The sequence below is a fragment of the Pristiophorus japonicus genome, chromosome 13 (assembly GCF_044704955.1).
Source record: "Pristiophorus japonicus isolate sPriJap1 chromosome 13, sPriJap1.hap1, whole genome shotgun sequence".
In the NCBI taxonomy this organism is placed as follows: domain Eukaryota; kingdom Metazoa; phylum Chordata; class Chondrichthyes; family Pristiophoridae; genus Pristiophorus; species Pristiophorus japonicus.
This window is the reverse complement of record NC_091989.1, coordinates 48432190-48504278: the sequence shown is the minus strand read 5'-3', so window position 1 is coordinate 48504278 and position 72089 is coordinate 48432190. Positions and strand designations below refer to the sequence as shown.

Sequence of the window (72089 nt, the reverse complement as noted above, 5' to 3'; positions counted from 1 at the left end):
CAGGAGTCATTGGATAGCAATCAGGAGCAGCAGCCACCTCTGGCTCTTCCCCTCCCGAACCCAAAGATACTGAATTTCATTATTGTATTATGCAACTACCAGACGAGTAGAAAGTGAACTAGATGGACTTTAGGTTTTTTTAAATTTGTTCTCGGTGTGGGCGTCGATGGCAAGGCTAGCATTTATTGCCCATCGCTAATTGCCCTTGAGAAGGTTGTGGTGGGCCGCCTTCTACTGCTGCAGTCCTTTTTAGTCGACAACAATTCCTCAACTGCCTCCCCGTATAAATTAGCTAACGCAGCACAGACTAAACGTCGAATCTAGGAGTAAATTAAAGGCTGGATTATAATTTACAGCATTCCACAAAATTTATAAAATATTCAGTCTTTATGCTTGCTCTTTATGACGCCATCTAAAAACAAGGCAAGTCCTGTATCTGCCTGCCAGAAATCTATTCTGCGGCACTTCCTATGCAGTTGAGGTTATTGAATGCGCTATTGTTAAGCGTGTCTACTTTTGCGGATCCCATTTAAGTAATAATAGTTATCCCTTAACCAAGATCACTAATAAAGATTAACTGGTCATTTATCTCATCGTTGTTTGGAGGACCTTGCTCTGTGCAAATTGGTTGCCACGTTTCCCTACATTACAACAGTGACAAGTGCTTTGGGATTTTCTGAGGTTTTGAAAAGGTGCTATATAAATGCATGTTATTTTTCTTTAACAAATAACCAATCCTTCAGTTAACGCAGTAATTTCCACGGGGGTTCTTCTGACGTAACATCACCAAAAGCCCCAGAGAAAAAGCGTAAATGGCTTGCGGTACGCATTTTCTTTTCCTGAGCCCGCGTCAGAGATTTGTGTCCCATACGCATCCTCCGTCTACCACGCCACGCCCCGCTCTTGAAGTCAATGGAAAAAAAGGAGAGCGGTGTAAAAGGTGCTGCCGATTCGTTATCGTCCATTGCATAAGAAGACCAATCCCCCCCCCCCCCGCCCCCGTATTTTTGCACAAAACGAGATTGAACGCAATATAACTTGCACTGTACCAGTACTATACTACTGAATAAACATGAACGTGAATGAACACTTGACTCGCCCTTATCTCAGTGCATAGTATGAATCTGTTTGCTAGCTCACAATTTGTAAAATCTCAGCTTGATTTTGGACATTTTTAAATGCAAATCAGTCTCTACAATTCAAACTACCTCAACACTTGTTTTGACGTAAAAGTGAAGAAAATCTCACTTCACATAGATTGAGCTAAATTTTCAATGGCTCTTTGAGATAACTCGGAGCATTTTTTGAATTGAGAGCCAGAACTGATCAAGAGGCATGACTTTAATATTGTTTCTCTAAACAGAGTCACCAGCCACCATTGATATGTCTCTTCTAGCATCACAGTACTCTTGGCCTTTGCTACGGCATCCTCTGAAAACAGATTTTGAACCAAGGTGAAATCCTGCTCTTCACCTCTTTTTCAGGTAAATATTGAATTTTAAACAAAGCTGAGACAAATGGTCAAGAATTACATCTTTAACATCGAGGACTGACATTTTGTAGTCCATAATAACGAGACAATATCAGGAACACGGTTACATTGCCTTGCAGCACATAGTTATTCCACAGCAAACGTTTTTCGCAAAGCTCTTTTTGTGCATGAAGAAGATGTTACATTTCTTACTTTGCAAAGAAAGGTTCAGTTCAATGAACCTGTCAAATATGTCGCCCAAATAGCCAAAATCTGGAAACGTGGATGAGGAAATGATGGTGAAGTGGTGATTCAGAGTCGACCAAAAACATGCAGTATTCCTTGAGCTAGCAGATTCTTGCCAACACTTGCTGTACCTTTTAAGGGCAGAATGTTTGGTTTCCAAATGGTGTTTTCGTTTGCTTGGTATCATGCTATTCTGAGAAAGAGTAACACAAACGACACAGCGCGGTGAGGATTTTAGTCAGAAACAGTAAATGTGAATCCCAAGTCTAAGTATGCAGGATTGTATTTAGTATTTTTCTTTTTCCCAGCTCTACTTGTTCCTTTTATGGGATCAACATCCTAAACCTTCTGCTTCAAAAAATGCTCCATTCCTTCACAATTATTGAACATTAAACGTCACAGGCACATCAGTTATAAAGGAGCTAAGGGGACACTGGCGGTGTTCCGAGCATTATTTTGAAATGGCAGATCAGTGTAATTCAGGCAAGGATCATCTGCACTGGTAACAAACTATACTACTGTGAAAAGACACTGCTGACCTGCTGGGTGCATATTACAGCTGCCATCGATGCAGCCTCTCCCAACCTTTCTGCCTTACTATGGTAGACTGGTGATCCAAAGTCAGAATTTCTTTGAATTTAAACTTAAATTTGAAATGTAAAGAAAATGTATACATCGATGCAGCCTCGCATAGTGCGATCTTAACACAGCGCGGGATCTTTGAATTGCAGCTGATTTCTAGAAGCGGAAATTGGACCAATCAGAGCTGCCTCTGGTCACAGTAACTGTATCAAACGGCCCGCGCTGTGCTGTGGTCGCCCTCTGTGACGCTACATCGATGTATACGTTTTCTATGAATTGAAACTTAAATTTGTTCAGTTTCTTTATAATTTAAAGAAATTCTGAGTTTTGATGCACCTCCTCTGGCTGTGTGAGGTTGCATCATTGGTTCGCCTCCTCGATCAGCCTGTTTCCCGTGTCCAGGTAAATAACCTGAAACTGTCCTCTGGGAGGTCAACCTTCAATCCAAATCTCCCTTCCTATGTGATTATAAAGGTGACCTTTGTGGTCCATAATACTGTACATGTACAATAAATAATTGGAACATACAAGTTACTATGGAAGAAGCAAAGAAAATGTTCATTTGAAAACTTGCTTAACATGGAACTAGGATTTGTGGCGTTAATCAGAGAATATATTTAACCAAATAGTATGTACACATTTAATAAATACTTTTTGTCACTGAACTGTTACAGCAGTATTCAAGTCATAAACCAGAGTGCTGTTGGGGACGGATGAACTTTACATAACTAGGCAAGTAGTATAAACTGCAGTTCATTCAAATTCTGTTTGACAGTGAAGGGGCAAAAACACTAAAAATAGATGAGAACTCGTTGATGTGGAAGTAGAAGGCAATAGTTAATTAAGGTAAAAGATCACATAAAAGGTTCAGTGAGTATAAGAGTTGAAGAAGCTGTCGTGCTTTACAATAATACACGGATCATTACAACAAGAACTTGAATTTATATAGCGTCTTAACAGAGGTGGAGCTGGGTGTCATCAGCATACATATGAAACCTGATATGTTTTCAGCTGATGTCGCCGAGGGGCAGCATGTAGATGAGAAATAGAAGAGGGCTAAGGTTAGATCTTGGGGGACTCCAGGGGTAACAACACGGGAGCGGGAAGAGAAACCATTACAGGAGATTCTCTGGCTACAACTGGATAGTTAAGAATGGAAGCAGGTGAGGGCCAGTCCTCCTCTGCTGGACAATGGATGATAGGCGTTCGAGGATGATGTTGTGGTTGACCGTGTCAAAGGCATGACATTAGAAGGGGTATACATCACAATGGTGTTGTAAATGTAGATTCTTTTACCTCAATCTGGTTTCATCTTATGGCTCAGGATTCAGATAAATAGTCCAATTATTTTGCTGATTAAAAGAGTTCAGTTTTTCCGTCTCTCTTCTCAGGTCACCGTCGGTGTAGATGGCTGTCTATCACTACGGGTAAAAGTTCAAACTGGTCCACATTCCAATTAGGATGCCAACGGCCTTGTTCAGCTATGGAGAAGAGGAAGTCTGGAACAGAAACAGGAGTTAGAATAACCAGTAAAATAGGTTCGTTAGAGGGTGGTGAGCTTGCAGTGGTGCAGGTGAGCCCAAGCACTTTTCCCCTCAACCTTGGCTGCAGTGGGGGTAGTGAGTAACACCTGAAAAGGCCCCTCCCATTGTGGCTCTAATCCCTTCCGAATCCATACTTCCCTGGTGCCACGAGGGACAATTCGGGTAAAACTGGGAGGTCGAGGTGAGCATCTTGAACCTGGTTGTGAGCTAGTCGCAGAGCCTGAGTCAGAGAAAGAACATAGGTGGTCATCAGTCGAGCTGAGATCTAGGAACAATTTCCCTCATTAACACCTTAACAACAGTTTGAGCCTTATTGTCCAGGGTAGGGTAGATTGACTCGAAGATTTACGGGACTGTCTGTGATATCGAGATATCGTTCTGCCCTTTCGAGTGTGAGATCTGGTCCTTTCGGCTATATTGCTTGTGAACTGGGGATCCGAATCGCTATCAGAGGATGAGGAGTCAGTTTGGGTTTGTTGCTTTGGTGGTATGGGGTTATTTTTAACTCCTCTTGCCAGAGTGTAAGGTGGAGGGTGTTGGGAAGAGGACTGGAGCAAGGGGCCAGGGGGTGCGGGAGGCGCCGTTGGGCGCTGAGTCAGTGACCACTCACCAATTTCATCATCAGCATCGGTTAACACAAAGCCAGCCATTTGACTACGTAGTCGGTCAATACCTTTCTCAGAGGTCCCAGAGGATCTCTTAGTAAGTTTCTCGTGCGCACATTCTTTGTTTTTAAGACGTCTACAGTTTTAACATGTGTTCCCTCTGTCAATGAGAGTCCCAATTTAATAGCATTTATTTGCCAACTTGACAGAAGTGATGCATCTTTTAATTTTTGACAATCCCTGTGCTTTTTTTTTTGCTACCTCTACGCTTCTAGTGCCACCTAGAGGCCACTGGTCATCTCCTAATAATTTGTTCAGGGCTCCTGATAATTTTCTAAAGTCTTCAGCTCTTTCAGGGAATTCCTCACATAGCTTTTGTAGCGGACTATCCGCATCCGTTGTTTTATCCAACTGATTACCCATTTTCACGCTGTCCCTCGTATTACCGTGTCGTTACGTGTTCACGTCGTCGTGCGATTTGAACAAACTTAAAATAAACACAGACTTTACTGAAACGAACACTGACTTTGAACAAACTCAAAATAAACAGACTTTACTAAACTAACACTGATCCGCATCGCCCCGCGGTTCACGTCGCCGCGCGATTTAAAACATTTAAGATAAACAAAGACTTTACTAAATCTAACACTGATCCGTGTCGCCCCACGGTTCGCGTCGCCGCGCGATTTAAAACACTTAAAATTAACAAAGACTTACTGACACCAGCACTGACTTTGATCACCCCGCAGTTCGCGCTGCTGCGCGTTCGCGTCGTCCCACGTTCACTCGGCCGCGCGCTTGCGCCGCCGCACATCCCGCGCCGCCACGCGTTCCACGCTGCTGCGCGTCTGCGTCAGCCCTCCTTTACTCGGCCGCACGCTCGCACCGCCGCACGTCTCACGTCACTACGCGTTCGCGCCGCTGCGCGTCTGCGTCAGCCCTACCTTTACTCGGCCGCACGCTCGCACCGCCGCGTGTCTCGCGTCGCTACGCGTCTTGCGCTGCTGCGCGTCTGCGTCAGCCTTGCCTTTCGAGTTGCTGCGTGATTTAAATTCAATCAGTGCCTAGACGGGCCAAGTGATATACAAGGTCGATGTCACACCTGACTTGAACACCTTCCTCTATTTAATTCCCCATAAGCCTTACTTAATTCCCTGTGAGCCTAATTTTCTAAATTTGATTTCTTATGAGCCTTATAATTTTCTAAATTTGATTTCTTATGAGCCTTATTTAATTTCTTGTGAGCCTAATTTTCTAAATTTGATTTCTTATGAGCCTTATTTAATTTCCTGTGAGCCTAATTTTCTGAATTTGATTTCTTATGAGCCTTATTTAATTTCTTGTGAGCCTAATTTTCTAAATTTGATTTCTTATGAGCCTTATTTAATTTCTTTTAGTCTCCAAATTTCCCTATCCTTTCATGTCACTGCGCAGTTTAAATCCAATCAGTCAATGAAAGCCCTAATTTAATGGAGTTTTTCTGCCAACTGGACAGGAGTGATTTATTTATTTTTTTAAGACTGCAGCGGAATTTTTCTCATAATTTAAAATCTCAGAAATTTTTTTTTTCCAGTATTTAGTACGTTACTTTTTTTTTTGTCTTTTCCATAACTAGAGAGAAGTCTGGCATGTAGGCTGTGGACTGCTTTTCGTTATCTCAATTGTTCCAGCCTCAAGGTCGTGTTATTTAATATAATATATATATTTTTTGAATCCTTTTAAATCCATCTCAGTTGTTTTGCTGTGCCTTCTCTGAATTTTTTCTTTCGACAAGTAAGTGAGCATGTTAAATCCTTTTTTTTTTTAACCACCGGGACCATGTAATTTTTTCTTTTTTTTTTTTACTCAACAAACCTATCCTTTGTGCATTTCCTGGTTCCGTAACTTATCATCCGAATTTACGTAATTCAATAAGGTTCACACTCTTAAACTTCCCACATACAGGACAACACTATGAAGGGTTAAAACAAACTTTCATTCTGTTTGAAAAAGTAGGTGGAGATTAAACAAACCACAACTCCCCGGCTTTTTTTTTTACAGTAAAAATCACAGAAGCATTTCTCATTTAAACAGACGTTCACAAGAGTCTCTTTTCTTTTCTTATTAATATTTGGATCCATGATTGATCATCTATCCCTATCTAGCTCTAACTATAACCTATCTTTCCAAGTCGCCGCTTGGTTTGCGTCATCGCGCAATTTCCCTATCTCTATCCCTATTCTAAGTTTGAAAGGTATTCATCAGATTGTCCTGGATCTCGTTCAGACACTACCTGAGAACCAGCGAGTGGCTAAACTTTCCTCAGACTTTTGAAACCGGGGGAAACTGGAGCAGTATTGAAATCATACTCACTCCAGTGGCCACTTTCCCCTCGTCTCGTCCAAGGCTAGTCTGGCTCTTAATTCGCAAGTTTTCGGCAGTCGTCCGTTGAGATCCCACTTCTGACACCAAATGTTGATTCCTGGATTCTTTTACCTCAATCTGGTTCAGCAAAATTACTGAAACGAATACCGTTTGTGCTTTAAACAAAGCAAGCTTTTATTTAAAAAGCAAATCGCGATCGGGGACTTTATCAGACAGAAGTAATGCAAGTCTGTTCGAACGCACTCACTTCCTACGGACAAAGTGTGTTACATTGTAAAGGCACGATGGTTATACATTTTCGGCAAAAGATAACAAGATAGGGCCAGAGTGACATCCCAGCTCAGCCCATCTCTTTTGATCCCTCCTTCCCTTTGTCCACTCATAAGCCGACCCAAGCATGGTCCGATTTTAAACAAAGACCTTCTGTCAATATTTCAGGTTAATAACATGATTTAATAAGACCTTGAGGTTTTCTGCAAGCTGTGGGTTTTGTTTCAATATGTGTTAGTGTTGTAACATTTCGCAGTCTCGAGTCTGAGATGTCATGGCTATTCCTCCATGAATTGTTTGTTAGCTTATACTGTCCCTATACAATTCCCACGTTCTCAACTTCAATGTCTCTATACATTTTTAAACATTCACAAAGGCACATCCAGCTCAGTTGACTCTGAAAAGTCCTCACTTACATCTGGGGTCGTGCCAAAATTGGGAGATCTGTCCCACAGACTAGTCAAGAAACAGACTGACATAGTCAAACTCATACCTATCAGTCAACATTCCAGTCAACATCACCACCCCTGGGTATGTTGTTTTATAGAAACATAGAAAATAGGTGCAGGAGTAGGCCATTCGGCCATTCGAGCCTGCACCGCCATTCAATGAGTTCATGGCTGAACATGCAACTTCAGTACCCCATTCCTGCTTTCTCGCCATACCCTTTGATCCACCTAGTAGTAAGGACTACATCTAACTCCTTTTTGAATATATTTAGTGAATTGGCCTCCACAACTTTCTGTGGTAGAGAATTCCACAGGTTCACCACTCTCAGGGTGAAGAAGTTTCTCCTCATCTCGGTCCTAAATGGCTTACCCCTTATCCTTAGACTGGTTCTGGACTTCCCCAACATTTGGAACATTCTTCCTGCATCTAACCTGTGTAAACCCGTCAGAACTTTAAATGTTTCGATGAGATCCCCTCTCATTCTTCTGAACTCCAGTGAATACAAGCCAAGTTGATCCAGTCTTTCTTGCTATATCAGTCCCGCCATCCCGGGAATCAGTCTGGTGAACCTTCGCTGCACTCCCTCAATAGCAAGAATGTCCTTCCTCAAGTTAGGAGACCAAAACTGTACACAATACTCCAGGTGTGGCCTCACCAAGGCCCTGTACAACTGTAGTAACACCTCCCTGCCCCTGTACTCAAATCCCCTCGCTATGAAGGCCAACATGCCATTTGCTTTCTTAACCGCCTGCTGTACCTGCATGCCAACCTTCAATGACTGATGTACCATGACACCCAGGTCTCTTTGCACCTCCCCTTTTCCTAATCTGTCACCATTCAGATAATAGTCTGTCTCTCTGTTTTTACCACCAAAGTGGATAACCTCACATTTATCCACATTATACTTCATCTGCCATGCATTTGCCCACTCACCTAACCTATCCAAGTCACTCTGCAGCCTCATAGCATCCTCCTCGCAGCTCACACTGCCACCCAACTTAGTGTCATCTGCAAATTTTGAGATACTACATTTAATCCCCTCATCTAAATCATTAATGTAGAATGTAAACAGCTGGGGCCCCAGCACAGAACCTTGCGGTACCCCACTAGTCACTGCCTGCCATTCTGAAAAATACCCATTTACTCCTTCTATTTGCTTCCAGTCTGCCAACCAGTTCTCAATCCACGTCAGCACACTACCCCCAATCCCATGTGCTTTAATTTTGCACATTAATCTCTTGTGTGGGACCTTGTCGAAAGCCTTCTGAAAGTCCAAATACACCACATCAACTGGTTCTCCCTTGTCCACTCTACTGGAAACATCCTCAAAAAATTCCAGAAGATTTGTCAAGCATGATTTCCCTTTCACAAATCCATGCTGACTTGGACCTATCATGTCACCTCTTTCCAAATGCGCTGCTATGACATCCTTAATAATTGATTCCATCATTTTACCCACTACTGATGTCAGGCAGACCGGTCCATAATTCCCTGTTTTCTCTCCCCCTCCTTTTTTAAAAATTGGGGTTACATTGGCTACCCTCCACTCCATAGGAACTGATCCAGAGTCTATGGAATGTTGGAAAATGACTGTCAATGCATCCGCTATTTCCAAGGCCACCTCCTTAAGTACTCCATCAGTCCATCAGGCCCACCGGCAGGACAGATCCACCAAAGGAGGTGGCTCAATGGTAACATTGACTCCGGACACCATGAAGTCTCATGGCATCAGGCAAGGGAACCTCATGCTGATTATCACCTACAGCTCTCCCTCAGCTGAGGAATCAGTATTCCTCCATATTGACCACCACTTGGAAGAAGCACTGAGGAGCAAGGGCACAGAATGTCCATCACCAAGAATGGCTCGATAGCACCACTATTGACCGAGCTGGCCGAGTACTGAAGGACGTAACTGCCAAACTGGGCTAATGATAGTGAGAGAACCAACACAAGGCAAAAACTTACATGCCCTTGTACTCACCGATCTACCTGTCGCAGATGCATCTGCCCATGACTGTATTGATAGGAGTGACCACTCAGAACACCCTCCATTGTGTTGTATGGCACTATCACCGAGCTAAATGGGATAGATTCACATCAGATCTAGCAGCTCAAAACTAGGAATCCATGAGGCGCTTTGGGCCATCAGGAGCAGTAGAATTGTATTCCCTCATAATCTGTAACCTCCAGGCCTGGCATCTTCATCATTCTACCATCACCATCAAGCCAGGAGACCAACCCTGGTTCAATGAGGAGTACCGAAGAATATACAGGAGCACCTAAAAATGAGATGCCAACCCGGTGAAGCTACAACACAAGACTGCATGAATGCTATACCACCTCCCTTTGACATTCAATGCGATTACGATCATCAAATCCCCCACCATCAAAATCCTGGGGGTCACCATCGACCGGAAACTTAACTGGACCAGCCACATAAATACTGTGACTACAAGAGCAGGTCAGAGGCTGGGTATTCTGCAGTGAGTGTCTCATGTCCTGACTCCCCAAAGTTTCCACCATCTACAAGACAAAGTGTGATGGAATACTCTCCACTTGCCTGGATGAGAGCAGCTCCAACAACACTCAAGAAGCTCGACACCATCCAGGACAAAGCAGTCTGATGGATTGGCACCACATCCACCATCTTAAACTGACTCCCTCCACTACCGGTGCAACGTGGCTGCAGTGTGTACTATCTACAGGATATACTGCAGCAACTTGCCAAGGCTTAGAACTTAAGAACATAAGAAATAGGAACAAGAGTGGGCCATACGGCCCTCGAGCCTGCTCCGGCATTCAATAAGATCATGGCTCATTTGATCATGGACTCAGCTCCACTTCCCTGCCCGCTCCCCATAACTCCTTATCCCCTTATCATTTAAGAAACTGTCTATTTCTGTCTTAAATTTATTCAATGTCCCAGCTTCAACAGCTCTCTGAGGCAGCGAATTCCACAGATTTACAACCCTCTGAGAGAAGAAATTGCTCCTCATTTCTGTTTTAAATGGGCGGCCCCTTATTCTGAGATCATGCCCTCTAGTTCTAGTCTCCCCCATCAGTGGAAATATCCTCTCTGCATCCACCTTGTCAAGCCTCCTCATAATCTTATATGTTTCGATAAGATCACCTCTCATTCTTCTGAATTCTAATGAGTAGAGGCCTAACCTACTCAACCTTTCCTCATAAGTCTACCCCCTCATCCCCAGAATCAACCTAGTGAACCTTCTCTGAACTGCCTCCAAAGCAAGTATATCCTTTCATAAATAAGGAAACCAAAACTACACGCAGTATTCCAGGTGTGGCCTCACCAATACCTTATATAGCTGTAGCAAGACTTTGCTGCTTTTATACTCCATCCCCTTTGCAATAAAGGCCAAGATACCATTGGCCTTCCTGATCATTTGCTGTACCTGCTTACTATCCTTTTGTAGCACAAGTACCCCCAGGTCCCGCTGTACTGCGGCAGTTTGCAATCTTTCTCCATTTAAATAATAACTTGCTCTTTGATTTTTTTCTGCTGAAGTGCATGACCTCACACCTTCCGACATTATACTCCATCTGCCAAATTTTTACCCACTCACTTAGCCTGTCTATGTCCTTTTGCAGATTTTTTGTGTCCTCCTCCCACATTGCTTTTCCTCCCATCTTTGTATCGTCAGCAAACTTGGCTACATTATATTCAGTCCCTTCTTCCAAGTTGTTAATATAGATTGTAAATAGTTGGGGTCCCAGCACTGATCCCTGGGGCACCCCACTAGTTACTGGTTGACAACCAGAGAATGAACCATTTATCCTGACTCTCTGTTCTCTGTTAGTTAGCCAACCCTCTATCCATGCTAATATATTACCCCCAACCCCGTGAACTTTTATCTTGTGCAGTAATCTTTTATGTGGCACCTTGTCAAATGCCTTCTGGAAGTCCAAATACACCACATCCACTGGTTCCCCTTTATCCACCCTGTCCGTTACATCCTCAAGGAACTCCAGCAAATTTATCAAACATGACTTCCCCTTCATAAATCCATGCTGACTCTGCCTGACCGAATTTTGCTTTTCCAAATGTCCTGCTATTGCTTCTTTAATAATGGACTCCAACATTTTCCCAACCACAGATGTTAGGCTAACTGGTCTATAGTTTCCTTCTTTTTGTCTGCCTCCTTTTTTAAATAGGGGCGTTACATTTAGTTTTCCAATCTGCTGGGACCTCCCCAGAATCCAGGGAATTTTGGTAAATTACAACCAATGCATCCACAATCCCTGCCACTACTTCTCTTAAGACCGTAGGATGCAAGCCATCAGGCCCAGGGGATTTATCTGCCTTTAGTCCCATTATCTTACTGAGTACCACCTCCTTACTGATTGTGATTGTGTTAAGTTCCTCCCCCCCCCCCATATTCCCTTGACTATCCACTGTCGGAATATTGTTAGTGTCCTCTACCGTAAAGACTGATACAAAATATTTGTTCAGAGTTTCTGCCATCTCCATGTTCCCTATTACTAATTCCCCGGTCTCGTCCTCTAAGGGACCAACATTTACTTTAGCCACTCTCTTTTCCTTCTTATATACCTATAGAAACTATTTTGTGCTAGTTTACTTTCATGGTCTATCTTTCCTTTCTTAATCATTTTTTTATTCATTCTTTGCTGGCTTTTAAAAGCTTCCCAGTCTTCTGTCCTCCCACTAATTTTGGCCACTTTGTATGCCCTTATTTTTAATTGGATACCGTCCTTTATTTCTTTAGTTAGCCACGGATGGCTATCATTTCTCTTACACCCTTTCCTCCTCACAGGAATATATTTTTCTTGAGAGTTGTGAAATATCTCCTTAAATGCACACCACTGTTCATCAACCGTTCTACACTTTAATCTATTTTCCCAGTCCACTTTACCCAATTCTGCCTTCATACCTTCATAGTCTCCTTAGTACGCTGGTTAGAGATCCAACTTTCTCACTCTCCATCTGAATTTGAAATTCAATCATGCTATGATCACTCATTCCGAGGGGATCCTTTACTAGGAGATTGTTTATTAATCCTGTCTCATTACACAGGACCAGATCTAAGATAGCCTGCCCCCTGGTTGGTTCCGTTCCATACTGCTCAAGGAACCCATCCCTTATGCACTCTATGAACTCTTCCTCAAGGCTACCCTGACCAATTTGATTTGTCCAATCAATATGGAGGCTAAAACACTCATGATTATTGCTGTTCCCTTTTTACAAGCCCCCACTATTTCCTGGTTTATGCTCCGACCAACAGAATTGCTACTGTTCAGGGGCTTATAGACTACGCCCATCAGAAACTTTTTCACATTATTGTTCCTTATCTCCACCCAAACTGTTTCAACATCCTTATCATTTGAGCCAACATCATTTCTTACTATTGCAGTGATTCCATCCTTTATCTATAGAGCTACCCCACCTCCTTTTCCTTTCTTTGACAGCAACCCCCAAACCCACGTTTTCTACCACCTAGACGGATAAGGGCAGCAGGTGCATGGGAACACCACCACCTCCAAGTTCCCCTCCAAGCCACACACCATTTCTGACTTGGAAATATATTGCTGCTACTTCATCATTGCTGGGTCAAAATCCTGGAACTCCCTACCTAATAACACTGTGGGAATACCTTCACCACACAGACTGCAGAGGTTCAAGAAGGCAGCTCACTACCACCTTCTCAAGGGCAATAAATGCTGGCCTTGCCAGCAATGCCCACATCCCGTGAATTAATAAATGTTTTTAAAGTTACAAATTAGTGAAACCATTAAATAAGGGGTGGCAGTGATCAAAACAAGCCTAGAATTATAAACAGAAAATATAGCGTGAATTCTCTAGGCCTGGCACTGAAGTGATGAAGGAATGGCTGGAGCAAAGAGCAGGTCAGCTCCATTTGCAGAAATCTGGTTGGAGGTTTTCAGAGGGAATTCAGCAAAGGAGGGCTGCTCTCTTTAGCATCTCAGGGCACCCTCTTGTGAGAAGAAATGTTCAGGTTGCCTTGCAATGGTTGGATGACAGAGTGAATGTGGTCTCAAATATCCAGAGGATTTGGAAGCAAATGAAAGAAAAAATGAATAGCCTCAGCAAGTCTGCCAAGCTAAAGCTAGTCAGCATTGTGCTATATCAAGTAACTGGGCAAAATACCCAGCCCACTGTTTTCTGTCACTCTGTTAGATCCCACAACTCCATGCTGCGCCCTCAGAAAACATCTCTCCTTAAGTGTCATATTCATGCTGCAATAAGGCACACTCCCTTACTGTCATATGACCATTTGAAAAGTTAACCCCCTCTCCCCCACCCACTCACGCATGTAAAAACCATACTATTCCACTAATCTATGATGCAGGATGTCCACGGTTCTCACTAGTCTATGTGCTCTTCTAACCTCCAATATCTTAGCATTAGATTGCAGGACAAAGCTGCGTATAACAGAAGGGGAGCAGAGCTGAACTGGAGGAAAACCTCCTCACTTTGGACTCCTCATACAGTACAAGCAGGCCATGCTTCACCCAGTGGTGCTTGAGAATATAGTGCATGATGAGGTTGGAGGGCTCGATGAAGGTCAGAGCTAAAAGTTTTTTCTTGTTACTCTTCCCCCCACCCTACACATTCTCTCGCATCCTACCTTCACTCATGCACAGACTGCAACAAAATACCTTACGTAATATTAACTATGTAACTTCTGGTTCATGGGTTGCTTCTTGGCCACCATTGTAACTTAAGACTCTTCTGTTTCTGTAGATGTCGCTGAAGGATTGGCAGCCCCAAGCTAGCACCTCACAGTACTTTGAGTCATTCACTCCACTTGAACCAAGCACCAACACAGGTACATCATGGGATATCATGGGCTGGGTGAATTACAGAGTCATTAGAGTATGTCAAGAAGCCTGCAAGTGAGTGTGAGAGAGTCCAGAAGCTACATCTACAGAGCTGTGCGCAGAAGTCTTTCAGCACTGCAAGCCAGAATGAAGTATGTGATATCTTCAGACTCAAATTTTTTGTCTAATAATACTCCTGTGAAATGTCTTGGGATGTTTTACTACGTTAAAGGAGCTATATAAATACAAGTTGTTGTTCATCTGCAGTGGAGCTGTCAGGGGCAGAGGTTCTAAGCTCATCCAGAATTTTCAGATTGGAGCTAGATGCCCTGGACTCCAATCTCTGGGCTGTCTTCTCTGACCTCAGTGTGTTGGAGGAGTGGATGAAGAGAGCCATTATGTAGTTATCCACTGTCCTATTTACTGCCCAGAAATTTGGTCCCACACATGCTGAGGGAATACCCGACATCACGGTTGAGGCTGTTGCCTCACAGGGTGGCAACTATAGGCTACTCCATCCACTCCATTTAAGTGGGAATTGGTCAACCCAAAAGCAGGCAGGACCAAGCAGCCACTACAGTGGCAGGGCCAGTTCATAATCCAGCACAAGGAGGCAGAGGGCCACATCAATTCCGAGACCCTTGCTAAGACCCAGCAGCCAGCCTCCTCACTTTTTCCTACAGGTTGCACTGAATGGAACAGTGTGAGTATGAATGACCCATGGCGGGAACAGGCTGCATTGAATGGAACACTCAGCTGTTTGAACCACGCGCTGCCCGGGAGCCTCCTGCTCCGATTGGTTACTACGCGGATGATCACAGGAGGACGCGTCAGCCTATGGGAGGGTGGTTTGGTATCGGGTGACGTTGTTGTGGGCGAAACGGGACACGGCCCGTTAGCAGCATGAAGTTCGCGATCACCTTGGTCCGTCAGTAAGTACCGAGTGAGCGGGTTAGGGCAGTCTGACCTTTCACCCCTAGGTTACCGGCGAAGCTCGTGAACAGCTGAACCATTGACCCGCGGCCCCAGGCTAACCTGTGAGCAGTGTCGCTGATCGCACGCCTGCTGCGCGTCCTTTAACTCGATCTGCGGCTGCGGAACCCATTCTGCTCGTGCTGATCGTTCTTACTCGCTGACCAGGCCTGTTTGAATTCGGTGGCTCTGGAGGTTTTGGAAAGGACGATTCTTAACCCATTGTGCTGGGTAAATCCTAACTCGCAGCGCGAAGGCCTCTGTTAGCACCAGAAACTTGAGAGCGTTGCAGAGTCAACGAAGCTTGGATTGAAATTTCATTATTGGCTCTTGAGGTCCATAACCTGCAACCCACTAGGGCTACAGATTGGGCCAGCTCCCCAAATGTAGCCGAGTGATTAAAGTACACCTTTCGGACTTTTCTCAAATTATAGGGTCATTAATGGCATACCAACGTTTTTTGTTGGGTTTTTGGAGGTATCAAGTGTTCTGAAACAAAATCATAGACGCTTGCAGCACAGAAGTATATCGCTCTTTGAAAGAGCTGCCCAATTAGTCCCCCCAAGCCCCGCAGTTTTTCCCCTTTTTATGTGTATATAAATACAATTCTGTTTTAAAATTTCCTATTAAATTTGCTTCCACCACCTTGAGGCAGTGGATTAATGAAGGCCACTGGTGTTTCAATATAACTGAAATTTAAAAATATAGTTTCTGCATGATCATATGGGGGACTTGCTACTTTTAATGGATTAGTGAATGTGAATGAAGATTTTTTTCCATCATCTTTTTCACCCCAAAGCTGACATAAGGTGCATGTAGGAGCACAGTACAATAAGCAGATGTTGGCATGATGATACATTGAGTTGTTTGTCATCAAACCAGTTACATTTCCATTGTCACTCATCTATTGCTAAATTTTGCAATGAACCAGTTTTTAAGCCCTAATATATTTGTAATATATACATATAGCATCTAGTATGTTTTGCCCTTCACACTGTATTACATCTGGATGTTGCACTTCTCTCTATGCAAATTTTGTGAGGCACTTAAAATTGATGATGTCCATATATCAATGTTGCAATGATTCTTGCGTACTATGACAGTCCAACATTCAAGATCTGTTCCAGGGAGGTAAGCTGGATGGATGGCTCCTGGGGAATCTGACTATCCTCTTTGACCTTGGCTGATGACAGTAATTGCCATGACAACCAACAAGTCTGAGTAACAAAACAATGAGGTCCATGCCAAAACCTGGGTGCTCACTGAGCAGTGTTTTGAAGCTATGATTCTGTTGCCTGGGTGACTTGGAGGGCCTTCCAGTACACCCCAAAGAAATTGTCCAAACTAGTGATGATGTGCTGTATGCTCCATAATATCACAATCAATGGAGACATCAGCATGCAGGAGACTGATGAGCAGGACAAAGAGGGATTTGAGGATGTAGATGAGACATTCCTGCGTGGCAGCCAGCAGTGTCAGCAGATCATTCCAACATTCTTCAGCTGAACTGCAGCATTGTCACTGTTGAAAAATGGTGGGCCATGATGACTGTTCCTTCTGCTTGTCCTTGCAGTGCTGATGCTGCCCTGCAGCTTATAGAAAAGGTACAGTCACTTGCTGGAGTTGATGGTTTGCCACCAATCGGGGTTAGTGACTGGGGGAGACGGAGAGAAAGGAATCCAACTGTTTAAGGTACAGTGCATTTAATGTGAACGGTCATTCTCCATTCACCTTCTGTGGTCTATGATGCTGCTTATGGGTGTTTCTCTCACCCTTGATAAGCTGTAGATACATGGGTATTGTACTCGTGATAAGGATGTAATTGATTTAGAAGGGGTGGCTTTCATTCTATTGAAGGCTGAGCAAAATCTACCATCCTCTTAACAGTCACCATTTTTACAGAAACACATATTAGTAGTTGCAGACTCCCCACCTCTGGAATCCCAACTGCACTGTATTACAGGCCCAATAAAATCAACCATTCATTCATCCCAGACATTTCATGAAGAGGTGACCACTGCCGTTTCCTGCCTTCACTCTTGAATTGTGTGCACCTTGGCCTGCAGCAAACAAAATGGTGGCGTATTATAACAAACTTTGCATAGATTTAGTAACATGAGAGCTACAAGGCTTAATTATCTTACAATGAAAAGATGTGCACTCCATTACCAATTTTATCGTTACATTGCCTTCGCTTGTCTGCAGCAAGTGTTCAGTTCGCCCAAGCAGCAGTTTCCATAGCGATTGGCTCATTCATCCATAAATGCTGAATCCATTTCTTTATATGTTGTCTTTAAGGTGACAATTCACTCTTTACCCTTCAGGCAACCCATTATTGTCAATTCTAGGTATAGCAACAAAACTCTTCTAACCTTATTGGCTGATCAAAATACAGAGCTGTACAGTTCAGAGTATAGTTTCCATTCCATCACTTACCTTGGTGTCTTTACTCAGTGACTCCTTGCTGCTTCTATGGTTTCTGACACAGCATTGATACTGCCCCCTTCTCGCCCCACCTGGCACATACAAAAGCTTAGTAATTGCATTATTCACCCATTTGCTGCTGGTGAGTCAGCACTTCATCTACATGTACGGTTACAGTAAGGTCAGTAAAACACAGTTTTCTGGTATGTGTAGCAGCGCTATCACTTCTGTTCTTGCATTCTTCACAGAAGCTACCATCATAACTATTTTGATAAGCTACTGAATAGATACCTAATGGCCCCTGCCCTGCTGTTTTTTGTTGTTGCTACTAACCTGAACAGCACGGGGTGTTAAATTATCATCCATTGAAGGGCTTGGACTAAATCCCAGTTGCATTGATGGTTGCTAATCATAGAATCATAGAAATTTACAGCACGGAAGGAGGCCATTTCAGCCCACCGTGACCACGCCGGCCGACCAAGAGCTATCCAGCCTAATCCCACTTTCCAGCTCTTGGTCCGTAACCCTGTAGGTTATGGCACTTTAAGTGCACTTCCAAGTATTTTTTAAATGTGGTGAGGGTTTCTGCCTCTACCACCCATTCAGGCAGTGAGTTCCACACCCCCACTATCCTCTGGGTGAAGATATTTCCCCTCATATCTCCTCTAAACCTCCCACCAATTACTTTAAATCTATGTCCCCTGGTTGATGATTTTTGTGCCTTAATTAGTGGTATTATCGGCCCCTCCCAAACCCACAACCTCTACCAGTTAGAAGGACAAGGGCAGCAGGTGCATAGGAACCCCATCATCTACAAGTTCCCCTCCAAATCACACACCATCCTGACTTGGAAATATATCGCCGTTCCTTCAACGTCCCTGGGTCAAAATCCTGAAACTCCCTCCCTAACACAGCACTGTGGGAGTACCATCACCACAAGGACTGCAGTGGTTGAAGAAGGTGGCACACCACCACCTTCTCGAGGGCAATTAGGGATGTGCAATTAATGCTGGCCTTGCCATTGATGCCCACCTCTCGTGAATGAACTTTTAAAAAACAACTCCATGATTGGAGAAATTGGGCCCTGATCATGCGTCTTGTATTTTCCTCAGTTTGTTGTTTTTGGTCTTCTTGTGCTAGGTCTTGAAACATTGTCATGCTGAGTGTTGTGACGATGACTCTCTCTGGAGCATTGAACATTACTTTAGTGCCACTCGGGTAATTTTGCTCTTGCTTATATTTCCTTAGATATTTTACCTTTACTAGTATCTGAATTTGTCATGTATTTGTCTGAAGTATGTGTACAACAAATTTGTTTTGGGGTTTTAATTCTTCAATTCTCATGTGTTGATGGCTCTGCACTAATAGTGTGATTCATTTGTTTATAGAAAGAAATAATCAATGTATGATTATCCTGTAGATATGTGAATCTTGTACTGTGAAGTATGAAATTGGGATTATTTTACTATTTAACATAGTGCTTCTTTAAACATTATATTTTTTAGTGGCGAAACAAAATACAATAAAGCAAAACTTCTTCAAGGTAAGTTTAATATTCAAAACTAATGTCATGTTTTATCTCCAGCTTAGATTTCTAATTATGATTAACTGAGAATTCTACCTTACTGCTTTTTTGCTGTGGAGACTCCGCTTTCGAAGTATTGCCTCCCCTTATTCATTTGCGGGTTCCGAAACAACACTCATAGAAGGATGACCTGCTTCCAGGACTCTGCCAAACTCCATCAAAAATAGCATGTTAAGATGTGTGCAAAGGTGTGGAGTGGCTGAACCTCTTAGTTTGAGCCTCTTGATTTGTTTTCCTTTCTCCCTGGTTTTTCAGCTTCCTATCATTGCATGGTGTAAACCCATTGCCAACCAGTCTGTACCACTTTGCCATCCCATTCTGCTCTGTAACTGTACCACCTTTATTAGTTTTTAGTTTAAAAGTGTTAATGTAGGCTTCACAGATAGCTTAATAGTAAATGTACTTTGTGGTAAGGTACTGAGCCATACAGCCCAGGAGGGCTCCAGGTTTATCACTTATCTGCAGCTTACTCTGGTGGCAGCGTGGGTACTGGGATTTGCTTTGGTGTCTCCAGGTGTAAATGAAGGAAATACTGGCTCAGGTTCTTGATCACAAAGAAATAAATAACTTGCATTTATATAGCAATGTTCACATCCTCAGGACATCCCAAAGTTCTTCATTGTTGTTATGAAGACAGACTCAGCACCATTTTCACACAAGGAGCCACAAACAAACAGCAAATCATCAGTTCATCTGTTTTTACACCTCCAACAATGCACTATCCCCTCAGCACCGCCTGAACTGTCAGCCTAGATTATATTTTAAAACTATGATGGGGCTATAATTTAAAAGCTTCTCATTTTGAAGCGAGGGTGAGCATCATGACCACTGTGGAGGAACATAGATGTGCAATAATACATGACTTATGGAACCCCTTTTCCCATCAAAACATTTCTACAAGCTTCACATAATGAATAACTTTAAAGTGTAATAATTATTCGGTGGGACTACCGAGCAGCCAATCTGCATCAGCAATAACTCTCAAACAGTACTGAGATGAATAAGCAGTTAAAAATGTTTTGATGGTGTTGTTTAAGGGAGGAATGTTGGCAAGGATGGTGGGAGAACTCTTTGGTCTTTGAATAGTGCCAAGGGATTTTAACATCCATCTGAACCACCGCAATAGGAAGACTAGACCTTGGTTTAACATCTCATCTGAAGAATGACAGTTCTGGCAGTGCAGCAAAGCCTCAGTACATCACTGAAATATCAACCTACATTATGAGTTCAAACCTTGATGTAGGCTCAAACACATAACCTGAACCAGAGATAAAAGTGCTAGCAACTGAACAAGCTGACATTCGTGGTTATGGAGTGAAGACAAGTATAGGGTTTTGACTGTGACTCCACAGTATGCATTCTGGAAGAAGTACAGGAGGGTTCCCAACAGTGTGTGGGCTGTATCCCAGAACTTTCAGGAGAGGAGAAATTTGTGGAGCAGGATGAAAAGTTAATTTTACTGAAGGAACAGAGTGTTCTAAATAATTTGAATCATGTGTTATGAAAAATCCAACTTGTAATACCCATATTGCGTTTTTATCATTCACTACAAGGAATACTGTTACATTGTTGCACCTGTGGAAAGGATGCGTTCCAGCCCCAGGTAGTCTGTTTTTGATTTGTAACTGCTTCAAATGTAAATTTTGTAGATGTTTGGGAACCAGTGACACTTTTCATTTATTCTAGCGGTGTGATTGTTCTCCTATAATGGAGAGGAAGCATTTCTTACTCTTTGAAATGGGCACATTAAATACTATCCATCGGCCCTTCTGTTTTACCACTGCCATTTTCTTCTGCAGGATCTGACACAGTATGTTTCACTGGACCATAGATCCAGTAAATTCTGGGTTGGTAAATAGCAAATGCTTCATTGTAGTTGGAAGATAAGGTGAATAGAATGTTAACTTTATATTTAAATGAGATGCTAATGGTACCAAATTTTTTTAAGTAACTTTAATCTTGAGGGACATTAGCGATTAGGTAAGTAACTCATAGAGCCTCATTAGAAGTACAGTTAGTGAAAGGTCCTTAAGTTCCGAGAATCTGACATTTCTGGGTCTGAACATTGAACAGTGCAAGTCAGATGGACTTGAATTTGGTATGAGATCTGGTTCTATGAGGTTTTTGCCCCTTTTTTTTATTAATCCCAAAATTTCACAATGTGGGGGCAGATACTTCTTACATGCTCCCTCGGTGGACTACATCAGAAGAGGTGGATGGCATCATCCATGAGAACTCCCACTAGTTCTGCCTCCAACACAAATTATGCTTGCAGGTTAAGATTTCTCAAACTCCTTTGTTGGATTTTATAGGAGGATGCTAACCCATCTTGTCTCACTGCAAATGGATACCAATCAGTGCATGTAGAGCAGAAAGGCTGTGCTGCAGGCCTAACCAGACTCTCTTACTTTATTGTTCTATTTTAATTTAGAATATTTTTACAGTTGTGTATCTTAAATAACACTAAGCATAGAAAAACATGTTGTTATAGTACCTATGTATTCCTTATCAGGGCAGGGAGTGGATGAACCGCTGTCCGAGTTTGGCTTTGAGCAGGCTACGGCTGCAGGACAGTTTCTCAGCAAAATCAAATTCACTCATGTGTTCTCAAGTGACCTACAGCGTGCTAAACAGGTGCGTTTAATTTTCATTCTGCTGGTTTTTACTCTGTGATGAATCAGTTTCTAGAAGTTGTTTAGTTTTATATAACCAGTACTGTGCATCTAAATTGGACTAAAATGTAATGGGCCGAAAATTCTGGGTCCGTACGAAGTGCGCACGGAGCTGGTGAGGCCTCGCAAAAGCCAGTTTTCAGGACGCACTGCACATGTGCCGAAAACCAGCTTTTCCGATCTGCCAAGATTTCTCTAGACCGATCCTCCGCATCCCCGGGAGAGATTGGGATAATTGCCCAACTCATGCCTAGCGAATGTCCTTCAAACTTTTACGCCTGATAAAAGCAGGCGCATAGCTTATCTTTACCCACATAACACTTTTAAAACATATAAAAATTAAATTTAGACACTAATTTTTATATTTTAAAACCCTGTCCATTAAGGTAAGTTTATTTTTAACACTATTAAATTACACACACAAAAATTCCCCAAAATATATATTTTTAAAAACATTTAATTACATTTAATTTCAATTAATTTTAAATATGTGAGGTGTTTGTTTGTTTTATTTATTTATTTATTATGCTGTGTTTCGGTGTTTATGGGGTTTTTTTCATTGATAGTAATGGGAGCCCGTACAAACCGAGCTTCCATTTTTATCAATGAGAATACTGCATAGTGATTGGTGGTCCAGATCCACGTGACTCCAGCTTGTACGTACGTACGTACCACGAAGTCATCTCCCCATGCGCAGTGCATCTAGGCCTCCGATTCTATGTTCCTCCGGGATCACCAGGTACTTTCGTAGATTTTTTTCGGGTTGGAGGCGTTCGTACGAAGGAAGCCTCCGACCGCAATTTTCCCCGCATTATGTTTTCATATGCATTTCAATAACTGTTTCAGGAAAATAATAATTATTGAATGTTGAAACGATAAAAGTAAAACTGCTGTAAATGCACAGCAGGTCCATCAGCATCTGATGTGGAACCTTTTCCAGAACTTGAGAATTTGAATCCGCCTTTACTTGTTTCAGATGCTGGTGTAGATCTCCAATTACTTGTGAGGCAAAGTGACTTTGTCCCGCCCAGCAATCTTCTAATCCCTCAACTTTTTTTTAATGTTGAACCTTGACTTTTTTTTGGTGCAAATACTAGTTCATTTTGTTAAGAATGTAGTTAAGAAAGTTTGGTTCAGCGAGCTAAATGATGCTGTTGGCCCTCACCTGATCCTTTCACGTTTGGTACTTAATTTGAATTGAGTCACAAATGGGATAAAAGTATGTTCTGTGCTAGCTGTAAGGGCATTGTATGAAATAAGCTTGCGCAGTCTTAACTTATCCTCAAAAAGGTATGTGCCCACATCACAAATAGGGCCCACACCCAGTTCATAAAAATGGTTGTGAGCCTACAACCTAAATAGCTGATCATCAGTGTTTTTCACTGACTGCCAACGTTCTAGGGGCCCAAACATTGACAATCATTGCAACTGGGTCCCTTCTATCCTGCCCTGCCCTATCTGGCATCTCACACTGGCTGTTCCTCCTTCATCCTGTGTTTTATGCATTGGGAAAGCCCTGCTCCTCCTGTCAGTACGTTTCCAGTGCTCGTGTTCTGATTGCTGCCGCCTGACTACGTTATAGGTGAGAACTCTCGCGAGACTGGGTGTTCCCACATACAGTATGCACAAATGGCAATTTGGGCCATTAGCACTAGGAGTGCACTGAAAGAAGGAGCAGGACCTGTCTGGCACATAACCACCAGATTCAATAGAAACACGCTGTGGAAATGCCGGTTAGGAAGGGGAGGGGGAGGTGGAATGCACAGGGGGGATAAATGTGAGGGGACGGGGGCAGAATGTATGGCAAGGAAATAGTTGGTAAAGAGAGAGGGCAGAATGCGTGGCACAGTAGTAAATGGATGGAGGGAAAGTTGATGTCAATAAAAGGTGGCAGAATGGATGACAGTGGAAGAGAGGGGAGTGGATGGCAGTGAAGTGGGGAAAGGCAAGAAAGAAAGAAGGAACCTGCATTTATATAGAGACTTGCCTATCCTCGGGACATCCCAAAGTTCTTTACAAACAATTATTTTAAAGTGTGGTTACTTTGTTACAAGGCAAAGGGGAAAATTGATGATGATAGAGGAAAAGTGGAAATGAATGGGAGGGGGAAAAGGGCAGAAGTTAAGAGTGGTGCTTTGGGGAGAACCAGGGAGAAACTGTGAACAGCACTTTGGGGTGGGGGAGGAAGGAGCGTGTCAGCATTGACGAGGGGTAGGTGTAATAAGATACGTCCGGACCCAACACCAATAGGTTATAGTAATTGATCCTTTTATTTTGAGCAAGAGCAAGGATTAATGCATACAAGTATATAAGCCGTAATTAACAGAGAACAAAGAATTATATTACCTGGTTGTCCTCTGGGTAGGGGCCGTAACCTGGTGGCTGCCTGGTGCCTTCCCAGTTGTCTGGTCTCGCTGTATATTTATACACTATCTCAAACGCCAACCATCAATGTAGTATGACATGGGACAATGGCAAAACAGGCTAATCAGCTCTCCTTGCTTATTTGTGCACATGGTCCGTACATAAACCTGATCATGTACCGGGGTCTTGCATCAGCCAAGTTTTTTGTAACCTGTGTCAAAATGCTCTCGGCTGTCATTTTTGAAGTTATCTGCCTCCTCCAAATTGCCCTCTTGCAAGTACCAACGTTCTCGTTATGCTGCGTGGCCAAGCAGCAGTCTGGAGGTCAAGCACAGGCCACTCGCTGGCTTTTAAATAGGAGAAACTGCGCATGTATGAAAATTTGGGCCATGCAGCCACTTAAGGAAGACCGTGCACCCCAATAAAAATTGCTAAGTGGTGATCCGGTTGGTCTATTGAAAATCCAAATCATCTCAGCCCTAGGACATTGCTGCAGGAGTTCCTTAGGGCAGTGTCCTAGGCCCAACTATCTTCAGCTGCTTGTCAATGATCTTTCCTCCATCATAAGGTCAGAAGTAGGGCTGTTTGCTCATCATTGCAGTGTTCAATTCCATTCACAACTCTTCAGATAATGAAGCAGTCCATGTCCACTTGCAGTCAGGCCTGGCCAACATCCAGGCTTGGGCTGATAAGTGGCAAGTAACTTTTGTGCTATAAAAGTGCCAGGAAATGACTATCTCCAACAAGCGAGAGCTTAACCACCTCCCCATGACATTCAATGGCATTATCATCACCGAATCCCCCACATCAACAACCTGGGGTCACCATTGACCAGAAACATAACTGGACCAGCCATATAAATGCCATGGCTACTAATGCAGGTTAGAGGCTTGATTTCTGAGATGAGTGGCTCACCTTCTGACCCTCCAAAGCTTCTCCAAGGCACAAGTAAGGAGTTTGAGGGAATACTCTCAATTTGCTTGGATGGGTGCAGCTGGAACAATACTCAAGAAACTCAACACCATCCAGGACAAAGCAGTCTGCTGATCAACACCCCATCCACCAGCTTAAACAGCCACTTGTTCCACTATTGGTGTACCCTGGCTGGAATATGTACTAAGGCTTCTTAGCCAGCACCTCCTAGACTCGCGACCTCCACCAAGGGCATGGGGACACCATCACCTCCAAATTCCCCTCCAAGTCACACAGCATCCTGACTTTGACATGTATCATCATTGCTGGATCAAATTCCTGGAACTCCTTATCTAACAGCATTGTAGGAATACTTTTACCACAAGGACAACTAGGTGGTCTGCACAGAGCGATATTAAATGGAGTGCAATTAAACAGAGTGTTTTATTTGGGAATTCAGAGAAGAGGGAGAAGGAATTGATGCTTTTGCCTACACAACTTGTAGCACTTTGTATTAGAGTTAGATATTTAATTTCATTGCCCATAACTTCACGAAGGAAGACACAAATAACCTTCCGGAAGTACTAGGGGACCGAGGGTTTAGTGAGAAGAAGGAACGGAATGATATCCTTATTAGGCGGGAAATTGTGTTGGGGAAATTGATGGGATTGAAGGCCGATAAATCCCCGGGGCCTGATAGTCTGCATCCCCGAGTACTTAAGGAAGTGGCCCTAGGAATAGTGGATGCATTGGTGATCATTTTCCAACAGTCTATTGACTCTGGATCAGTTCCTATGGACCAGCTAATATAAAATCACTTTTTAAAAAAGGAGGGAGAGAGAAAACGGGTAATTATAGACCGGTTAGCCTGACATCAGTAGTGGGGAAAATGATGGAATCAATTATTAAAGATGAAATAACAACGCATTTGGAAAGCAGTGACAGGATCGGTCCCAGTCAACATGGATTTATGAAAGGGAAATCATGCTTGACAAATCTTCTGGAATTTTTTGAGGATGTAACTAGTAGAGTGGACAAGGGAGAACCAGTGGATGTAGTGTATTTGGACTTTCAAAAGGCTTTTGACAAAGTCCCACACAAGAGATTGGTGTGCAAAATTAAAGCACATGGTATTGGGGGTAATGTACTGACGTGGGTAGAGAACTGGTTGGCAGACAGGAAGCAGAGAGTCGGGATAAACGGGTCCTTTTCAGAATGGCAAGCAGTGACTAGTGGGGTGCCGCATTCATGATTTAGATGAAGGAATTGAGTGTAATATCTCCAAGTTTGTAGATGACACTAAACTGGGTGGCGGTGTGAGCTGTGAGGAGGATGCTAAGAGGCTGCAGGGTGACTTGGACAGGTTAGGTGAGTGGGCAAATGCATGGCAGATGCAGTATAATGTGGATAAATGTGAGGTTATCCAGTTTGGGGGCAATGACACGAAGGCAGAATATTATCTGAATGGCGGCAGATTAAGAAAAGGGGAGGTGCAACGAGACCTGGGTGTCATGGTACATCAGTCATTGAAAGTTGGCATGCAGGTACAGCAGGCGGTGAAGAAGGCAAATGATATGTTGGCCTTCATAGCTAGCGGTTTTGAGTATAGGAGCAGGGAGGTCTTACTGCAGCTGAGGCCTCACCTGGAATAATGTGTTCAGTTTTGGTCTCCTAATCTGAGGAAGGATATTCTTGCTATTGAGGGAGTGCAGCGAACGTTCACCAGACTGATTCTCGGGATGTCTGGACTGACATATGAGGAGAGACTGGATCGACTGGGCCTTTATTCACTGGAGTTTAGAAGGTTGACAGGGGATCTCATAGAAACGTATAAAATTCTGACGGGACTGGACAGGTTAGATGCAGGAAGAATGTTCCTGATGTTGGGGAAGTTCAGAACCAGGGGACACAGCCTAGGGATAAGGTGTAAGCCATTTAGGACTGAGATAAGGAGAAACTTCTTCACTCAGAGAGTTGTTAACCTGTGGAATTCCCTACCGCAGAGAGTTGTTGATGCCAGTTCATTGGATATATTCAAGAAGGAGTTAGCTGTGGCCCTTACGGCTAAAGGGATCAAGGGGTATGGAGAGAAAGCAGGAAAGGGGTACTGAAGTGAATGATCAGCCATGATCTTATTGAATGGTGGCGCAGGCTTGAAGGGCCGAATGGCCTACTCCTGCACCTATTTTCTATGTTTCTATGTTTTTAATCTAGATCCAGTAAGTAGTCAAGAAACTAAAACTGTTAAGAACATAAGAACATAAGAAATAGTAGCAGGAGTAGGCCATTTGGCCGCTCGCGCCTGCTCCACCATTCAATAAGATCATGGCTGATCTGATCATGGACTCGGCTCCACTTCCCTGGCCGCTCCCCATAACCCTTTACTCACTCATCGCTCAAAAATCTGTCTATCTCAGCCTTAAATATATTCAATGACCCAGCCTCCACAGCTCTCTGGGGCACACAATTCCACAGATTTACAATCCTCTGAGAGAAGAAATTCCTCCTCATCTCAGTTTTAAATGGGCGGCCCCTTATTCTAAGACTATGGGCCCAAGTTTCCACATGATTCGCGCCTGATTTTTAGGAGCAACTGGTGGAGAACGGACTATTTTAGAAATCGCAATTCTTCACATTTTTTTTTCTGCAGTTCTAGTCAGGTAGAACAGTTCTAGTTTAGAACAGAATTTTTTCTTCAAAAGGGGGCGTGTCCGGCCACTGACGCCTGATTTGAAAGTTTCCACAGTGAAAACGTACTCCAAACTAAAGTAGAATGGAGCCAGTGAAGATTTTTGTAGAACTGAAAAAACCTGTTCTACACATTAAAAAATCAGGCGCAGGTTACAAATTAGGCGCCCAGAACGAGGTGGGGGGGGGGGAGGGGGGGGAAGGGAACTCATTAAATTCGACAATAAATCCTTATTTATATTTCTACAAATATTATACAAATAAATCCAACCTGAATAAACATTTATAAGCCAAGAAAAGATTAAATAAACCATCTTCCTACCTGTGTGAAAGTGCTTTAGCCAGGGAGAATTCTGCAGCCGTTCGTGCCGCTGAGAGAGAGGGAGAGGGGGAGAGAGGGAGGGAGGGGGAGAGAGGGAGGGAGGGGGAGAGAGGGAGGGAGGGGGAGAGAGGGAGGGAGGGGGAGAGAGGGAGGGAGGGGGAGAGAGGGAGAGAGGGAGAGAGAGAGAGAGAGAGAGAGAGAGAGGGACAGGGGAGGAGGGAGAGGGGGAGGGAGGGAGAGGGGAGAGGGGGAGGGGGGGGGAAGGGGGGGGGTCGGGGAACAGGAGCGGGTGTCGGGTCGGGGAGGGGGGAGCGGGTGTCGGGTCGGGGGGGTTGGGTGGGAGCGGGTGTCTGGTCTGGTCGGCGAGGAGCGGGTGTCGGGTCTTGTCGGGGGCGGGGAGCAGGAGCTGGCCGTGGGAGGAGCCTCATTCACGCAGCCCCAGTGAGGCCATTCAGCCAGGGCTAGGGGCTGCGTGCTTCGGGCCCCTCCCACACAGTTCGGCGCCTGGAGCTACTGCACTTGCGTGCCGACTGTAGCGCGCATGTGCAGAGGTCCCGGCACTGTTTTCAGCGCTGGGACCTGGCTCCGCCCCCCCCCACAGCTCGTGCTGGCTGCGCCGAGTGCCACAGGACCTGTAAGTAGGTGGAGAATACCGAGGATTTTTTTAGGCGCTGTTTTAGGCGCGAAAAACGGGCGCCCAGCTCGGAGGGGCACCCGTTTTTTTTCTTGTGGAAACTTGGGCCCTATGTCCCCTAGTTTTAGTTTTCCCTTTGTGTGGAAATATCCTCTCTGCATACACCTTATAGAACCCCTTCATTATCTTATATGTTTCAATAAGATCACCTCTCATTCTTCTGAACTCCAATGTGTATTGACCCAACCTACTCAACCTATCCTCGTAAGTCAACCCCTTCATCTCTGGAATCAACCTAGTGAACCTTCTCTTAACAGTTTCCAATACAAGTATATCCTTCCTTAAATACGGAGACCAAAACTACGCAGTACTTCAATGTGACCTCACCAATATCCTGTACAGTTGTAGCAGGACTTCTCTGCTTTTATACTCCATCCCCCTTGCAATAAAGCCAACATTCCATTTGCCTTCCTGATTACTTGCTCTACCTGCACACTAACTTTTTGTGTTTCATGCACAAGAACCCCCAGGTCCCTCTGTACTGCAGCACTTTGCAATTTTCCTTCATTTAAATTATAATTTGCTTTTCTATTTTTTTCTGCCAAAGTGGATAACCTCACATTTTCCCACATTATACTCATCTGCCAAATATTTGCCCACTCACTTTGCCTGTTATATCCCTTTGCAGATTTTTTGTGTCCTCACAATTTGCTTTCCCACCCATCTTTGTATCATCAGCAACTTAGCTACATTACATTCGGTCCCTTCATCCAAGTCATTAATATAGATTGTAAACTATGTTTCTTAAATACAAATGTAATTAACTTTTTAATTAAATAGAACAAAGTCATATCGGGATGTCAGTATAGGTAGTGTGCCGCAACTGCAGCATGTGGGAGTTTGTGGAGAGCATTGCGATCCCAGACAACCATGTTTGCAGTAAGTGCCTGCATCTTGAGGAACTTCAGCTCAGAGTTGTTGAGCTGAAGTCTGAAGTGCAGATATTGCGAGGCATCAGGGAGGGGGAGAGTTACCTGGACACTTTAATCCAGAGGCAGTCACACCCCTTAGGTTAGGTAGTGGTACAGGTCTGGTTAGTGGTCAGGGACAGGAGGATGTGACTACAACTCGGGCAGATAAGGGGACCCCAGGTGCAGTGCTGGAGGAGCTTCTGTATTTGTCCTTATCTAACAGGTTGAGGTTCTTGTTGCCTGTGTGGATGAGAGAAAAGCCTGCAGGATGGATGAGCAAGCTGACCATGGTGCAGGAGGTCATTCAAGTGGGGGGAGTGAAAGAGAATTTAGTTGTGATAGGGGACAGTATTGTCAAAGGGATAGATACTGTTCTCTGCAGCCGCGACCAGGAGTTCCGAAGGTCATGTTGCCTGCCAGAGTTAAAGACATCTCCTCGTGGCTGGAGAAGAACTTGGAGTGGGAAGGGGAGGATTCAGGTGTTGTGGTCCACATAGGTACAAACAACATAGGTAGAGTACGGAATGAGGTTCTGCTGAGAGAGTTTGAGGAGTTGGGGTCCAAATTAAAAAGCAGAACCTTGAAGGTAATAATCCCTGGATTGTTACCTGAGCCATGTGCCAATTAATATAGAGATAAGCAGATTAGAAGGTTAAATGCATAGCTCAAAGAGTGATGTGGAAAGAAGGGCTTTTGCTTCATGGGGCACTGGGGAAAGGGGGATGGGCTCCATTTAAACCGAGCTGGAACCAGTGTCCTGGCAAATCGAATAAATAGGGCAGTAGACAGGGCTTTAAACTAATGGAGGGGGGGTAACAAAAGTAATAGGGCTTTAGTGACTAAGGTGACATCAGGGAAGAATAGAAAAAAGTCAAAGCTAAAGGCACTATATCTGAATGCGCGAAGCATTCGCAACAAAATAGATGAATTAATAACACAGATAGAAATGAATAGGTTTGATCTAATAACCATTACGGAGATGTGATTGCAAAGTGACCAAGGTTGGGAACTAAATATTCCAGGATACTTAACTTTTAGAAGAGATAGGCAAAATGGAAATGGAGGAGGGGTAGCCCTGATAATAAAGGATGGGATAAAGACAGTGGAGAGAAAGGATCTTCGCTCCGAAAATCAAGAAGTTGAATCAGTTTGGGTGGAGTTAAGAAACGGCAAGGGGCAGAAAACATTGGTGGGAGTTGTTTATAGACCCCCAAACAGTGGTGATAATGTAGGGCACAGTATAAATCAGGAAATTAGAGGTGCATGTAACAAGGGCAATACGGCAATCATAGGGAACTTTAATCTATATATGGACTGGGCAAACCAAATTTGCAGTAATAATGTGGAGGACAAATTTATGGAATGCATACAAGTTACTTTCCTAGATCCGTATGTTGAGGAAGCAACATGGGAACAGGCGATTTAAAATCTAGTATTGTGTAATGAGAAAGGGTTAATTAATAACTTTGTAGTAAAGGGCCCTTAGGGAAGAGTGACCATAATGTGATAGAATTTTATATTAAGTTTGCAAGTGATTTTGTTAAATCCAAAAGTAGGGTCTTCAATTTAAACAAAGCAAGCTATGTAAGTATGAGGGGCGAATTGGCTAAGGTAGATTGGGAAACTGCATTAAAAGGTATGATGGTAGACAAGCAATGGCTAGCATTTAAAGAATTATTACATAATTTACATTCCTTGTAAGGCACAAAAAACCCACAGGAAAAGTGGTCCAACCGTTGTTAACAAGGGAAGTTAAAGATAGGATTAGATCAAACGAAGGGGCTTATGTTGCCAAAAAGAGCAGTAAGCCTGAGGATTGGGAGGATTTTAGAATTCAGCAAAAGAGGACCAAAAAATTGATAAAGAAAAGGAAAATAGAATATAGAGTAAACTAGCGAGAGACATAAAAACAGACTGTAAAAGCTTCTATAGGTATGTAAAAAGGAAAAGTTTGGCAAAAAGTAAATGTGGGTCCCTTACAGGCTGAGACAGGAGAAATTATAATGGGGAATAAGGAAATGGCAGAGAAATTAAACAAATACTTTGTGTCTGTCCTCACAGAAGAAGATGCAAAAAACCTCCCGGAAATAGTGGAGAACCAAGGGTCTAGCGAGAATGAGGAACTGAAAGAAATTAGTATCCGTTAAAAAAAATAGTACTGGAGAAATTAATGGGACTGAAAGCCAATAAATCCCCAGGACCTGGTGACCTACATCCCAGGGTTTTGAAAGAGGTGGTTATAGAGATAGGGCCAGATTTGCAACCGGGTTTTCGCTGCGATTTGACCCTCCGCGGCGAAAACCCGGTCGGCGGGATCCTCCGGTACCTGTTGCGGCGGCGCTTCCAAGTAGCGCTGGGGAGGGGTGCGCCGACGTGCAACGATGCAGATTGCATTTGCGTTGTACTTTCGGCACTCTCCCGACCCGTACGCCGCGCCCAGAAGCAACCGGTCAAACCTGTCGGTGCAGCCTTGCCAGCAGCAGTATGAAAACCTGCAAAAAAGGTAAGTTAAAGTTTTTATTTTTAAATTTTTTTGTCAGCGATTCGATACATAATGGTCGTGTAAATGTTTTTTTGAGTGTTTTTGGAATGTTTTTTGGAATTTTTTGGGGTTTTTGTTTTTCCCCCTCCCAAGGCCTTTCTCACAGCGGTCCTGGTCCCGGACTAAAGTTGCCGAAACTCGCAGTTTGCGCCGCGAATCGTTGTGCAACACCTCCTTTACCAATGCAGGCTGAAAGTTCGACCTAAAAATGGTAGCGCAGTGAAAACATTAATTTTGCCATAAAACTACCGTTTTCGCCAAAAACTGAAAATCTAGCCCAAAGTGGATGCATTGGTTGTCATCTTCCAAAATTCCATAGATTCTAGAATGGTTTCCACGGATTGGAAGGTAGTAAATGTAACCCCATTATTTAAGAAACGAGGGAGAGAGAAAACGGGGAACTACAGACCAGTGAGCCTGACATCAGTAGTAGGGAAAATGCTAGAATTTTCTATTAAAGATGTGGTAACAGGCCACTTAGAAAATAATAATAGGATTGGACAGAGTCAACACAGATTTATGAAAGAGAAATAGTGTTTGACAAATCTGTTGAGGTTTTTGATGTAACGAGCAGAGGGGGAACCAGGGGATGTGGTGTATTTGGATTTTCAGAAGGCATTCAGTAAGGTGCCACACAAGAGGTTATTAAACAAAATTAGGGCTCATGGGATTGGGGGCAATATATTAGCATGGATTGAGGATTGGTTAATAGACGGAAAACAGAGCGTAGGAATAAACGGGTAATTTTCGGTTGGCAGACTAACTAGTGGGGTACCGCAAGGATCAGTGCTTGGGCCTCAGCTATTCACAATCTATATCAGTGATTTGGATGGGGACCAAATGTAATATATCTAAGTTTTCTGATGATACAAAAGCTAGGTGGGAATGTAAGTTGTGAGGAGGCTGCAAAGAGACTTCAAGGGGATATAGACAGGCTAAGTGAGTGGGCAAGAACATTGCAAATGGAATATAATGTTGAGAAATGTGAAGTTATCCACTTTGGTAGGAAAAATAGAAAAGCAGAGTATTTTTAAATGGTGAGAGATTAGGAAATGTTGGTGTTCAGAGGGACCTGGGTGACCTTGTACACAAATCACTAAGTTAACATGCAGGTACAGCAAGCAATTAAGAAAACAAATGGTATATTGATCTTTATTACAAGAGGATTTGAGTACAAGAGTAAAGACGTCTTGCTGCAATTGTATAGGGCCCTGGTGAGACCACACATGGAGTATTGTGTATAGTTTTGTTCTCCTTACCTAAGGAAGGATATACTTGCCATAGAGGGAGTGCAACAAAGGTTCACCAGACTGATTCCTGGGATGGGGTGGTGGGGGGGCGACGGGAGTGCCCTATGAGGAGGGATTGAATAGACTGGGCCTATAGTCTCTGGAATTTAGAAGAATGAGAGATGATCTCATTGAAACATACAAAATTCTTACAGGGCTTGACACTTTAGATCAGAGAAGATGTTTCCCCTGTCTAGAAGCAAGAGACGGCCATTTAGGACTGAGGTGAGGCGAAATTTCTTCGCTCAGAGGGTGGTAAATCTTTGGAATTCTCTACTCCAGAGGGCTGTGGAGGCTCCGCTGTTGAATACATTCAAGACAGAGATCGATATATTTTTGGATATGAAGGATTATGGGGACAGTGCAGGAAAGTGGTGTTGAGGTAGAAGATCAGCCATGATCTTATTGAATGACAGAGCAGGCTCGAGGAGCCACATAGCCTACTCCGGCTCCTATTTCTTATGTTCTTATGACAACTAGGTATGGGCAATAAATGCCAGCGAGGCCCAGCGGTGCAGACTCGAAGGGCGAATGGCCTACGACTGCTCCTATTTTCTATGTTTCATATCCTGAGAATGCATTTTTAATAAGTGCTGGAAATGCTCATTGTATAAGTTTATCCACTTGGAAAGCTTGTGGTTCAGAAGTAATTTGTCTCCAATAGTAACAGAAAATTAATACCAAAGAGCGGCTCCTGATGTTCAGCTTTTCTTAGAAAATTGAACTCATTCTCGGCGGGAATTAACTGTATTTCTACTTTAACATATCCTTTTAAAGAAGCTTTGCATTTCCAGCGAAATAATAATTGCGTTGGATAAACAAATGATTTAGAGCTATTTTGTAAACTTTATAATCTTTCTACAAATTGGTTTTATCTGCTATTCATTACATTTTTGATATTTGTAAACTGGTTCTTGTATGTTTCAGACCGCAGCTGCTATTGTGTTAAAAAATAGTTTGGAACATAAACTTGAAATAATCTATGATCCAAGGCTTCGAGAAAGAGTAAGTATCAAACATATAAAATTAACAGAAATTTTAAATAGGTTGACAAATGATTTCAAGAAAAATGTGAAACAATTTAATTTTCATAGAATCTGTTGTAAAATATTGCGCTTAAGCTAAAATAGTTTATGTAGCTGGCATTGGCTAAAATAAACTCATCAAAAAGCTAAATAGCTCTGCAACAGACAAAAAAAACTGTCTTGTATCAGGAGACAGTGCAGCTACCCAAACTCCCAGCTCATGAACTTGCTTTTTCTTTATTCTCTTGCAATTCTCTTCCCTGTAACTTCTTGATAGTATTCCTGTATATAGACCCATAAAAATGCTCCAAGAAAGTGAGGAATCTATTCAATTGCTGTGTTGTTTCACTCGGCGAGTAAAACATCCATTAAGTGTTGTGCAAACCATAATTTAGTTTATGAAGTAAAAACAGTAAATGTTGGAAATAGGCCAGGTCAGCAGGTCAGGTAGCATCTGTGGAGAGAGAAACAAAGTTATTTCAGGTGGATGAACTTTCTTCTGAAGTGGAAGAAGTTTGAGATTTAACAGTTTTTAAGTAAGTAGAGAGGTAGGAAAAGAAAGGGGAGGAGGAAAGAACAAAAGGGAAGGTCTGTGATAGGGTGGAAGGCAGGAGTGATTAAATGACAAAAGGGACGATGGTGCAAGGCAAAGGGGGGCGATAATGGTACGAGTAAAGAAACAAAGGATGAGTCGCGAGGAGCTGTATGTGGCAACAGCAGATTCATTACTAGCATCTGCTGTCTGGAAAAAATGGGAGCAGTGGTTATGGTCTGCAGTTATTGAAATCCGAATGTAAAGAAGGGGTGCTGTTCCTCGAGCTTCCATTGAGCTTCATTGTAATAGTGTATGAGGCCAGAGTGGGAGTGAGACGGAGAATTAAAATGGCAAGCTACCGGAAATTATTTCAAGTTATTTGTGTGGCTCACACAAGTCCTAGTGCTTGATTAACTTCTGTATTTGGGAGAGGTGACATTCCAAACTAATACATTCATGAGGGAAACTACATCATGTATGTGTAGAATTTTAAAAGCCTTTGAGCAAATGCCTGATGAGAAGCTCCTTTACAAAGATTAGTGTATATTGAAGATAGACATGGGACATGGATTAATAACTGGCTAAAAAGGAAGGAAGCAAAAGATAATCCCGAGGAGAACTAGATCTAATTAGAAAGAAGGATTTAGTGGGGTGTCCCACTCTTCTGTTCCTGGTATACATAAATGTAGTCTTAACATAAAGTAGACTCACTGAAGACACCTAGCTGGGTGGTAGCGACTCTTAAGAACATGACTAAGATATTACAAGAATAAGTCAAGAGTTTAACTTGTGTTGATCAATGACAAATGAAGTTCAATATAAGCAAATGGAAGATAGTGTATATCGGATGTAAAAATGGAAGGCATGGGGGATAAAACTTTACCAAGACAGGAAGTTGAAAAAGACGTGGATTTATACAGAAGAAGAACAACAGGTGGTCAGCAGGGTGGTTGAAGCCTGGAGAAGTACCACCAGCGCTGCTTCCGCAAGATCCTGCAAATCCACTGGGAGGATAGACGCATCAACGTCAGTATTCTCGCTCGGGCCAACTGACAGCACTGACCACGCTCGACGAGCTCCGTTGGGTGGGCCACATCGTCCGCATGCCTGACACAAGAATCCCTAAGCAAGTGCTCTACTCGGAACTCCTACGCGGGAAGCGAGCCCCAGGTGGGCAGAGGAAACGTTTCAAGGACACCGTCGAAGCCTCCTTGATAAAGTGCAACATCCCCATTGACACCTGGGAATCCCTGGCCCAAGACGGCCCAAAGTGGAGGAAGAGCATCTGGGAGGGCGCTGAGCACCTCGAGTCTCGTCGCCGAGAGCATGCAGAATCCAAGCGCGGATAGCGGAAGGAGCATGCGGCAAACCAGGCTCCCCACCCACCCTTTCCTTCAGCCACTGTCTGCTCCACCTATTACAGAGACTTTAATTCCCGCATTGGACTGTACAGCCACCTGAGAACTCACTTTTAGAGTGGAGGCAAGTCTTCCTCGATTTCGAGGGACTGCCTATGATGATGATGAAGCCAGGACACTGGATTTTTAAAAAACAGCTAAATGCTACAGTGCGGAAGATAGTAAATTTTGTATTTTCGAAGAATGAGATCAATAAGCTAAAAGGCCGCCTTTGATTTGATCCTATCTTGTGATCTATAATTTATCAAAATATGCGGTAACCATTTTGGAATTTGGCAGAATTCAACAGTTTATAATTATGTTGGTCCAGTGGCTTTGTTTCTTTCCTTCCTTCCTTTTTCTTTCCTTGTTCAGTTCAAAAACCTTTTCTTGCATAGAATCTTTGTAAACATTGAAGCTTTGTTATATAATTTCTCCTATTTTCCACCGCTAGTATGTTGGACTCTTAGTTTAACAGTTTAGTTGACTATCTTTTCTTTACAATTTGTGACTCCTCAGTGAGTCAGTTTTAACTTGAACAAGACAAGCAAAAGTAACTTTGTTCTATATTTCCCATCACCATGGCGAAATATGAGGCAGGGTATAATGTTTGTATTGGCTTTCTTGTTATGAACCAAGACCGTGTACTTCCACCACTGTAATATCGCCTGTCTCGGCCCCTGCTTCAGCCAATCTGCTGCTGAAATCCTCCTCCATGCTTTTGTTACCTCTAGACTTGACTATTGCAATGCTTTCCTGGCTTTCACTCAACCTTCAACCTCTGTAAACTTCAGTTCAACCAAAACTCTGCTATACGTTTCCTAACACATACCATCCCAGTTGCCCATCATCCCTGTGCTTGCTAACTTACGTGGGCTCCCAGTTCAGAAACGCTTCAAACTTAAAATTCTAATCCTCGTGTTCATTCTCTCCATGGCCTTGTCCCTCCCTATCTCTGTAACTTCCTCCAGCCCTACAACCCTCCGAGATCTCTGCGTTCCTCTAATTCTGGCCTCTTGTGCATTCCCGATTTCCTTCGTGCCACCATTGGCGACCATGCCTTTAGCTGTTTAAGCCCTAAGTGCTAGAATTTGCTCCCTAAACCTCTGCACATCTCTACCTCTCTCCTCCTTTAAGACGCTCCTTAAAGCCTACCTCTTTAACCAAGCTTTTGGTCACCTGGCCTCGTATCTCCTTCTGTGGCTCGGTGTCAAACTTTGACATAACATTCCTGTGAAGTGCTTTTAGACGTTTTCTACATTAAAGGTGCTATATAAATGCATATTGTTGTTAAGGTCCTAACATTTTACAGGATGGAATATGGGACAGTGTGGCTACAAGGTCCTGAATGGTCCTTTGTCTTCAGATGATACTTTACATCATGAAAATATCCCATAAATTTTTAATAATTGTTAACATTGAGTAATTAAAATACTGGAACATTTCAAGCTTCCATGTGTTGTATTTTTCTAATATTAGAATTATCTACAGCAATATCCCAGAGCTGTGAAATGCAGTTTCGGTAAATATAATTTCTATGTTGTTTGATCTCTTCTAAACTGAATTTATACTTGCAGACATTTATTAATTACTCTGACAAGAGAGAGCTTTATGAATACTTTTGCTACAAATATATATAGGCAAAATTTAAAGCCAGTATAAAATCGGAGGGGTCTTTTACTTCGATCTAATCCACATTAAGGGATATTCCACAGGTGGTTTTAAAAGAGGAGACAGTTATCAGATGATACATAATGATTTTTTTAAAATTAGTTCCTGGGATGTTGGCATCACTGGCAAGGCCAGCATTTATTGCCCATCCCTAATTGCCCTTGAGAAGATGGTGGTGAGTCACCTTGAACCGCTGCAGTCTGTGTGGTGAAGGCACTCCCACAGTACTGTTAGGGAGGGAGTTCCAGGATTTTGATCCAGTGATGATGAAAGAATGGTGATATATTTAAAAGTCAGGATGGTGTGTGACTTGGAGGGGAACCTTCTCGGTGGTAGAGGTCACAGGTTTGGGAATTGCTGTCGAAGAAGCCTTGGCAAGTTGCTGCAGTGCATTTTGTAGATGGTACTCTCTTAGGTAGTCTCTCGGAGTCGAGGATGACTTGCTTCCACACTAAAAATGAGTTCTCATGTGGCTGATGAGTCCTATGCGGGACCTACAGTCTCTCATAGGTGGGGCGGAAGGTGGTTGAAGGAACGGGTGGGTGGGGTGCTTGGGTTGCCATGCGTTCCTTCTACTGTTTATCCTTGGCTTCAGCTTGCTCTCGGCGAAGAAACTCTAGGTGTTTGGTGCCTTCACTTTGTGCGGTTTTGGGCCAGGGATTCCCAGGTGTCGGCGGGGATGTTGCACTTTTTTAAGGAGGCTTTGAGGATGTCCTTAATGCGTTTCCTCTGCCCACCTGGGGCTCGCTTGCCATGTCGTAGCTCCGAGTAGAGCGCTTGTTTTGGGAGTCTCGTATTGGGCATGCGGACGACATGGCCCACCCAACGGAGTTGATCGAGCGTGGTAAGTGCTTCGATGCTGAGGATGTTGGCCTGAGCGAGAACGCTGACATTGGTGTGCTTATCCTGCCAATGGATTTGCAGGATCTTGCAGAGGCAGCTCCAGTGCTTTAAGGTGCCTTGGTCAGTACTTCTCCAGTGCTTTGAGGTGCCTACTGTACATCGTCCATGTCTCTGCGGCATATAGGAGGGCGGGTATCACTATTGCTCTGTAGACCATAAGCTTGGTGCCGGGTTTAAGGTCCTGGTCTTCAAACACTCCCTTCCTCAGGTGATTGAAGGCTGCACTGGCGCTCTGAAGGTGGTGTTGGACTTCGTCATCGACAACTGCCCTTGTTGACAGTAGGCTCCCAAAGTATGGGAAATGGTCCACGTTGTCCGAGGCCCTGTCGTGGATTTTGATAATCGGGGGGCAGTTCTGCGTGGCGGGGCAGGTTAGTAGAGGACATTTGTCTTACAGATGTTTAGTACACTTCAGTGAAGGTGTTGACGATGGCTTAGAGTTCGGATTCCAAGTGTGCAGACGCAGGTGTCGTCTGCATACTGTAATTCAATGACAGAGGATGGGACGACCTTGGATCTGGCCTGGAGACGGCGGAGGTCGAGCAGTTTCCCGTTTGTTCTGTAGATTAGTTCCACTCCAGCGGGGAGCTTACTGAGGGTGGGATGGAGCATTGCAGCAAGGAAGATTGAGAAGAGCGTTGGTGCAATGACACAGCCTTGCTTGACCCCGGTCCGAATGTGAATTGGGTCTGTGATGGATCCGTTGGTCAGGATCACTGCTTGCATGTCGTCATGAAGCAGGCGAAGGATGGTGACAAACCTTTGGGGGCGGCCGAATTTGAGGAGGACCCTCCATAATCCCTCATGGTTGACAGTGCTGAAGGCCTTTGAGGTCAAAGAAGGCCATGTACAGGGGTTGGTGCTATTCTCTTGGATTTGCCGCGCAGTGAAGATCATGTCCATTGTGCCCCTTAATGGGTAGAAGCCACATTGCAACTCTGGGAGGAGTTCTTCAGCCACAGGGAGAAGGCGATTGAGGAAGATTCTTGCGATGACATTCCCTGTTGCAGACAGCAGGGAAATTCCTCTGTAGTTACCGCAATCGAACTTGTCTCCATTCTTGAAGATATTCACGATAACCCTGTGTCTGAGATCCCCTGGCATGCTCTCCTCCTTCCAGATGAGAGAAATGAGATTGTATATTCATGCCAAAAGTGCTTCACCGCCACGTTTTAGTGCTTTGGCGGGGATTCCATCTGCTCCTGAGGCCTTGTTGTTTTTCAGTTGACGGATGGCCTTTTCTACCTCATGTCAGGCTGGGGTTGTGCTGAGATGGTGACGGGTGGCATGTTGTGGGATGGAGTCAAGGATACTCATGTCGAAGACAGTCTCAGTTGAGGAGATCTTTGAAATGCACCTTTCAGCGAGCACTGACTGCCTCTCTGTTGTTGATGAATACCTCTCCATTCTTGGCCAGCAGTGGGGTAGGGCCTTGGGTGCTTGGGCTATAGGTGGTCTTGACTGTACTGAAGAATCCACGCATGCCGTGGTTGCCGGCTAGTTGCTGGATCTCCTGCGCTTTCTCCACCCACCATCTGTTATTTAGGTCGCAAATTTTTTGTTGGACCTCGGCCTTCAGACGTCTGTCGGGCTGCTTTCTTGCTCTTGAGTTGTGTTGCTTTTTCCAGTCCAAGAATGTCTTGCGCTTGCAGCTTATTAGCTCCTGGATCTCTTGGTCATTCTCGTCGAACCAGTCTTAGTGTTTCCTGGTTGAGTGACCGAGCATCTCTTCGCAGGTGCTAATTATGGAGGCCTCGAGGGAAGACCAGGCACTGTGGACATTCTGCATCTCTGGGTCACTGGGAGTCGCCAGGTTGGTAGTGAGACACACTGGCTGAACAAAGCTTTCTTAGCCGAGTCGTGGAGTGCTCCAGCGTGATTTTCCTGCGGCATTGTTTCTGTTGCCGTCGCTGTTTCGGGGCTATGTTGATGGTGATGACAGAGCTGATTAGACGGTGGTTCGTCCAGCAGTTGTCAGTTCTTGTCATAGCGCGGGTGATGCGCTGAAGACCGTAGCGCACTGGTTCCAGGCTAGGGTGATTCGAAGAGTCATGAGGCGTTCGTTTATCCCGCAAGGGGAGTCTCTGAGACGGCCAACTAGTTCACTTTTTATGGTGAAGCCAACACATAAAGGCGGCGATCTTCTTCTGGTTTACCTTTACAGAAGAACGTGTAACCACCATCTTGTTCCTTGAGCTGGCCTTCCCCTGCCCACCGGGTCTCGCTTAGGGCAGCAATCCGTCTGAGCTCACGGGCAACGATAGCAGTAAGCCGTTCCGGTCTGTTGCTGTTGGGGTTGTCCATGATGGTTCTGACTTCCAGGTTCTGAACTTCATTTTGAAGGGTGAGAGATGCATCTGCGTGAATTCTTTTAACGTGGGGTGGCCGTTGCACACCAGCTACCACACGAGCTTGACAGAGCAAGGTCTTGGTCCAGTGGCAAGGGGGTCCAAGACGACTGGAGACTAGGCTCCGTGGTATGGGCCTAGTACATACAAACACACATACTCCTACTGTCCTCCTTCCCACAGGGCCTCTCTCCCTAAGTTTCATAGGACGCTGTGGCGGCCTCAAGAACTTGCTGTTGGCCTGTGCTGTGCCGCTCCTGGGCCACGGCCCTGCTACTGGTCTATGCTGGTACACACTGCTGACATAATGCACTGGTGGCGGAGGGAGTGAATGTTTAAGGTAGTGGATGGGGTATCAATCAAGCAGGCTGCTTTGTCCTAGATGGTGTTGAACTTCCTGAGTGTTGTTGGAGTTGCACTCGTCCAGGCAAGTGGAGAGCATTCCCTCACACTCCTCCCTTGTGTCTTGTACATGGTGGAAAGGCTTTGGGGAGTCAGGTAATGAGACACTCGCTGCAGAATACCCAGCCGATGACCTGCTCTTATGGACTCAGTATTTATGTAGCTGGTCCAGTTAAATATCTGGATAATGGTGACCCCCAGACTGTTGGGGGATTTGGCGATGGTAATGCTGTTGTCACAGGGTGCAGGTTAGACTATCACTTGTTGGAGATAGTCATTGCCTGGCACTTGTGTGATACGAATGTTACTTGCCACTTATCAGCCCAAGCCTGAATGTTGTCCAGGTCTTGTTGCATGTGCACATGGACTGCTTCATTATCTGAGGAGTTGCAAATGGAACTGAACACTGTAATCATCTGTGAATATCCCCACTTCTGACCATGTGACTGAGGGAAGGTCATTGATGAAGTAGCTGAAGATGGTTGTGCCTAGGACTCCTGCACCATTGCTGGGGCTGAGATGATTGACCTCCAACAACCACAGCCATTTCCTTTGTGCTAGGTATGACTCCAGCCAGTGGAGAGCTTTACCCCCATTCCCATTGACTTCAATTTTACTAGGGCCCCTTGATGCCATACTCGGTCAAATGCTGCCTTGATGTTTAGGGCAGTCATTCTCGCCTCATCTCTGGATTCAGCTCTTTTGTCCATGTTTGGACCAAGGCTGTAATGAGGTCTGGAGCCAAGTGGTCCTGGCAGAACCCAAACTGAGCATTAGTGAGCAGGTTATTGGTGAGTAAGTGCTGCTTGATAGCACTGTCGACGGTGCCTTCCATCACTTTGCTGATGATTGAGAGTAGACTGATGGGGTAGTATTTGGATGGATTGGATTTGTCCTATTACTTGTGGCCAGTTTTCCATATTGTTGGGTAGATGCCAGTGTTGTAGCTATACTGGAACAGCTCGGCTGGAGGTGCGCCTAGTTCAGGAGCACAAGTTTTCAGCACAACAGCTGGGTTGTTGTCGGGGCCCCATTGCCTTTACTCTATCTAGTGTGCTCAGCCATTTCTTTATCACGTGGAGTGAATCGAATTGGCTGAAGACTGGCTTCTGTGATGGTGGGGACGTCACGAGGAGGCCGAGATGGATCATCCACTCGGCACTTCTGGCTGAAGGTGGTTGCAAACGCTTCAGCCTGGTCTTCTGTGTGCTGGGCTCTACCATCATTGTCTTCGTGTGCTGGGCTCCGCCATCATTGAGGATGGGGATATACATGGAGCTGCCTCCTCTTGTTAGTTGTTTAATTGTCCACCACCATTCACGACTGGATATATCAGGACTGCAGAGCTTTGATCTGATCCGTTGGTTGTAGGATCACTTAGTTCTGTCTCTTGCATGCTGCCTCTGCTGTATAGTATGCATGTAGTCCTGTGTTGCAACTTCTTCAGGTTGGCACCTCATTTTTAGGTATGCCTGTTGCTGCTCCTGGCATGCTCTTCTGCACTCCTCATTGAACCAGGGTCGGTCCCCTGGCTTGATGGTAATGGTAGCGTGAGGGATATGCCAGGCCCTGAGGTTGCAGATTGTGGTGGAATACAATTCTGCTGCTGCTGATGGCCCACAGCGCCTCATGCACACTCTGATGGATCTGTTCTGAATCTATCCCATTTAGCACGGTAGTAGTGCCACACACCACGGTGGAGGGTGTTCTCAGTGTGAAGACATGATTTTGTCTCCACAAGGACTTTACGGTAGTCACTGCTACCAAAACTGTCATGGACAGATGCATCTGTGACATGTAGATTGGTGAGGACGAGGTCAAGTAGATTTTTCCCTCATGTTGGTTCTCTCGCCACCTGCCGCAGAATCAGTCTGGCAGCCATGTCCTTCAGGACTCGGGCAGCTTGGTCAGTAGTGGTGCTATTGTGCCACTCTTGGTGATGGGCATTGAAGTCCTGCACCCAGAGTATATTTTGTGTCCTTGATACCCTCTGTGCTTCTTCCAAGTGGTGTTCAACATGGAGGAAGGAGTACTGAGGGAGGACAATCTGCTGCATTGTATTAAATTGTACTCAAAAAGCTTGAAAGCTGCTAAGAATTTTTCAACAATGGAATTGTATGATTTTTCTGCTGATCAAAGTAAGAGGACATCAACACTTATAAACCTAAATGGTTACTACGTGTTTATAGTTACCAGGTGAGAAACTGCACAAGATTTATTTCTCACCGTGTATCGAATATTATGCTTTGTAAATAAAATTAAACAAAATAATGATGCAATTGGGGTTCTTAAGTTCTTAACACTGCTCAGTGGGCTAGTGGCCTTCCTAGAAAATCTGATGAGGTGTGTGTTGCATATATTTCTATAGATTCAGTATTTGTTTGAACATGAATCCACAAATATTTCCTGCTAGATCTGCTTGCTCTGCATATGTTTGCCATTAGCATGACTGCCTCAATTCCATAGACATTAGGCTGCAGGATAGTTGTTTTAACACTTATAATTTACAAAGAGGTAAACTAAATTATTTATTTTATGTCTATCTTGCAGTCAAACAAGCCATTCAGTCACACAGCTCAACACATTGAGTGCTGTATGGAATTGAAAGGAGTGTGTACAGGTTTTTCTGTGGAAAGAATGGGTTTCTCTATGAAAGCACAGGAACTTACAGGTCATAGTAGCATACTCCTATTTAATAACTGCTCGGCAATCTTCATGGTATTGCACACGGCATAAACATGAAGTATAATCTTCATGTAAATCAGGAGGGAGATAATTGAAACAGCGCACGTAGACATAATTCAGTTCCAATTTTAAAGTCATGCATTCTGTCCTTTTTTAATATAACGTACTTTGACAAAGCTTATTACAATTTGGGAAGCAATGAAGTAGAGTTGGTTGCAGAATAGGAGTTTGCAGGGAGGTGCAAACTTGAGACATTGGAGTGCCACTACTGGTGGGAGAATGTGATTACAAGATGTTAAATTTACATGGGCAATTTGTATTCTACTTGTGTGCATATGAATTAATAATGAGAAAAAGTTGACTGAGGAAGTGAAACGGGTTACATACTTACAAAAGACGAACATGTAAAATGAAGCAGTTAATTTTGTATATCTTATTCCTTGCACACAAGAAAAGTTCAAAGTTATGCATAAAGTTAATGTAATTATATAAAAACTTGCAATTGCTGAAAGAATAAGTGCACTAAAAGTATTTCATTTTTAAATTACAGCCACATATTTGCAACTTTAATGCCATTTTTGTTAATAGAAATATGGGATCGTTGAAGGAAAGCCACTGAGCGAATTAAGGGCATTGGCAAAAGCTGCAGGACAGAAGTGCCCTCATTTTACACCACCAGGAGCAGAGACTGTGGGCGAAGTAAGTCATTTATTGCTGGGTGCATGTTGTAGATCCCAGGCTTGAAACGTATGAACTATTTCACCAAACCATACAGATTTAGATTAGGACTTGGATAGAGTTGATTTAATGAATGTAATTATTATTAAAACAAACTTTTCAGGCTATGCACCTAAAATTGATGATAAATTAATTGGATTCATTTATCCATGACCCATCAAAATAGTTGAGAAATAATAATTAAAGGAATAGACCTGCAAAAGTTGTTTGTATTGCTAACAAGGTATAAAATGACACTTTTGATCTTTTTATATCTCTCTCTTCTTCTATCTCTGTTTGTCAATCTCTGTTAAATATTATACTCCGCCTTGGCTCAGTGTTACTCTTGCCTCTGACAGAAGATTTGGGTTCAAGTTCCACTCCAGAGACTTCAGTAGATAATCTAAGCTGACACTTCAGTGCTGTACTGTCGGAGGTGACATCTATCATGTGAGAATTTAAACTGAGGACTCATCTGCATCTCAAGTGGATGTAAAAGATCCTATGGCACTGTTCAAAGAAGAGCTAGGAAATTCTCTGTTTCCTGGCCAATATTCATCCCTCAACCAATATCATTAAAACAGATTATCTGGTCATTATGTCATTGCTATTTGTGGGACTTTGCATTATGCAACTTGGTTGCCTTACAACCGTGACAACTCTTCAAAAGTACTTCATTGGCTATAAAGCGCTTTGGGAAGTCCTGTGGTTGGGAAAGGCACTATATAAATGCAAGTTCTTTCTTTCTCATATATGTGCTTCAGGTTGGATTTCAATTCCATTTAAAAAAATGTGTTTTACAGGTTGTAGCTTTATGTAAGATTAGATTGTTGAAAGCTCCAGGGGGAACTCTACTAACATTATTTTTGTTGATTTTCATAAGATTTCAAACCTAGTGCCTCATGCTGTGCTCATGAGAAAACTAAAAGCTATGGGATTGCATGGCTATGCTCGGGTAGATAGGTTTAAAAAAATCCTCTATCTCTAAATGAGGCCTACAGCAAGGTTATAGATGTTATCAAAAATACTCCAGTCCTGGTCAGAGTGGATTGTATGAGTGAGCATTGAGCAATGGCTGGGTGGGCAAGGCTTTTGTTCTGATTTTGTCATTTGTGATGAGGAGGAGGACTAAATGGCAATTTTTCAAGTTTCATCAACCCCTCTTCAGGTAGTTCCCCATCGCTAGTGTAGCACTTGCATGGCCTGTTCAGTTAAGATTCTTGCTGAGCTCAATAACTGGAAACAAATCTAACATTATATTAGATTTCCTGTCTTGAATATATGAACAAATTCCATTTTCTCAAACTGATATGGTATGTTTCTTTTTTATTCATTCCTGGGTTGTGGGCGTTACTGACAAGGCCAGCATTTATTAGCCGTCCCTAATTGGCCTGGAGAAGGTGGTGATGAGCTGCCTTCATGAATCGCTGCAGTCCTCGTGGTGAAGGAACTCCCATAGTGCTATTATGATGGAGTTCCAGGATTTTGACCCAGTGACAATGTAGGAACAGCGATATATTTCCAAGTCAGGATGGTGTGTGACTTGGAGGGGAACGTGGAGGTGATGGTGTCCTCATGTGCCTCCTGCCCTTGACCTGGTGGTAGATGTTGCAGGTTTACGAGGTGCTGTTGTAGAAGCCTTGGCAAGTTGCTGCAGTGCATCTTGTAGATGGTACACACTGCAGTCATGGTGCGCTGATGGTGGAGGGTGTGAATGTTTAAGGTGGTGGATGGGGTATCGAGCTTCTTGAGTGTTGTTAGAGCTGCACTCATCCAGGCAAATGGAGAGTATTCCATCACACTGCTCCCTTGTGCCTTGTAGATGTTGGAAAGGCTTTGGGGAGTCAGGAGGTGAGACACTTGTCGCAGAATACCCAGCCTCAGATCTACTCATAGAAACATAGAAAATAGGTGCAGGCGTAGGCCATTCGGCCCTTCGAGCCTGCACCACCATTCAATAAGATCATGGCTGATCATTCCCTCAGTACCCCTTTCCTGCTTTCTCTCCATATCCCTTTATCCCCCTAGCCGTAAGGGCCATAGCCACTTTCCATTCCTTGAGAGCCTACTATCAGCAAGGACAGACATCAATGACGAAGTCTAACGCCGCCTTCAGTATGCCGGTGCAGCCTTCTGCCGCCTGAGGAAAAGAGTGTTTGAAGACCAGGATCTCAAACCTGGCAACAAGCTCATGGTCTACAGAGCAGTGGTGATACCTGCCCTCCTATATGCTTCAGAGATGTGGACTATGTACAGCAGGCACCTCAAAGCACTGGAGCAGTACCACCAATGTTGCCTCCGCAGAATCCTGCAAATTCATTGGCAGGATAGGCGCACCAACGTCAGCGTTCTCTCAGGCCAACATCCCCAGCATTGAGGCATTGACCATGCCCGATCAGCTTCGATGGACGGGCCACATTGTCCACATGTCCGGTACTAGACTCCCGAAACAAGTACTCTACTTCGAGTTATGTCACGGCAGGCGAGCCCCAGGAGGGCAGAGAAAATGCTTCAAGGATGCCCTCAAAGCCGTCTTGAAAAAATGTAACATCCCCACCGACTCTTGGAAATCCCCGGCCCGAGACTGCTCAAAGTGGAGGAGAAGCATCCGAGAAGGCGCCGAACACTTCGAGTCTCTTCGCCAGGAGTACATGGAAGCCAAGTACAAACAGAGGAAGAAACGTACGACAAATCAAGCACCCCACCCACCTGTCCCTCCAACCACCATCTGCCCCACCTGTGACCGAGACTGTTTATCCTTCATTGGTCTCATCTGTCGCCATAGAACTCCTCTTCGTGTGGAAGCAAGTCATCCTCTACTCTGGGGGACTGCCTTAGAAGAAGAAGATAGCCACAGTATTTATGTGGCCAGTCCAGTTCAGTTTCTTCGCCTCCGCCCCCCCAGTATGTTGATGTTGGGAGATTCGGCAATGGTAATGTGTTGAATGTCAAGGAGTGGTGGTTAAACTCCTTCTTGTTGGAGATAGTCATTGCCTGGCACTTGTGTGGCGCAAATGTTACTTGCCACTTATCAGCCCAAGTCTGAATGTCGTCCAGGTCTTGCTGCATGCGGGCATGGACTGCTTCATTGCCTGAGGAGTTGTAAATGGAACTGAACACTTCAATCATCAGCGAACATCCCCACTTCTTACCTTATGATGGAGGGAAGGGCATTGATGAAACAGCTGAAGATAGTTGAACCTAGGACACTGCCCTGAGGAACTCTTGCTGCGATGTCCTATTGACCTCAATTTTATTAAGACTCCTTGACGCCACACTCGGTTAAATAGAATCAAAGAATGGTTACAGCATGGAAGAAGGCCATTCAGCTCGTCGAGCCCGTGCCAACTCTCTGCAAGAGCACTTTAGCTAGTCCCACTCCCCCACCCTTTCCCCGTAGCCTTGCAAGTTTTTTTCTTTCAAGTACTTATCTAACTTTCTTTTGAAAGCGGTGATTGAGTCTGCCTCCACCATCCTTTCAGATCCTAATCACTTGCTTTGTTATGTTCCTCCTGTACTGTGTGGGAACTCGGACGCTTCCGGTGTCCCTGACGACTATGTGTGCGGAAAGTGTATCCGCCTGCAGATCCTGACAGATGGCATTGGAGCTGCAGCTGGATTCACTCTGGAGCATGCACGATGCTGAGAATGACGTGAATAGCACGTTTAGCGAGTTGGTCTTACCGCAGGTAAAGGATCCACAGCCAGATAGGGAATGGAAGACCAACAGGACGAACAGTGCAAGGAAGGTAGTGCAGGGATCCCCTGCGGTCATCCCCTGCAAAACAGATACACTGCTTTGAGTACTGTTGAGGGGGATGACCCATCAGGGGAGAGCAGCAGCAGCCAAGTTCATGGCACCGTGGCTGGCTCTGCTGCACAGGAGGGCAGGAAAGATTGGGAGAGCGATAGTGATAGGGGATTCAGTTGTAAGAGGAATAGATAGGCGTTTCTGCGGCCGCAACCGAGATTCCAGGATGGTATGTTGCCTCTCTGGTGCAAGAGTCAAGGATGTCTCGGAGCGGGTGCAGGACATTTTGAAGAGGGAGGGTGAACAGCCAGTTGTCGTGGTGCATATAGGTGCCAACGATATAGGTAAAAAAAACGTGTTGAGGTCCTACAAGCCGAATTTAGGGAGCTAGGAGTTAAATTAAAAAGTAGGACCTCAAAAGTAGTAATCTCAGGATTGCTACCAGTGCCACGTGCTAGTCAGAGTAGGAATCACAGGATAGCTCAGATGAATACATGGCTTGAGCAGTGGTGCAGAAGGGAGGGATTCAAATTCCTGGGGCATTGGAACCAGTTCTATGGGAAGTGGGACCAATATAAACCGGACGGTCTGCACCTGGGCAATGTCCTAGGGGGAGTGTTTGCTAGTGCTGTTGGGGAGAAGTTAAACTAATATGGCAGGGGGATAGGAACATATGCAGGGAGACAGAGGGAAACAAAATGGAGTCAGAAGCAAAATATAGAAAGGAGAATAGTAAAAGTGGAGGGCAGAGAAACCCAAGGCAAAAAACAAAAAGGGCCACATTACAGCAAAATTCTAAAGGGTCAAAGTGTGTTGAAAAAACAAGCCTGAAGGCTCTGTGCCTCAATGCGAGAAGTATTCGGAATAAGGTGGATGAATTAACTGCACAGATAGCAGTTAACGGATACAATGTGATTGGCATCACGGAGTCATGGCTCCAGGGTGACCAAGGCTAGGAACTCAACATCCAAGGGTATTCAGCATTTAGGAAGGATAGACAGAAAGGAAAAGGAGGCGGGTGGCGTTGCTAGTTAAAGAAGAAATCAATGCAATTGTAAGGAAGGACATTAGCCTGGATGATGTGGAATCGGTATGGGTGGAGCTGCGGAATTCCAAAGGGCAGAAAACGTTAGTGGAAGTTGTATAGACCACCAAATAGTAGTAGTAAGGTTGGGGACAGCATCAAACAAGAAATAAGGGATATGTGCAATAAAGGTACAGCAGTTATCATGGGTGACTTTAATCTACATATTGATTGGGCTAACCTAACTGCTAGCAATGCGGTGGAGGAGGATTTCCTGGAGTGTATTAGGGATGGTTTTCTAGACCGATATGTCGAGAGACCAATATGTCGAGGAACCAACCAGAGAGCTGGCCATCCTCGACTGGGTGATGTGTAATGAGAAGGGACTAATTAGCAATCTTGTTGCATGAGGCCCCTTAGGGAAGAGTGACCATAACATGGTAGAATTCTTTATTAAGATGGAGTGGCACAGTTAATTCAGAAACTAGGGTCCTGAACTTAAGGAAAGGTAACTTTGACGGTATGAGGCGCGAATTGGCTAGATTAGACTGGCAAATGATACTTAAAGGGTTGACGGTGGATAGGCAATGGCAAACCTTTAAAGATCATATGGATGAACTTCAACAATTGTACATCCCTGTCGGGAGTAAAAATAAAACGGGGAAGGTGGCTCAACCGTGGCTAACAAGGGAAATTAAGGATAGTGTTAAATCCAAGGAAGACGCTTATAAATTGGCCAGAATAGGCAGCAAACCTGAGGACTGGGAGAAATTTAGAATTCAGCAGAGAACGACAAAGGGTTTAATTAAGAGGGGGAAAATAAGAGTAGGAGAGGAAGTTTGCTGGGAACATAAAAATTGACTGCAAAAGCTTCTATAGATATGTGAAGAGAAAAAGATTGGTGAAGACAAACGTAGGTCCCTTGCAGTTGGATTCAGGTGAATTTATAATGGGGAACAAAGAAATGGCAGACCAATTGAACAAATACTTTGGTTCTGTCTTCACGAAGGAAGACACAAATAACCTTCCGGATGTATTAGGGGACCGAGGATCTAGTGAGAAGGAGGAATTGAAGGATATCCTTATTAGGCGGGAACTTATGTTAGGGAAATTGATGGGATTGAAAACCGATAAATCCCCAGGGCCTGATAGTCTACATCCCAGAGTACTTAAGGAAGTGGCCCTAGAAATAGTGGATGCATTGGTGATCATTTTCCAACAGTCTATTGACTCTGGATCAGTTCCTATGGACTGGAGGGTAGCTAATGTAACACCACTTTTTAAAAAAGGAGGGAGAGAGAAAACGAGTAATTATAGACCGGTTAGCATGACATCAGTAGTGGGGAAAATGTTGGAATCAATCATTAAGGATGAAATGACAGTGCATTTGGAAAGCAGTGACAGGATTGGTCCAAGTCAGCATGGATTTATGAAAGGGAAATGATGCTTGACAAATCTTCTGGAATTCTTTGAGGATGTAACTAGTAGAGTGGACAAGGGAGAACCAGTGGATGTGGTGTATTTGGACTTTCAAAAGGCTTTTGACAAGGTCCCACACAAGAGATTGGTGTGCAAAATCAAAGCACATGGTATTGGGGGTAATGTACTGACGTGGATAGAGAACTGGTTGGCAGACAGGAAGCAGAGAGTCGGGATTAACGGGTCCTTTTCAGAATGGCAGGCAGTGACTAGTGGAGTGCCGCAGGGCTCAGTGCTGGGACCGCAGCTCTTTACAATATACATTAATGATTTAGATGATGGAATTGAGTGTAATATCTCCAAGTTTGCAGATGACACTAAACTGGGTGGCGGCGTAAGCAGTGAGGAGGACACTAAGAGGCTGCAGGGTGACTTGGACAGGTTAGGCAAGTGGGCAAATACATGGTAGATACAGTATAATGTGGATAAATGTGAGGTTATCCACTTTGGGGGCAAAAACACGAAGGCAGAATATTATCTTAATGGCGGCCGATTAGGAAAAGGGGAGGTGCAGTGAGACCTGGGTGTCATGGTTCATCAGTCATTGAAAGTTAGCATGCAGGTACAGCAGGTGATGAAGAAGGCAAATGGTATGTTGGCCTTCATAGTTGGGGGATTTGAGTATAGGAGCAGGGAAGTCTTACTGCAGTTGTACAGGGCCTTGGAGAGGCCTCACCTGGAATATTGAGTTCAGTTTTGCTCTCCTAATCTGAGGAAGGATGTTCTTGCTATTGAGGAAGTGCAGCGAAGGTTCACCAGACTGATTCCAGGGATGGCTGGACTGACATATGAGGAGAGACTGGAACAACTGGGCCTTTATACATTGGAGTTTAGAAGGATGAGCGGGAATCTCATAGAAACATATAAGATTCTAACGGGACTGGACAGGTTGGATGTGGTGTGGGAAGAATGTTCCCGATGTTGGGGAAGTCCAGAACCAGGGGACACAGTCTTAGGAAAAGGGGCAGGCCAATTGGGACTGAGATGAGGAGAAACTTATTCAGTCAGAGAGTTGTTAACCTGTGGAATTCCCTGCCGCAGAGAGTTGTTGATGCCAGTTCATTGGATATATTCAAGAGGGAGTTAGATATGGCCCTTACGGCTAAAGGAATCAAGGGGTATGGAGAGAAAGCAGGAAAGGGGTACCGAAGGAATAATCAGCCTTGATCTCATTGAATGGTGGTGCAGGTTCGAAGGGCCGAATGGCCTACTCCTGCACCTATTTTCTATCTTTCTACCGAGGTTAAACTGACCGGCCTATAGTTGCTGGGTTTATCTTTACACCCTTTTTTGAACAAGGCTGTAACGTTTGCAATTCTCCAATCCTCTGGCACCAGCCCCGTTTCTCAGGAGGATTGGAAGATTATGGCCAATACCTCTGCAATTTCTTCCTTCACTTCCCTCAGCGTCCTAGGATGCATTCCATCAGGTCCTGGTGACTTATCTACTTTAAGTACAGCCAGCCTTTCTAATACCTCAGTTCTTATCCTATGCAGTATCTCCTCTACCTCTTCCTTTACTATGTCTAAGGCAGCATCTTGTTTGGTGAAGACAGATGCAAAGTACTTAATTTAAGACCTCAGCCTCCATGTGTAGCTCTCCTTTTTGGCCCCTAACTGGCCCCACACCTCCTCTTGCTACCTGTTTTCTATTCATATGTCTATAGAAGACTTTTTCATTACCTTTTATGTTAGCTGCCATTCTATTCTCATATCCTCTCTCTGCCCCTCTTATTTTCTTCACTTTTCCTCTGAACTATATTTAGTCTAATTCTCAGATGTATTCTCGACCTGATATTTGTCATACATGCTCTTTTTCTGCTTCATCTTGCTCTCTATCTCTTTTGTCATCCAGGGAGCTCTGACTTTAGTTGCCCTAACTTTCCCCCTAATGCGAATGTACCTCGACTGTACCCAAACTATTTTCTCTTTAAAGGCAGCCCATTGTTCCACTACAGTTTTGCCTGCCAATCTTTGATTCCAATTTACCCGGGTCAGATCCGTTCTCATCCCACTGAAATTTTTACTCTGGGTTGCTCCCTGTCTTTTTCCATAGATGATCTAAACCTTATGATATTATGATCACTGATCTCTAAACGTTCACCTACTGACACTTGCTCCACTTGACCTACCTTTTTCTCCAGAACCAGATCCAGTAATGATTCCTTCCTCATTGGGCTGGAGACATAAAGATCAAGAAAGTTCTCCTGAACACACTTCAGAAATTCTTCCCCCTTTGCCCTTTACACTATTACTATCCCAGTCTATATTAGAATAGTTGAAGTCCCCCATTATCACTACTCTATAGTTCTTGCATCATTTCTCTGCAAATTTGCTCCTCCATATTTTTCCCATTAGTTGGTGGCCTATAGAACACACCTAGTAGTGTAATGGTACCTCTATTATTTCTTAACTCTAACCAAATAGATTCGGTCCTTGACACCTCCAGGACATCCTCTCTCTCTACAGTGTAACATTCTCCTTAACCAATACTGCCACACCTCTTCCTATCTTGATGTCCAGGGCAATCACTCTCACCTCACCTCTGAAATTCAGCGCTTTTGTCCATGTTTGGACCAAAGCTGTAATGAGGTCTGGAGCTGAGTGGTCTTGGCAGAACCCAAACTGAGCATCGGTGAGCAGATTATTGGTGAGTAAGTGCTGCTTGATAGCACTGTCAACGATACCTTCCATTACTTTGCTGATGATTGAGAGTAGGCTGATGGGGCAGTAGTTGGCCAGATTGGATTTGTCCTGCTTTATGTGGACAGGATATATCTGGGCAGTTTTCCACATTGTCAGATAGATGCCAGTGTTGTAGCTATACTGGAACAGTTTGGCTAGAAGCACGGCCAGTTCTGGAGCACAAGTCTTCAGCACTTCTCGGAGATGTTGTCGGGGCCATATAGCCTTTGTTGTATCCAGTGCGCTCAGCTGTTTCTTGATATCACATGGAGTGAATCGAATTGGCTGAAGACTGGCTTCTCTGGTGGGGATGTCACGAGGAACCGAGGTGGTTCATCCACTTGGCACTTCTGGCTGATGGTGGTTGCAAACACTTCAGTCTTGTCTTTTGCACTTGTATACTGGGCTCTGCCATCTTTGAGGATCGGGATATTCATGGAGCTTCCTCCTCTCGCCAGTTGTTTAATTGTCCACCACTTTTCATGACTGGATGTGGCAGGACTGCAGAGCTTTGATATGATCCATTGGTTATGGGATCACTTAGCTATGTCTATAGTATGCTGCTTCCACTATTTAGTATGCATGTAGTCCTGTGTTGCAGCTTTCCCAGGTTGGCACCTCATTTTTAGGTATGCCTGATGCTGCTCCTGGCATGCTCTTCTACATTCCTCATTGAACCAGGGTTGGTCACCTGGCTTGATGGTAATGGTAGAGTGAGGGATGGGCCATGAGGTTACAGATTGTGATGGAATACAATTCTGCTGATGGCACACAGCACCTCATGGATGCCAGTTCTGAATCTATCCCATTTAGCACAGTGATGATGCTAAAAAACATGATGGATGGTGCCCTCAATATGAAGAATTGACTTCGTCTCCACAAGGACTGTGCGGTGGTCACTGCTATCAATACTTTCCTGGACAGATGTATCTGCAACAGGTAGATTGGTGAGAACGAGGTCAGGTAGTTTTTTCTCTCGTGTTGGTTCTCTCATCACCTGCTGCAGGCCCAGTCTGGCACCTATGTCCATGGCTACCGAGTCATTGAAGTCCCCCACCCAGAGTACATTCTGTGCCCTTGCCCTCAGTGCTTCTTCCAAGTGGTGTTCAACATGCAACATCATCAGCTGAGGGAGGGCGGTAAGTGGTAATCATCTCATGGTTGCCAATGTTGAGGACTCCCAGGGCCACTCACTCCTTCCCTCCCCAGCCACCATCTCTGGTGTTGGAGGAGTGTGGGACATTGGCTAAAAGGTATGATTCTGTGAGTCTGACTATTGCTTAACTAGTCTGTGGGACAGCTCTCCCAATTTTGGCACAAGTCCCCAGATGTTAGTGAAGAGGACTTTGCAGGGTTGACTGGGCTGGGTGTGCCGCTGTTGTGTCCGAAGCCGGTGCCGAGTGGTCTGTCCGGTTATATTATTCTTGTTTTTAGTAGTGGTTTGGTATAACTGAGTGGCTTGCTAGGCCATTTCAGAGGGGAGTTAAGAATCAACCACATTGCTGTGGGTCTGGAGTCACATATAAGCAAGGTATTGGCAGCAGATTTCCTTCCCTAAAAGACATTAGTGAACCCGATGGGTTTTTATGACAATCGGACAAATTAGCTTTTTGTTCCAGATTTATTTAATTAACTGAATTTAAATTCCATAGCTGCCATGGTGGGATTTGAACTCGTGTCTCTGAATCATTAGTCCAGTAACATAACCACTATTGTACCGTTCCCAAGTGTGAGACACATAATTCTGCCCTCCAGTAATCCTAACTACTGAATTGAATATGCATTCCCAGATAACTTGTGTGTTGTTCAAATTTAACTTAATAGCAGCCTCTTAATATACATTAGCCTGAAATCCCTCTCGCGCTAAATAGCCAACCATCTTAAAAAGTGACTTGCTCTTATATCTATTGGGAATGCATGCTCCAGCACTACAATTGCTATGATACATAGCCTTAATATTGAGTTTAATGAAGCAGTAATGGTGAGAAAACTGTTTTACAAATGAGGACTATTGGTAGCAAACATTTCTGTAATGTATTGCATCTGTGACAGTTTGAGTAACCAGGTGCTATTTGTTTTACAGGTTCAGGCTCGAGCAAAGGAATTTTTTAATTATTTATGTCGGCTTCTTCAGAAACCTACAGAACAATATAACGGTGCACCAGATCAGCTCGACACAGCTGCTGACCTTTCAGAAGACTTGCACGGTTCACCAAAAGGTCCCAGCACCGTGGAGTCCAACAGCTCTGATATAAGCGAAAGCAATTCAAATACTGCCAAAGATCTGATGGCTAATGTACTTTTAGTCAGTCATGGTGGATTTATACTACAATGGGTTAGGTATTTTATAGAGGATTTGAAATGTCCTATACCACAGTCCTTTGACCAGTCAAGGACCTTTACTGTCTGTCCAAATACAGCAATAAGCAGTTTTGTCATTACTCTTAATCAGGTAGCTAAATCTTCTCCTCGGATTGTGTGTGGTTATCTATATAAATGTAGCCACCTTGATGACATCAGTACTCCACAGGATGTATTTTCAGTCTGAGTCCATAATAATAAATTACTCTTTGTAAGGCACAGTAGTTGTAAGAGTATTTGCCAGTATACAGATTCAATTCCTATAATCGGTCTCTAATTAAATCCAGTGATTATGATAAATTCATATTAAACTCTTTATAGACTTTCACTCCAGTATATTAGAATAGTGCAATGAAAACTGTAACTTATTTTTGAAAGCTACCTTCAATCTTTCATACAGCATGTCGCAAAAGATTATCCATGTCCTTAATAGTTATGAACATTGTATCACCACATTTTCATTTAATTTCCTTACTGAGGGAAAACATCTATAATTTGAAGACTATGGTTACTGATTGATCCTGTGATAAATTCCTCACAGCAGAGAGGTCATATGGTGCAAAAATATTATAGCTTATTGTGCAACTTTTAAAAACTAGTAGGGTATAATGCGACCTGTATTCTGGCCTTTACACCAGTGACATTACAAAGCTCATTATAAATAGATTTTAGATGCCTTGAAAAAGGTTGTTACTGCTGATTGAAAATGTGAATGTGTGTTGCATGTTAATATAAAACACATGTATTTGTTATACATGAAAGTTTGATTAAACTGATATTTATAAACAAATAAACTTCAGGGAATGATATATGCTATAATGGAGATGAGAATAAATACAATGTAGCATGTTATGACTTGATTGGGCTTTTTACCTCTACTGCATATCTAAATTATACTTTTAACAGTTAAAATAGTGCAACGCTTCATATTGGAACATTGACGTCTCAAGTGAGAGTGTTGGGATGTAACTTTGTGACCTGTTAAGAATCATCAAATTTTCCAATACAGCAGGAGACTATTTGTCCATCATGCCTGTACCAGCTCTGAAATGGCGATCTACTTAGTCCTATTCCTGTGCCCTTTAAGATTTTTCTTTTTCAACAGTTTATCTGCTTCCCTTTTAAAAGATAATGGGCCTGAAATCCCGGTTCTGGGCTTCCCATGGACGCTCACCTGGAAATAAGAAAAAAGATCCACACCTACTTTTTGCTCCTGCGCCCTCCAGCATTTCCGGTCGGAGGACTCCACTTCCTGCGCAATGGCGCGTGTTCACGTCTTGGAGATGCGCAGGGAGAAGCTGGAGTCATGTGGCACTGGACAGCCAATCAAGGTACAGTATTCTCATTCATAATAATGGGAACTCCGTAAGTAGGATTTCTCATTATTATGAATGAGCGCCCACCCCACCCCACCCCAAACACAAAAAAAACCACCTCACATATTTAACATTAATTTAAATTAAAGTTAATGAAATGTGTTTAAAAAAAAATACAAAAAATATTTTTTTTTCTAAGTGTTGTGAATTGGGGGTTAAAATAAACCTCCCTTAGTGAGCCCTGTGTTTTTAAATTTTATTTTTATGTTTTTTATATGTTTTAAAACTCTTACATTGGTAAAAGTAGGCTATGCTGCTTTTACCAGGCACAAGTTTTAAGGACATTCGCTGGGCAAAAGATGGGCAAATAGCGCAATCTCACCCATAAAAATGTCCTAGCTGCAGGGATATGTTGGATCTGTCAAGCTAAAACTTGACAGATTGAAAAAGCCAGCTTTCAGCGCATGCGCATTGTGTGCCGAAAACTGACTTGCAGGCCCTCGCCAGGTCCTTATGTATTCTGTACGGACCCGGCAAGACAGGAATTTCAGGCCCATTAAGGATTCTGCTTCCCCTACTGTTTCTGGTACTGCGTAAAAAAAAATTCTAACCTTGCCCTTTGTTCATTTGGTGGGAAGTTAGTTAATGACTCATTATCATCATAGGCAGTCCCTCGGAATCGAGGAAGACTTGCTTCCACTCCTGAAGTGACCAGTGAAAATAGTTTTTCATGATTTACCTTGTCAAAACCCCTCATAATTTTGAAGGCCTATATCAGATCACCACTTCATTGTTTTCATAAGAGTCCCAGTTTCTCTTGTCTGTCATCCCTAGTGTAGTGTCCCTGCACCTCACTACAAACTCACACGAGGAATGGATATATCAGACATGGTCACTCTGTGACCTTCACCTTTATTGCCAGGATCAAGGTGTACTGACCCTGGGTTGGACCTCCCCTTTTATACCTGGAAATCCAGGTGAGGAGTGTCTCCTGCAAGTTCACCCCCTGTGGTCAGGGTGTGCATTTCTATGGTGCAGGTACAGTGTACAAGAGTTACAGTAACATGACTATGTCATTGCAAGATGGTTAAATACATGACATCACCCTCCTTAAGTCTTTTTGTTTCAGAGGTTAAGTCTGTAAGGTGATCGACGCTCTCTCGTGGAGCGCAGCAGTTATGGCTCTGGTGGCTGAGCCTCAGCACGCGTCTCTGTCACTTGAGGTGATTCCGGCCTGTCCGTGTTGGCCGCAGGGACTGTGCATGCTGAGGGCTGTCTTTGTTGCTCGTCCGCTGGCAGTGGTGTGGGTGCCATCTCATGCTCTTCTTCAGGTTCCTCCGTGTCTATGCTGAACCTTTACTTGGTCCAAGTGTTTGTGGCATATCTGCCCATTGTTTAGTCGGACCACCATGACTCTATTTCCTTCTTTGCCAATTACGATGCCCTCAAGCCACTTGGGTCCCAAAGCATGGTTAAGAACAAATACCGGGTCATCTACTTCTATACACCTCCCTCTTGAGTTTCGATCATGGAGCTCGGTTTGGGACTGGCGCTTGCCCTCAACAATGTCTGCCAGGGCTGGGTGAATGAGGGACAGCCACGTCTTGAGCGTGCGTTTCATGAGGAGTTCCGCTGGCGGGACTCCCGTGAGTGAGTGCGGGCGGGACCTGTAGGCCAGCAGGAGGCGCGAAAGGCGCTACTGAAGGGAGGGTCCTTGGATACGTAGCATGCCCTGTTTTATGACTTGGACCACCTGTTCCGCCTGGCCATTGGAAGCCGGCTTGAACGGCGCTGTCCGGACATGCTTGATACCATTGCCCAACATAAACTCCTGGAATTCATGGCTGGTGAAACACGGGCCATTGTCGCTGACCAGGATGTCCGGCAAGCCATGGGTCACGAAAACCGTACGCAGACTCTTCACGGTGATGGATATCATGCACGAATTCAATATGATGCACTCGATCCACTTCGAGTATGCGTCGACAACGATCAGGAACATTGTCCCCATGAACGGGCCCACATAGTCTATGTGAATACGTGACCATGGCCTGGTGGGCCAGGGCCACGGGCTGAGTGGGGCCTCCCTGGGGGCATTGCCCAGCTGGGCACACGTTGTGCACCTGCGAACCCAGTGTTCCAAGTCTGAGTCAATCCCCGGCCACCATACATGTGACCGGGCAATGGCCTTCATTAACACGATGCCAGGGTGCTCGCTGTGGAGTTCCCTGATGATCGCTTCCCTTCCTTTCTGGGGTATGACTACCCGGCTGTCCCATAGCAGGCAGTCGGCTTGGATGGAGAGCTCATCCATCCGTCTCTGAAACGGTCTGACTTCCTCGGGGCACGCCCTGTGTGCGGGTGCCCAATCCCCAGTCAGGACACATTTCTTTATCATGGATAGGAGGGGGTCCCTGTTGGTCCATAGTTTGATCTGGCGGGCTGTGATGGGGGAGCCCGCAGTGTCAAAAGCCTCAACGGCCATGACCATCTCGACGCTCTGCTCCGACGCCCCCTTGGTGGTGGCCAGTGGGAGCCTGCTGAGCGCGTCAGTGCAATTTTTGGTGCCTGGCCGGTGCCATATGGTGGTCATACGCAGCCAGCGTGAGGGCCCAGCGCTGTATGTGAGCTGACGCATTGGCGTTTACAGCCTTGCTGTCGGACAACGAGGATGTTAATGGCTTGTGGTCAGTCTCTAGCTCGAACTGTCTACCAGAAAGGTACTGATTCATCTTTTTCACACCGTAAACACATGTGAGTGCTTCCTTCTCGACCATGCTGTATCCACGCTCTGCCTGGGAGAGCGACCTGGAGGCGTAAGCCACCGGTTGGAGTCGGCCGTCATCATTACCCTGCTGCAACACACACCCAACCCCGTAGGATGACGCGTCGCATGTTAAAACCAGTTTTTTTACAAGGGTCATACAAAGTCAACGGTTTGTTGGAACACAGCAGGTTCCTCGCCTTATTGAAAGCCCATTCTTGACAGTCCCCCCAAAACCATTCACAACCTTTACGCAGGAGTAATGGCTCCAACAATGTGCTTAAGTTCGGCAGGTAATTCCCAAAATAGTTCAAAAGTCCCAGGAATGATCGCAACTCCGATGTGTTGCCGAGTCTGGGTGCCCGGCGGATCGCCTCCGTTTTTGATTCAGTGGACCGGATCCCATCTGCGGCAACCCTCCTGCCCAAAAACTCAACCTCTGGGGCCAAAAACACACACTTGGCCTTTTTCAGCCGTAAGCCTACCCGGTCCAGTCAGCGTAGCACCTCCTCCAGATTGTGGAGGTTTCCTTCGGTGTCTCGACCCGTTATGAGAATGTCGTCTTGGAATACGATCGTTCCAGGAATTGATTTGAGCAAGCTTTCCATGTTTCTCTGAAAGATGGCTGCTGCCGAACGAATGGCAAACGGACACCTGTTGTCGACAAATAATGTGTGTCGTGATGGTGGTCAGAAGCATGGATTCTTCAGCCAGTTCCTGAGTCATGTAGGCCAAAGTGAGGTCCAACTTCGTGAACAGCTTGCCACCTGCCAGCGTGGCAAAAAGATCCTCCGCTCTCGGAAGCGGGTATTGGTCTTGCAGCGACATTTGGTTGATGGTGGCTTTGTAGTCGCCACAAATCCTAATTGAGCCATCTGCTTTGAGGACGGGAACGATGGGACTTGCACAATCGCTGAATTCAACGGCCGCAATTATGCCCTCTCTGAGTAGCCTGTCCAGTTCGCATTCAATTTTTTCACGCATCACATACAGCACCACTCTGGCTTTGTGGTGCACTGGTCTGGCGTCCGGAGTGATGCGTATCACTACTTTAGTGCCCTTGAACGTTCCGACACCAGGTTGAAACAATGACCTGTGAGCATGAACTTAGCTCCATGGATGAAATGGCGTGCACATCCCCCCATTTCCAATTCATCCCAGCTAGCCAACTCCTCCCCAAAAGCACGGTGCCATTTCCCGGAATGATCCAGAGTGGCAGCCGGTTCTGTAATCCATTATGTGTTACCACCAAGTTTGCACTGCCCAGCACTGGGATGATCTCTTTGGCGTATGTCCGTAGCTGCGTCTCAATGCGTTCCAGTTTGGGCCTGCTAGCTCTGTGTGGCCATAGTCTCTCAAATTGTTGGGCACTCATGAGTGATTGGCTAGCTCCCGTATCCAGCTCCATGTGCACCGGGATGCCATTCAATAAGACTTTCATCATCATGGGTGGCATTTTAGTGAATGAGCTGTGGACGTCAGCACATGAACCCACTGAACTTCAGCATCTATGGCTTTACCCCAGGCCTCATCCTGCATTGCAGATCCCTCGTCTGGTTCCTCTGTCTCGCAGATTAGCCTCACTACTGCCTTTTTGCACATCCTGGCCAAGTGTCCAATGACATTAGAAATCCTACAGGTATATTGCTGGAACCTGCAGCTTCTCGCAGTGTGTCTAACCCCGCACCTCCAGCATGAGCTGAGATTGAGATTACTGTTAACAAAAGGACTATTACCAGGCATTCCTCTCTGATTGCCCATTTGGCTGTTTCTAAGCACTCTGATGGTGGTTGTTAATGGTCCCATCGCGGGACGCATTGTTCCTCGAGATGGCACGAATTGCCGATCCCCTTTCCATTGTCCTTATTGCAGGCCCACCCTGGAGCCTGTTGCTGCCTGGGCGGTTTCGAAATGCCCTTGCCTGCCTGTGGGGTCCTGAGCCGCATTCACCATGTTAACTCCCTGATCCATCGCCACGTTTGGACCAGGGTTGCGCGCGTAAATTAGCTTGGTCTCCTCTTCCCCTGCCATAAAGGTCTGAGCTATCAACGCCGCCCCTTCTAAAGTCAAGTCCTTAGTCTTTATGAGCTTCCTGAAAATGCCGGCATGATTAATGCCCTCGATGAAAAAGTCCCTTAACATCTCCCCCCTGCAGGCATCGGAGAACTTACAGAGATTGGCCAAGCGCCGCAGTTCCACCACGAAGTCTGAGATGTTTTGTCCCTCCCGACGCCGGTGAGAGTAGAACCTGTGCCGGACTATGTGAACGCTACTCACCGGCTTGAGATGCTCACTGATCAGCTGGCTGAGCTCTTCAAAGGACTTGTCCGCCGGCTTTTGGGGTGCGAGCAGGTCTTTCATCAGCGCATATGTCTGTGGTCTGCAGCTGGTCAGTAGATGCGCCCTCTGCTTGTCAGCCACTGCCGCTCCCAGCCAATCCTTTGTGACAAAGCTCTGCTGGAGTCTTTCCACGAAGTCGTCCCAGTCCTCACCCACACAGTAACGTTCCTCTGTGCCACCGGTGGCCATCCTCGTGGTTCCCGTTTCTCATCGCCAAATGTAGTGCCCCTGCACCTCACTACAAACTCACACGAGGCATGGATATATCAGACACAGTCACTCTGTGACCTTCATCTTTATTGCCAGGACCAAGGAGTGCTGACCCTGGGTGGGACCTCCCCTTTTATACCTGGAAACCCAGGTGAGGAGTGTCTCCCGCAAGTTCACCCCTTGTGGTCAGGGTGTGTATTTCTATGGTGCAGGTACAGTGTATATGAGTTACAGTTACATGACTATGTCATTGCAAGATGGTTAAATACATGACACCTAGTATCATAATCTTTTCTGCACTCTCCATGATCTTGATATCCTTCCTAAAGTAGAACACAATGGAGCTGAAATTCCAATGCCACTTTGATTCACTTCCAGCACACAACAGGAACTCTTCACTGGGTTTTCCAAGGTCCCTCATCAAAATATGGCAGGTGTGCTCTACCACAATTTGCATCACGTGCAATGAGTGGTGGGGGTGGGGTGCAGAATTTGGCACGACATTGAAATGCAGGTGCAGCCTTTTAAACCTGTACTTCCTGTTTGCATAGGGTAGGGGAGATAAGTTTCTTGTTTTTTTAAATTGAATTAACGACTACAATGAGTCAAAAGTCTTAACAATTCCTGTTGGGGATGGGAGGGGGGAAGGAGCGAACAGCTGTCTTCAGTATGAGAGCCCTGGAGGTGCTAAGTGAGGTCATAGCAAAGAGAGATGTGATTTTTGAACTACAATTTATATATCCAACTTTTCAAGATACTTGTGCTCCTCCAATTCTGGGCCCTTGAGCATCCCCCATTTTAATAATTTTACCATTGACGGCCATGCCTTCAGCTGCCAAGGCGCTAAGCTCTGGAATTCCCTTCTTAAACCTCTTTGCCTTGCTACCTCTCTTTCCTCCTTAGAGATGCTCCTTAAAGCCTACCTCTTTGACCAAGCTTTTGGTCATCTGCCCTAATATCTCCGTATGTGGCTCAGTGTCAAGTTTTGTTTGATAACACTCCTGTGAAGCACTTTGGGACATTTTACTATGTTAAAGGTGCTATATAAATACAAGTTATTATGATGGATTCTCTCATCAGCAAATTGCAAGGGAGCAGGAAGTGAGTCTCATGGACAGGATGAGCTCAGAAAGGTCATGAGAGGAGGTCAGAGAGAAACGAGAAAAATGTGAGGTCAGGGCTAGGGCATGGGGGATCCTTAGAGGAAATTTGGCCCACTAGACTAGGGGAAGGAAGGGAAGAGGCAGCGACAGCCGAACAGATGGTCTCAATCTTAAGAGACAAAGAAGTCCATGAGCTCCACACAATTATCGGAGGTGAGGATAGAGACTGGGGAGAGGGGTTTATAAAGATTAGCATTGGGGAATAGAAGCTGGGGTTTATCTTTACGTTCCAGAATGATTCTGCAATAGTGAGTAATTTTGGCAAATCAGAGCAGGACCCGATAATGCTTTATGTGGGCCAGCCAGATCTGGCGGCGAACAGCTAAACCAGTTGTCCGCCATATCCGTTCAAGTCTGCGTCCCTTGGACTTAAGGGAACGAAGATCAGGGCTCTACCAGCGGGAACGTCCAGGGTGAGAGAGAGTAATTGTTTAACAGGGACTATGGCATCAAAGGTGATGGTGAGGGTATGGTTGAGCAGATCCCCTCATCAGCAAATTACCTAGGAGGAGGTGGCTAAGCTGGTGAATTCAGTTGCAGCAGTTAAGTGATTGTCTCCGCAGATGAAGAAATTCAATTCCCTTAAGAAGTTTGCCAAGGTAGATGAGTCCTGCACCTATCTCCTCTCAATCAGTTGCATACTTACATAGAATGCTTCTTATCTTTATACACCTCTTTGCTCTCTCCCACTAGCACAAGGCAACCATAGTCATGCATTACCCTCACAGGATGGGCCCCTTTCAATTTGGTAGGTAGGACTATTACAAACTCTCATAATAATTCAATTGCATATGCTTTTTTTTGTATTCCTGTTTAGAGAAGCACGGTGACTAATTGTATAGCTGGCAAGACACAGGAAACAGCACTGCATTACAATTGCGGGCCAAGGAAAACAACAATAAAAGACCGAGACTAAAAATTGGTGCCCCTCAGATACCCAGACACTGATCTGCTTCAAAGTGGGCTGCCAACCCATGGTCTCCTTTAGAAAGATAGTGAACCTGAACCTGCAGGCGAGTACCCAATATCCTCTTCCCTCAAGGAATGCTTTCATTTATGCAGAATACTAGATGCAGAAGGCATGCCACTACCTCAAAGGTAGTAATCAATGGATTTTTCCCCCAGTGCCACACACTAGTGAATGTAGGAATAGCAGGATAAGAAAGGTTACTACATGGCTGGAGAAATGGTGCAGGATTCAGATTCCTGGGGCATTGGGACCTGTTTAAGATGGACAGGCTGCACCTCATCATTGCTGGGACAAATGTTCTTGCGGGGAGGTTAATTAGTGCTGTGGGGAAGGGTTTAAACTAATTTGGTAGTGATCGGTACCAGGATGAAACATTAGGAGAAATAAGGAGTACAGAGGATTGGGAGAAGTAAATACCACTAGAGCAAAGAATAGGTCAGAAATAGTAGGGATCAAATGGGTAAAATGCAAGGTAGTCTAAGATGGGTTTGGAGTGCATGTGCGTAAATGCTCGTGATGTGATAAAATTAGTGAGCTGCAGGTACAAGTCGCCATACGATACTATAATATAGTGGCAATAACAAGATCTGGCTCAAATAAGGGGAGGATTGGGAACTTAATATTCCTGGCTACAAGGTATTCAGGAAAGATAGAGAAGGGAAAAAGGAGGGGTTTATTGGCAGAATTCAACTATGGCAGCACTGCAAAGGGATGATGTAATTGAGAGGTCAAAGACAGAATCTATTCGGTTAGAATAAAGGAACAATAGAGGAGGTGTTGTGCTATTTGGTGTATACCATAGTACACCAAACAGGAAGCAGAGAGTCGGAATAAACGGGTCCTTTTCAGAATGGCTGGCAGTGACCAGTGGGGTGCCGCAGGGTTCAGTGCTGGGACCCCAGCTATTTACAATATACATCAATGATTTAGATGAAGGAATTGAATGTAATATCTCCAAGTTTGCAGATGACACTAAGCTGGGTGGCAGTGTGAGCTGTGAGGAGGATGCTAAGAGGCTGCAGGGTCACTTGGGACAGGTTAGGTGAGTAGGCAAATGCATGGCAGATGCAGTATAATGTGGATAAATGTGAGGTTATCCACTGTGGTGGCAAAAACAGGAAGACAGAATATTATCTCAATGGTGTCAGATTAGGAAAAGGGGAGGTGCAATGAGACCTGGGTGTCATGGTACATCAGTCATTGAAGTTTGGCATGCAGATACAGCAGGCGGTGAAGAAGGCAAATGGCATGTTGGTCTTCATAGCTAGAGGATTTGAGTATAGGAGCAGGGAGGTCTTACTGCAGTTATACAGAGCCTTGGTGAGGTCTCACCTGGAATATTGTGTTCAGTTTTGGTCTCCTAATCTGAGGAAGGAGGTTCTTGCTATTGAGGGAGTACAGCAAAGGTTCACCTGATTGATTCCCGGGATGGCAGGACTGATATATGAGGAGAGACTGGATCAACTGAGCTTGTATCCACTGGAGTTTAAAAGAATGGGAGGGGATCTCATAGAAACATATACAATTCTGACGGGATTGGACAGGTTAGAGGCAGGAAGAATGTTCCCGTTGCTGGGGAGTTCTAGAACCAGGGGTCACTGTCTAAGGATAAAGGGTAAGCCATTTAGGACCGAGATGAGGAGAAACTTCTTCACTCAGAGAGTGGTGAACCTGTGGAATTCTCTACCGCAGAAAGCTGTTGAGGCCAGTTTGTTAGATATATTCAAAAGGGAGTTAGGTGTGGCCCTTACGGCTAAAGGGATCAAGGGGTATGGAGAGAAAGCAGAAAAGGGGTACTGAGGTTGAATGATCAGCCATGATGTTATTGAATGGTGGTGCAGGCTCGAAGGGCCAAATGGCCTATTCCTGCACCTAATTTCTATGTTTCTATGTTTCTAAATAGTGGGACGGAGATAGAGGAGCAAATTTGCAGGCAAATTACAGAAATATGCAAGAACTATAGAGTAGTGTTAATATGGGGAAGTTCAATTATCCTAATATAGATTGGGATAATAACAGTGTAAAGGGAAAAGAGGGGAAGGAATTCTTGATCAATCTGTTTCCAGCTCAACGAGGAAGGAAGCTGCTGGATCTAGTTCAGGAGAATGAAATGAGTAAAGTGGGAAGCATTTGGGGAACAGTGGTCATAATATTATCAGGTTCAGAATAGTTAACATAAAAGGACAAAGAACAATCAAGTGTAAAAATACTTAACTGGAGGAGCGCTAATTTCAGTGAGTTAAAAAGGGATCTGGCTCAGATGGATTGGAATCAAAAATTGGTTGACAAAACAGCAATTGAGCAATGGGAGGCCTTCAAAGATAGGATGGCTCAGGTACAGAGTAGACACATTCCCATGAGGGAGAAAGAAAGGGGATCCAAAGTTAGAGCTCCCTGGATAACTAAAGATATAGGGCTAGAACCTCCACTTTTGTGCTTATCGCCGGCGTGGGTGGTAAAAAAGGGTTTTCAGATCGCCGGCTTCTCGCCCATTCTCAAAACATGTAGCTTACATTTTTGAAAATTAGCAATTTTAAATGGGCGGTAGCGTTAAAGTTTTTGACCTTCTGCCGTAAAGTGTGGCCATCCTTAGCAATGGCATGACAACGCTCGATTTCTGCGATTCTGGAGGTCAAGGGTCACCATGACATGCGCAGAAAAGGAGACCGAGAGAGGGGGAGCTCAGAGAGACTGAAGGCGTGGCTGGGTGTGGTGTGGCTGCTTTGGGAGGAAGGAGGAAGATTTTAGAGCTTCACAGCAAGTAGGCAAACACAAAGTAGCTGTTACCAGCCACATATTTGACTGAATTTGCCCTATAATGGAGGGAGAGGAGGAGGCATCACAGCATGCTGTGGAGACCGACGCTGGAGAGAGCAGTGAGGTGGGAGAGGAGCACATTGACGGCCGCAAAAGAGCCAGGAGATTCTCGGACGAGGCAAATGCCTCCCTCCTGCAGGAGGTCGAGTCACGCTGGGGTGATTTGACACAAGGAGGGCGTGGGAAGCCCACCCCAAAGGCATACCAGAAGATATGGACCGAGATAGCAGAGGTGGTCTCGTCGGTGACCAACGAGGTGCGTGAGGGCAATCAATGCCGCAAACGGTGGAATGACCTTGTGGGATCCGCAAGAGTAAGTATTACATTGATTTACATGTACTTATGTATTTATATAATTTGATTTGTAACATTCATGAGGTCTTGCACTTTTACTGGGAATGTTTTACTCGAAGCCTGCGGTCACGGTGTATGTCTTTAAGTAAAGAATGATAATAATCATGATTACATCTGTCAGTTATGTGTTGTATCAGTCTCTGTGACAGTACCTAGCAATGATATCACGCAATGATCTCATGTCATGTCGTCCTGTCACCTTTTACAGAAGAAGCTATCGACGATGAGGTCCGTGCAGAGGCGAACAGATGGGGGGCCACCAGTCCCCAGTGACATCACTGACATGGAGGAGCGGGTGCTCGCACTCATGTGGAAGCACCCCCGGACAGCCACAGACGCATCTGCAGACCTTGAAGTGATGCCACGTGAGTAAAGCTTACACCATTGCGTGATGTAAAGTCAATAGATGTCACACCAACTCATATCTGAAGAATCATATATGATAGATGATTTCTAAAAGTGTCTTGGAAATAATGCTGGCCTAATGAAAATCATCGCAATGCACAATGTATTGATGGTCATGAAATGTGATGTCTGCGATGATTTTGGGAGCGGTGGTGCTTTCGTCGTGCATATGCTGTGTGTAGCGCTGGACTCACCTTGTCACCCTAACACCCCCTTCTCCTCTAATAACCTAATTTGTGTTTTGCAGCTCAGCCAACAGCGCAGCCCCAGGCAAGGCCACAGAGGCCAGAAGGTGGGGGCACGGGACAGGAGTCGACGGACGATCCCACTACATCTGGTGCTGAGGAGCTCCGATTGCCGATCCTCAAACCGCTGCGTCTGTTCTTGACGGATGAGAGTGAGGACTTCAAAGAACCTACATCGCCACGCTCCAGAACCCATTCCACCCCAAGGCCATCTAGTGGTCCTCCAGTCATTCCCGCCTCCACTCTGGAGCTGCCGGCCCCAAGCTCCTCTCCACAGGGCACTCCATTTGTCCCCAGGACTGCGCCGACCCCGCGGAGGCCTCGTGATGCGGTAGGCCTGTTCCACGAGCGCGATATGACAGCGGAGAGATGGTACAGTTGTCCAGGGGGACTGTAGACATTGGTGACCAGCTCATCGAAGCATTGGGGGGCATATCCCGACAGCTGGCCACCATGACCGAGTACATTCTGCGCATGGCGGAGTCTCTGGCTGCGATAGCCAGGAACACTGCTGGCACAGGCCTCCCAGTGGACCCCAAGCACGGCATTCCACCCCTAGCTTCTGCACCGCAATTGTTAATGACAGATGAGAGCGAGGACCAAGATCCTGCTTCTGCATCAGAGAATGTTGCTCCCTCGGCACACCCCGCTCCTGTACCCATGTAACCAACGCATCTGCCTTCATCCCCCCCCAATGAGGCACCGCCTGAGGAGCTCCTTGGCCAGTCGCCATGGAGTGAGATGGGGAAGGGTTAGAGGTGGGGAGAAGAAGGAGAGGGGGGAAGGAAAGTGAGGTGCATGTGCGCAGGTGATGGCTGTGTTATATCTCCATCTGGGTGTATGCAATTTGTTGCAATGTATGGGGGCTGGGGACCACTTTCCTGCTTTGTCTTTATATTCTGTGTTGCTGGACATGTTGAACATGTGATTTATGTCAATGGTGAAAAAAGTGGGGTGTGGGCGGGGGTTGGGTGTTATTGGCTGTGATAATTATGATTTCAGACCAATGTTGGTATTAAACTTTTGTTATTGAACATAATCTTGTTGCGCATTGCCTCAGAAAGCTAGACCGTTACACACTGCTGATTCCTTACCATGAAAGGGTTAAATGCAACTTAACATCAATCAGCGTAAACTTTAACTGGCACCAAGGTGATGGACACCATTGATGTTTGAGCTGCACACACACAGCAGTGTGTCAGCATTGTCACTCACATCAGCGCTCTTTCAGGCAAATCTTTCTGATATCAGTTCCTCATGTAAGAGTGGGATTTAACATCACTGGCGTTCGTTCCGGTTAGTTCCACTTTTTGCGGGCGTTTTTTTGAGCAAGCGATATTGTGGGCGATATGTGTGCGAGGTGGTGAAATTGGAGATGGGCGATCTCCATGGCTACTAGTTTGGGTAAATATGCTCTTTACAACAAAAAACAGTGGCCGGGCATTAATATTGAATTTCGGCGTTAATTCTGAGTGGAAAGTAACGCTGGTCGATATTTTGGTGTTGATTTCTCCCATTCTGATGATTCCGCCCAAAAAATGTGAGTGGGTGGTAATATTTTTTCTCGGTGTTAAGCACATGGGGAAAGTAAGGCTCGATGAAAAGTCTCCTAAAAAAGCCCGTCAGTTTCCATTTTGTGCCAGAATGGGCGATATCTGGGCATTATACGTCATTTCAGCGGTAAAATGGGCGTTAAGTGGACATTAAGCATGCAAAAAAAGTGGATGTTCTAGCCCCATAGAGATTACAATGAGACAGAAAAAGGAGGCTTATTGAAAATGTAAGGTACATAATTCAGTAGAGAACCAAGCTGAATACAGAAATTACAGAGGAGATCTAAAAAAGAGATTAAGAATGGCAAAAAAAAAGTATGAGAATAGTTTAATGGCTAACTTAAAATTAAACCCAAAACGTATTTATAAACATAAATAGTAAAAGGATAGTCAAAAGGGAGATCTTCTTGTGGAGGCCTAGGGCATGGCTGAGGTACTAACGGAGTACTTTGCATCTGTTATTAGAGATGAAGATGCTACAAATGTAGCAGTAAAGGAGGAGGCAGTAGTGATATTGGAAAAGATAAAATATATAAAAAAGAGCTACTTAAAAGGCAGGCAGCACTCAAAGTAGGAATGTCACCCGGTCCGGATGGGATACATCCTAGTTTACTGAGGGAAGTAAGAGTCGAAATTGCGGAAGCTCTGGCCACAATCTACCAATCCTCCTTAAATATGGGGGTGATGCCAGAGGACTGGAGAAATGCAAATAATACACTCATGTTCAAAAAAGGGGACAGGGATAAACCCGGCAACTACTGGCCAGCTAGCCTAATGTCAGTGATGGAGAAACTTTTAGAGACAATAATCTGGGACAAAATTAATTGGCACTTGCCAATAAATGAAAGTCAGCATGAATTTGTTAAAGACAAATGGTGTTCAACTAACTTGATTGAGTTCTTTGATGAAATAACAGAGACTGCTTTTGAGGGTAGTATGGTTGATGTATATATGGACTTTCAAAAGGCATTTGGTAAAGTACCATATAATAGACTTGCTAGCAAATTTAAAGCCCATAGGATTAAAGGGACTGTGGCAGCATGCATACACGTTTGACTAAGGGACAGAAAGCAGAGAGTAATGTTGTATGATTGTTTTTCAGACTGGAGGGCAGTATACAGTGGTGTTCGTCAAGATCACTACTCTTTTTGATATATATTAATGTCCTAGACTTGGGTATACAAGGGCATCATTTCAAAGTTTGCAGCTGAAACGAAACTTGGAAATGTAGTAAATAGTGAGAA

General features: G+C 44.6%; 1 protein-coding gene across 2 annotated transcripts; it reads left to right on the top strand.

Moving 5' to 3' along the window:
• The first annotated feature begins 15195 nt into the window (after positions 1–15195).
• On the top strand, positions 15196–57547 carry tigara (TP53 induced glycolysis regulatory phosphatase a). Of its 2 annotated transcripts, none has more exons than XM_070897426.1 (6): positions 15196–15283; positions 19253–19290; positions 21845–21966; positions 34654–34731; positions 45281–45391; positions 56431–57547. In XM_070897426.1, the coding sequence occupies exons 1-6, from the start codon at positions 15255–15257 to the stop codon at positions 56893–56895; spliced, it is 843 nt and encodes a 280-aa protein (XP_070753527.1). In that variant the 5' UTR covers positions 15196–15254; the 3' UTR covers positions 56896–57547. The 2 variants fall into 2 exon arrangements, with proteins under 2 accessions (XP_070753527.1, XP_070753526.1); XM_070897425.1 differs by lacking the exon at positions 15196–15283 and adding an exon at positions 18839–18965.
• Positions 57548–72089: the final 14542 nt, after the last annotated feature.

Excerpts from the sequence above, each read along its gene's own strand:
- tigara (XM_070897425.1), top strand. The coding sequence starts at position 18,904 with ATGCTGAGTGTTGTGACGATGACTCTCTCTGGAGCATTGAACATTACT. Across the intron at positions 21,967-34,653 it reads ACCTACAGCGTGCTAAACAG|ACCGCAGCTGCTATTGTGTT; the intron begins GTGCGTTTAATT and ends TGTATGTTTCAG. Across the intron at positions 34,732-45,280 it reads ATCCAAGGCTTCGAGAAAGA|AAATATGGGATCGTTGAAGG; the intron begins GTAAGTATCAAA and ends TTTTGTTAATAG.